The sequence below is a fragment of the Oncorhynchus clarkii genome, chromosome 17 (genome assembly GCF_045791955.1).
Source record: "Oncorhynchus clarkii lewisi isolate Uvic-CL-2024 chromosome 17, UVic_Ocla_1.0, whole genome shotgun sequence".
Classification (NCBI taxonomy): Eukaryota; Metazoa; Chordata; class Actinopteri; order Salmoniformes; family Salmonidae; genus Oncorhynchus; species Oncorhynchus clarkii.
Genome location: NC_092163.1, coordinates 83033362 through 83105450, shown reverse-complemented (window position 1 = coordinate 83105450; position 72089 = coordinate 83033362). Strand labels below are relative to the sequence as shown.

The 72089-nt window shown below is 43.1% G+C and overlaps 1 protein-coding gene across 1 annotated transcript; it reads left to right on the top strand.

Annotated features, from left to right (window-relative positions):
• Positions 1-25880: 25880 nt before the first annotated feature.
• LOC139369956 (dual specificity protein phosphatase 7-like) lies at positions 25881-51288 on the top strand. The gene is made up of 3 exons (XM_071109240.1): positions 25881-26661; positions 35059-35490; positions 49994-51288. Exons 1-3 carry the CDS (start codon positions 26253-26255, stop codon positions 50302-50304), a joined length of 1152 nt encoding a protein of 383 aa, XP_070965341.1. The 5' UTR covers positions 25881-26252; the 3' UTR covers positions 50305-51288.
• Positions 51289-72089: the final 20801 nt, after the last annotated feature.

The following is a 72089-nucleotide window of genomic DNA, read 5'->3' as shown; positions in this document are numbered from 1 at the left end:
CATACCATCAGCCTTTTGAAACTAGCTGGGTCTATTGTCCAGGGGTCATACCATCAGCCTTTTGAAACTAGCTGGGTCCATTGTCCTAGGGTCATTACCATCAGCCTTTTGAAACTAGCTGGGTCTATTGTCCAGGGGTCATACCATTAGCCTTTTGAAACTAGCAGAGTCTATTGTCCAGGGGTCATACCATCAGCATTTTGAAACTAGCTGGGTCTTTTGTCCTGGGGTCATACCATCAGCCTTTTGAAACTAGCAGGGTCTATTGACCATGGGTCATACTATTAGCCTTTTGAAACTAGGTGGTTCTTTTGTCCTGGGGTCATACCATCAGCCTTTTGAAACAAGATGGGTCTATTGTCCAGGGGTCATACCATCAGCCTTTTGAAACTAGCTGGGCCTATTGTCCTGGGGTCATACCATCAGCCTTTTGAAACTTGCTCAGTCTATTGTCCCTAACCCTAACCCTAGCTCCTAACCCTAACCCTAGCTCCTAACGCTAACCCTAACCCTAGCTCATGACCATAATCCTAAACCTAAACCTAAAATTATAACTATCCCTAGCTCCTTGCTCCTAACCCTAACCCTAGCTCCTAACCCTAACCCTAGCTCCTAACGCTAACCCTAACCCTAGCTCCTAGCTCTTATATCCTGAACGAGTTAATCCATCCTCTCTCCTGCTCTCTCTTCACTATCTCCCAGCCTCTCTCCTGCTCTCTCTTCACTATAACCTATCCTCTCTCCTGCTCTCTCTCTCTCTCTCTCTCTCTCTCTCTCATGGGTTAGGGTTAGGCTTGTTGGCGCGACACCACTACATGGGTTAGGGTTAGGCTTGTTGGCGCGACACCACTACATGGGTTAGGGTTATCCTCTCTCCTGTTCTCTCTTCACTATCTCCCATCCTCTCTCCTGCTCTCTCTTCACTAACCCTAGCTCCTAACCCTAATCCTAACCCTAACCCTAGCTCCTAGCTCCTAACCCTAACATTATAACTAACCCTAACCCTAAACCTAACCCTAGCCCCTATCCCTAACCCTAGCCCCAACCCTAACCCTAACCCTAGGTCCTAACTCCTATCTCCTAATCCTAGCTCCTAACACTATCTCTTAGCCCTAACCCCTAACTCCTAGCTCATAACTCTAACTCTAGCTCCTAACCCTAACTCTAGCTCGTAACCCTAATCCTAGCTCCTAACCCTAGCTCCTAAACCTAGCTCCAAACCCTAACCCTAGCTCCTAACCCTAACATTATAACTAACCCTAACCCTAGCTCCTAACTTTAACCCTAGCTCCTAACCCTAACCCTAGCTCCTAACCCTAACCCTAGCTCCTAAACCTAATCCTAACCCTAGCTCCAAACCCTAACATTAAACCTAACCCTAACCCTAACCCTAGCTCCTAACCCTAACGTTATAACTAACCCTAACTCCTAACCCTAACATTAAACCTAACCCTAACCCTAACCCATAACCCTAACCCTTGATCCTAACCCTAACCCTAGCTCCTACTCCTAACCCTAACCCTAGCTCCTAACCCTAACCCTAACCTTAACCCTAACCCTAATCCTAACCTTAACCCTAGCTCCAAACCCTATTCCTAATCCTACCCTAGCTCCTAACCCTAATCCTAACCCTAACCCTAGCTCCTAGCTCCTAACCCTAACATTATAACTAACCCTAAACCTAACCCTAGCCCCTAACCCTAACCCTAACCCTAACCCTAACCCTAACCCTAGGTCCTAACTCATATCTCCAATTCCTAGCTCCTAACACTATCTCCTAGCCCTAACCCCTAACTCCTAGCTCATAACCCTAACCCTAGCTCCTAACTCTAGCTCGTAACCCTAATCCTAGCTCCTAACCCTAACCCTAGCTCCTAAACCTAGCTCCTAACCCTAGCTCCTAACCCTAACGTTATAACTAACCCTAGCTCCTAACCCTAACCCTAGCTCCTAACCCTAACCCTAGCTCCTAAACCTAATCCTAACCCTAGCTCCAAACCCTAATCCTAACCCTAACCCTAACTCCTAACCCTAACATTAAACCTAACCCTAACCCATAACCCTAAGCCTTGATCCTAACCCTAACCCTAACCCTAGCTCCTACTCCTAACCCTAGCTCCTAACCCCAACCCTAACCCTGACCCTTGCTCCTAACCCTAACCCTAACCTTAACCCTAACCCTATCCCTAATCCTAACCTTAACCCTAGCTCCTAACCCTAACCCTAATCCTAATCCTAACCCTACCCTAGCTCCTAACCCTAACCCCTAACTCTCCTAACCCTAACCCTAGTCCCTATCCCTAACTCCTAACCCTATTTCCTAATCCTAACTCCTAACTCCTAACCGCTAACTCCTAACCCTAACCTACCTCCTAACCCTAGCCCCTAACCCTAACCCTATCTCCTAGCCCTAACCACTAACTCCTAACTCCTGACCCTTACTCCTAACCCTAACCCTAGGTCCTAACTCCTATCTCCTAACCCTAGCTCCTAACCCTATCTCCTAGCCCTAACTCCTAGCTCCTAGCCCTAACCCCTAACTCTTAACCCTATCCCTAACTCCTAACCTTATTTCCTAATCCTAACTCCTAACTCCTAACCGCTAACTCCTAACCCTAACCTACCTCCTAACCCTAGCCCCTAACCCTAACCCTATCTCCTAGCCCTAACCACTAACTCCTAACTCCTGACCCTAACTCCAGCTTCTAATCCTAGGTCCTAACCCTAGGTCCTAACCCCTAACTCCTAACTCCTAACCCTAGATCCTAATCCCTACCCCCTAACTCCTAACTCCTGTCTCCTAACCCTTAACTCCTAACCCTTAACTCCTAACTCCTATCTCCTAACCCTAACTCCTAACCCTACCCTAGCTCCTAACTCCTAACCCTACCCTAGGTCCTAACTCTTATCCCCTAACTCCTAACCCTACCCTAGGTCCTAACCCCTAACCCTAGGTCCTAACTCCTAACCCTAGGTCCTAACTCCTAACCCTAGGTCCTAACTCCTAACCCTAGGTCCTAACTCCTAACCCTAGGTCTTAACTCCTAACCCTAGGTCCTAACTCCTAACCCTAGGTCCTAACTCCTAACCCTAGGTCCTAACTCCTAACCCTAGGTCCTAACCCTAACTCCCAACCCTAACTCCCAACCCTAACTCCCAACCCTAACTCCCAACCCTAGGTCCTAACTCCCAACCCTAGGTCCTAACTCCTAACCCTAACTCCCAACCCTTAACCCTAACTTCTAACCCTAGGTCCTAACTCCTAACCCTAGGTCCTAACTCCTAACCCTAGGTCCTAACTCCTAACCCTAGGTCCTAACTCCTAACCCTAGGTCCTAACTCCTAGAAATATAATTTTACCTGTGGACCAGTTTTAGTTTGTTTACTATTCTTATGGAGACTTCTGGTCCAAGTACACACACACGTACACACACACACACACACACACACACACACTTGTCTCCCTGGCAGGCAGGAAGTGAGAAGATTAGGCTTGATGACAAAACACAGAGAGGGTTAGTCAGCCTGTGTGTGTTCGCGCCTGTGTGTGTGTGTGTTCGCGCCTGTGTGTGTGTTAGTCAGACTGAGTACTGTGATGGATGATGATGAAACATTTCCATGTTAAAGTCTCAGCAGGGGCTCCTCTTCCTGCTTGACTCACGACCCTCTGTCTCATTCCCTTTTCCTCCTCTCCTGTCCCCTCTCCTCCTGTCCCCTCCTCTCCCCTCTCTTCCTGTCCCCTCCTCTCCTCCTCTCCTCTCCCCTCTCCTCCTGTCCCCTCCTCCCCTCCTCTCCTCCTCTCTCCTCTCCACTCCACTCTTCTCCTCTTGTCCTCTCCCATCCACTCTTGTCCTCTCCCATCCACTCTTGTCCTCTCCCATCCACTCTTGTCCTCTCCCATCCACTCTTGTCCTCTCCCATCCACTCTTGTCCTCTCCCATCCACTCTTGTCCTCTCCCATCCACTCTTCTCCTCCTCTCATCTCTTCTCCTCCCACTCCTCTCCCGCCAGTAGTCTGTCTTCCTCCAGTTGCTGTAGCAGTCTGGGCCAGGTTGGATACAGAACAAGAACAACTCCCACTCTCTCTCTCTTTCTCTCCATGTTGCCATTGTCAGACTCCACCTCTGAACACGAAGTGAGTGTGTGTGTAGGAGGAAGCTGTTCTCTTGTGATTGTTGGGAGGCTGTTGTTCCACATCATGGTGTGTGTGTGTGTGTGTGTGTGTGTTAGTCTGTCTGTGTGTGTGTGTGTGTGTGTGTGTGTGTGTGTGTGTGTGTGTGTGTGTGTGTGTGTGTGTGTGTGTGTTAGGTGTGTGATGGTACAGGCTGTTTGTCTGGACATGTCCTGGTCTACCCTGTCAATATTTGGAGAGGTGAGTGGGAGGAGGAGGGAGGGGGAGAAAAGAGGGAGGGAAAGGGAGAGAGATTTTGGTGAGAAAGAGAGAGGGGGTAGAGAGAGGATAGAGAGGGGGTAGGGAGAGGAGAGAGAGAGGGAAATAAAGAGGTCCTTGTTGCACTGCACCTGTCTACCAGATGTTAAACAGGAGTGTCTGTTAAGGGAGGGCGGAATGCAGGGAGAGGGAGGTAGGAGGGGGAGAGGGAGGTAAGGAGGAGAGAGGGAGGTAGGAGGGGGAGAGGGCGGTGTAATGGCTGGGGGCAGGGCTCTCGTACGGAGGTGAGGAGTGGCAGCCGTACACGCAGGCCTCTCCTCCAGAGCCTTCAAGTCCCAGACCTCCAGGACCCCCAGCACCAAGCCCTCCTCTGCACCAGAGGAGCAGACAGGCACCCAGGCCCAGCCTCAGCCCCATTCCCAGGCTCAGATAGGGAGAAGGCCTTCTGCTCTGACCAGCACTCTGGAACACATAGTGGGGCATCTAGATGTTCTCACACAGCTAACTTATCTCTCTTTCTCTCTCTCTCTTTTTCTCTCTCTCTCTCTCTCTCTCTCTCTCTCTCTCTCTTTCTCTCTCTTTCTTACATTCTGCTTTTCTCCTTTCACCTCTTGTTTTTTTTTCTCTCTCTCTCTCTCTCTATCTATCTATCTATCTATCAATCAATCAGATGTATTTATAAAGCCCTTTTTACCTCAGCAGTTGTCACAAAGTGGAAGAGAGAGTGGCATTTGAAAGGTCTTTATTATTTTTGGAACTTTTGTAAGTGTAATGTTTACTGTTAATCTTTTTTATTGTTTATTTTCACTTTTGTTTATTATCTATTTCACTTTCTTTGGCTATGTAAACATGTTTCCCATGCCAATAAAGACCCTTACATATAAATTGTATTGAATTGAGAGAGAGATGGGAGATTTAGAGGAGCATACTTAAATACAAACAGGACACCAGATAAGAGAGGAGATTTCACAAGATATGACAGACTGACCCTAGCCCCCAGCACATAGACTACTGCAACACACTGTAAGCTGAGACGGGTGGGGGTCGGTGGACACTGTCGTCCGACCAGACCCCCGGACAGGGCACACCAGGCAGGATATAATCCCACCCACTTTGCCAAATCACAGCCCACACACCATTAGAAGGGTATCAACAGACAACCAACTTACTACCTTGAGACAAGGCTGAGTATAGCCCACAAAGATCTCCCCCATCACACGAGCCCGTGGGGGCACACGACCGAACAGGAAGTAACTTAAAACGTCTAATGGGCAGGTGGGACAGTAGCGTCCCACCTCGACAACATCAGGTGAAATTGCAGGGCGCAAAATTGAGAATACAGAAATACTCATAATAAATTCATAAAACATACAAGTGTTATACATCGGCTTAAAGATTAACTTCTTGTTAATCGCTGTGTCAGATTTCAAAATGTTACACATTTAAATGTTTGTTTTGTTTTGTTCGATTAAGTCCCTCTTTATATCCAAAAAAAACGTTGTTTTGTTGGCGAGTTTTGTTCAGTAATCCACTGGCTCAACAGGCAGACGAATAGATCCAAATAGTATCGGTAAAGTTCAAAACATGTCAAACGATATTTTTATTAATCCTCAGGTTGTCTATTGTCTTTATAATCGATAATATTTCAACCGGACAATAGCGTATTCAATACAAAGGAAAAAGAACGGAGGGCGCGCTCCCGGTCGTGCGCACAAAAAGCTCTAGTTCATTTGACCGACCACTCAGAAAATGTTGTCATTCTTACTCATTGTTTCAGGCTTTTATTCTGAAAAATGTCTAAAGACTGTTGACATCTAGTGGAAGCCATAGGAACTGTAATCTAGGTCCCATCCATGTTTTCAATGGAAAATCACTAAATTCAAAAGAATGCTACTTCTTGGATGGATTTTCCTCAGGTTTTTGCCTGCCATATCAGTTTTGTTATACTCAGACATTAGTTTAACAGTTTTGGAAACTTTAGAGTGTTTCCAATCCAATACTACCATGCATATGCATATCCTAGATTCTGGGCCTGAGTAACAGGGAGTTAACATTGGGCACCTCATTCATCCAAATTTCAAAATACTGCCCCCTACCCAAGAGAGGTTAACCCGTTCATGAAGATCTCTTTGCTTCTTAGGAACTAGAAGTAGCCTCTCTGTTTAGTCTGTGTTTAAAAGTAAAACAATAGCCACCATCCACTACCTTGTCTGAAACAGAGGTTTCCACAGTAGGAAATTCTTGGCCTTCATCATGTTTCATCAAATGTACAGCTGTGTGTCGTCTGCTTAAAAAGTGAAAGCAGTGAAAGTTGACATTGTGTTTCCGAATGACATCACCAAGTGGTAGCATATACTGTATAATGAAAACAATAATGGTCCTACAACAGAACCTTGAGGAACACCGGAACTTACCGTGGATTTGTCAGAGGACAAACAATCCACAAACTGATATCTTTCCCACAGAAAAGATCTAAAACAAAAAACAAAAACTTGTCCGTGTAGATAATCTCTCCAAAATAACGATGGTGTCGAAAGCGGCACTAAAAAGTGCTTTATCACCATCACGAGTACAGTCTCAGATGAGGTCTAAAACCACACTGGATCATTTCGTATACATTATTGATCTTCGGGAATGTAGTGAGTTGTTGAGAAAGAGCTTTACAAAAATTATAATAGAGGAATGGGAGATTTAATATAGGCCGATATTCTTTTACATTTTCCAGGTCAAGGTTTGGCATTTTCAGAAGTCTTTGTGACTGCCACTTAGTGAGTTTGGTACACATCCAGAGGAGAGGGAATTATTTATTATATTCAACATAGAAGGGCCAAGCACAGGAGGTAGCTCTTTCAGTAGTTAAGTTCAGTGGAAGGTTTGGAGGTCATTACTATTTTTGTGGATGTGTCGAGAGATACAGGATTAAATTATTAACGTGACTCCATTGATCCTAGGTCCTGGCACTACAGACTCAGAACAACTGTTAAAGAGAAATACACGTAATTTGTTTTCAAATGATTATGATATTTTCATCATAGAAGTTCATTAATTAATCACTGCTGAAGTGAAGGCCATCCTCACTTCGTGAATGCTGATTTCTTTAGCATTGTGACAGTATAATTTGTTTTTTTGCGATTCTTAATATTAGGCTGATCGAGCAGTGTTTTTCGACATTGCACGGTATTGTCTTTCCAAGCTAGTGAGAAGGCTTCCCATTTGGTGGAGGGTCATTTCCGTTCCAATTTTCTGGAAGCTTCAGGGCTCGGGTATTTTCTGTACGATGATAATTCCTGTGACACATTTTGTTTTGTTTTTAGACATGTGACTGCATGGGTATTACATGTATTATTATAATATTATTATTATTATTATTATAGGTTAAGTTTAGATTCCCAGTGGTTAACTTATTTCTGTACTCTGACGTCGTAGTAGGTGGAGGGGTTGTCCGAGAATTAATAGCGCGACATTTGATAATCCTTGCAAATACGTTTGCAGACCTACTCATTCAAAGGTTTTCTTTATTTTTACTATTTTCTACATTGTAGAATAATGGTGAAGACATCAAAACTATGAAATAACACATATGGAATCATATAGTAACCAAAAAGCCAAAAACCAAAAAATCTAATGTATTTTATATTTTATATTCTACAATGTAACCACCTTTTGCCTTGATCACAGCTTTGCACACTCTTGGCATTCTCTCAACCAGCAGGAGGAATGCCTTCCCAACAGTCTTTAAGGAATTCCCACATATTTATTTTATTTTATTTTTTATTTTACCTTTATTTAACCAGGCAAGTCAGTTAAGAACAAATTCTTATTTTCAATGACGGCCTGGGAACAGTGGGTTAACTGCCTGTTCAGGGGCAGAACGACAGATTTGTACCTTGTCAGCTCGGGGGTTTGAACTCGCAACCTTCCGGTTACTAGTCCAATGCTCTAACCACTAGGCTACCCTGCCGCCCCGATATGCTGATCACTTGTTGGCAGCTTTTCCTTCACTCATAGGCCCAACTCATCCCAAACCATGTCAATTGGGTTGTGGTCGGGTGATTGTGGAGGCCAGGTCATCTGATGCAGCACTCCATCACTCTCATTCTTGGTCAAATAGCCCTTACACAGCCCTGAGGAGTGTTTTGAGTCATTGTCCTGTTGAAAAACAAATGATAGTCCCACTAAGCTCAAACCAGATGGGATGGCGTACGGCAGCAGAATGCTGTGGGAGCCATGCTGGTTAAGTTTGTCTTGAATTCTAAATAAATGCCCTACAGTGTCACCAGCAAAGCACTCCCACACCATCACACCTCCTCCTCCTCCACAATGGGAACCACACATGTGGAGATCATCCGTTCACCTACTCACAAAGAACCAAAAATCTCAAAATTTGGACTAATCAGACCAAAGGACAGATTTCCACCAGTCTAATGTTCATTGCTCATGTTTCTTGGCCCAACCAAGTCTCTTCCTATTATTGGTGTTCTTTATGTAGTGGTTTCTATGCAGAAATTCATCCATGAAGGCCTGATTCACGCAGTCTCTTCTGAACAGTTGATGTTGAGATGTGTCTGTTTCTTGAACTCTGTGAAGCATTTATTTGGGCTGCAATTTCTGAGGCTGGTAACTCTAATGAACTTATCCTCTGCAGCAGAGGTAACTCTGGGTCTTCCTTTCCTGTGGCGGTCCTCATGAGAGACAGTTTCATCATAGTTCTTCATGGTTTTTGTGACTGCATTTGAAGAAACTTTCAGTTCTTGAAATGTTCTGGATTGACTGACCTTCATGTCTTAAAGTAATGATGGACTGTTGTTTCTCTTTGCTTATTTGAGCTGTTCTTGCCATAATATGGACTTGGTCTTTCACCAAATAAGGCTATCTTCTGTATACCCCCACTACTTTGTCACAACATAACTGATTGGATTAAATGCATTAAGAAGGAAATAAATTCCACAAATTCACACCTGTAAATTGAAATGCATTTCAGGTAACTACCTCATGAAGCTGGTTGAGAGAATGCCAAGAGTGTGCAAAGCTGTCATCAATGCAAATAGTGTCTATTTGAAGAATCAAATATAAAATTTACTTTTTTGGTTACTCCTTGATTTCATATGTGTTATTTCATAGTTTTGATGTCTTCACTATTATTCTACAATGTAGTATAGTAAATAGTAAAAAGAAAAACCCTTGAATGAGAAGGTGTGTCCAAACTGTTGACTGGTACTGTAGGTGCACACAGGTCGAGAGACACATTTGATGTGACAGACGGTGACATTCAATACCGCTTTGCGCTTTTACACTTGCCTGCTGATAGTTGATGATAGTAATCATTAGTCCAATCATTAGTCCAATAGTTGCAAGCGAAAGTTTCTAATGGACAAATTCAGGTATGTTTATCCCTGTTTTGTTCTGTTTGCTTCTGTTAAAGAAACGTTTTTCAACAGAATTGGCGGAATGAATACACCCCTGATCACACGTCAACACAGTTCACTTTCATAGCAGCCACCTCATATTCCTTCTCGAAATGAGCTTCCTTCTTTCACTTTTTCCCTTCGCTTGTGGACTTTAAATGCACAACACATCAGCTGTATGTGACCAGGCAAAAAAACCTTTCCAAGTCAAACCATGTCATAACTGCTACACAAAGCCGACATCGTTGTCACCATATTAGCTAAAGTAACATCATAGTCAACACAACTAATAAAACTAATGTGTTATTAAAACCGCTACAATCCTGCAGTACATTACAGTCAGTAAGCACACTGGGGGGCCCCGGTGGCAATACGTTTGTTAAACCAAAAGCTTACCTTGACTTGGAAAAGTTCCCGTGTAGTGTTGGATAGTCATAGCCAGCTAGCTAACATAGCATCCCTCTGTTATAGCCAGCTAGCTAACATAGCACCCCTCTGTTATAGCCAGCTAGCTAACATAGCATCCCTCTGCTATAGCCAGCTAGCTAACATAGCATCCCTCTGTTATAGCCAGCTAGCTAACATAGCATCCCTCTGTAATAGACAGCTAGCTAACATAGCTTCCCTCTGTTTGAGCAGAGTGTTTCAGTAGGCTAAACTAGCTAGCTGCATTTGGTAGCTAAGTAAGTGAAACTGAAAAATAATGACAATCTCTCTCAATTTCTATTTATCTCCTTACTTTAGGAAGAAATGCATTTTTTTAAACTGTTCAAATATTGTCTTTCTCTCTCTCTATGAGTCAACTACTCACCACATTTTATGCACTGCAGTGCTAGCTAGCTGTATCTTATGCTTTCAGTACTAGAATAATTATCTGATCCTTTGATTGGGTGGACAGCATGTCAGTTCATGCTGCAAGAGCTCTTATAGGTTGGAGGACATCCTCATGTTGTCATAATTACTGTGTAAGTCTAGGGAATGGGGTGAGAACCATGAGCCTCCTAGGTTTGGTACTGAAGTCAATGTATCCAGAGGACGACGGAAGCTAGCTGTCCTCCAGCTACACCATGGTGCTACCCTACAGAGTGCTGTTGAGGCTACTGTAGACCTTCATTGCAAAATAGTGTGCTTTTAATCATTTATTTCGTGAAGTGATTATATTTAATATAGTTTTATCTAAAAATTATAACTTTTTAAATGTTTTAAAATGATCATTTTCATGAGATTCACTGAGATTCACTGAGGACGATGGTCCTCCCCTTCCTCCTCTGAGGAGCCTCCACTGCTCTCTGTCCCTCTCTCTGTATCTCTTTCTCTCTCGCTCTTTCCCTCTCTCCTCGTGTCTCGGTCTTTTTCCTCTCTGACTTTTTTTTTACAATTGAGAGATAACTATGGAGGTGAGCTGGTTTCTAACACCATGTGGTTCCAAGGCTACAACTCAGCAGTATTGTGTATCTATAGCCTCCCTGCTACCAGTGATAGAAATGGACTGGGTCAACACTGTTATTCTCTGCTGCTCTCTCGCTTTTTGACAACATCAAAAAACATCCTCACTAGACTAAAGAACACTAGAGAAAATGTTCTGTGTGGAATATGTTTCATGTCCGTTTAGTTTAAATGAACTGGGGTTGACCTTGGGTTGACCTTGGGTATATTGGAGGCTCTTCCTTCACTGCTGAAGTGGTCAGAGAAACGCATCACAAGTCTGCTCAGTATTACAATTCTGATATACTTGACAATCCCAACCTTCCCCTGGACCAGTCTCCCTCTCTCCATCCCTCTGTTCATCCCTCTGTTCTCTGTCTACATCTATATTTATGGACACCTGCTCAATGTATTTCCAGAGGAGACTACGGCAGTTAGGACTAAACCCCCGCTGAAACTACAACACATCCAGGGGGGCCTTCACAGCCAGTCAGCTTGTCCTGGTGTACCAATCATGCCGCCGCTCTGTGTAAGGGTTAGGTTTGGTTAGGTAAGGGTTAGGTTAAGTTATTGTTAGGTTAGGCTTAGGTAACGGTTTTGGTTAGATAAAGGATAGGTTAGGGATAGGTAAAGGTTAGGGTTAGGTAAAGGTTAGGTTAGGGTTAGGTAACAGTTAGGATTAGGTAAAGGTTAGGTTAGGGTTAGGTAACAGTTAGGGTTAGGTAAAGGTTAGGTTAGGGTTAGGTAACAGTTAGGGTTAGGTAAAGGTTAGGTTAGAGTTAGGTAACAGTTAGGGTTAGGTAAAGGTTAGGTTAGAGTTAGGTAACAGTTAGGGTTAGGTAACAGTTAGGGTTAGGTAAAGGTTAGGTTAGGGTTAGGTAACAGTTAGGGTTAGGTAAAGGTTAGGTTAGGGTTAGGTAACGGTTAGGGTTCGGTAAAGGATAGGTTAGGGTTAGGTAACAGTTAGGGTTAGGTAAAGGTTAGGTTAGGGTTAGGTAACAGTTAGGGTTAGGTAAAGGTTAGGTTAGGGTTAGGTAACGGTTAGGGTTAGGTAAAGGATAGGTTAGGTTAGGTAACAGTTAGGGTTAGGTAAAGGTTAGGTTAGGGTTAGGTAACAGTTAGGGTTAGGTAAAGGTTAGGTTAGGGTTAGGTAACGGTTATGGTTAGGTAAAGGATAGGTTAGGGTTAGGTAACAGTTAGGGTTAGGTAACAGTTAGGGTTAGGTAACAGTTAGGGTTAGGTAAAGGTTAGGTTAGGGTTAGGTAACAGTTAGGGTTAGGTAAAGGTTAGGGTTAGGTAACAGTTAGGGTTAGGTAACAGTTAGGGTTAGGTAACAGTTAGGGTTAGGTAAAGGTTAGGTTAGGGTTAGGTAACAGTTAGGGTTAGGTAAAGGTTAGGGTTAGGTAACAGTTAGGGTTAGGTAACAGTTAGGGTTAGGTAACAGTTAGGGTTAGGTAAAGGTTAGGTTAGGGTTAGGTAACAGTTAGGGTTAGGTAACAGTTAGGGTTAGGTAAAGGTTAGGTTAGGGTTAGGTAACAGTTAGGGTTAGGTAAAGGTTAGGTTAGGGTTAGGTAACAGTTAGGGTTAGGTAAAGATTAGGTTAGGGTTAGGTAACAGTTAGGGTTAGGTAACAGTTAGGGTTAGGTAAAGGTTGGGTTAGGGTTAGGTAACAGTTAGGGTTAGGTAAAGGTTAGGTTAGGGTTAGGTAAAGGTTAGGTTAGGGTTAGGTAACAGTTTGGGTTAGGTAACAGTTAGGGTTAGGTAAAGGTTAGGTTAGGGTTAGGTAAAGGTTAGGTTAGGGTTAGGTAACAGTTAGGGTTAGGTAACAGTTAGGGTTAGGTAAAGGTTAGGTTAGGGTTAGGTAACAGTTTGGGTTAGGTAACAGTTAGGGTTAGGTAATTGTTAGGTAGGGGTTAGGTGAGGTGAGGTTATTAGGTTAGGGTTAGGTTATTGTTAGATTAGGTTAGGGTTAGGTACGGGTTAGTATGTACTGACTATGACTGTGATATGTGGTTGTCTCACCCAGCTATCTGAAGATGAATGTACTGACTATGACTGGTCCCCCCAGCTATCTGGAGATGAATGTACTGACTATGACTGTGATATGTGGTTGTCTCACCCAGCTATCTGAAGATGAATATACTGACTATGACTGGTCCCCCCAGCTATCTGGAGATGAATGTACTGACTATGACTGTGATATGTGGTTGTCTCACCCAGCTATCTGAAGATGAATGTACTGACTATGACTGGTCCCCCCAGCTATCTGGAGATGAATGTACTGACTATGACTGGTCCCCCCACTTATCTGGAGATGAATGTACTGACTATGACTGTGATATGTGGTTGTCTCACCCAGCTCTCTGGAGATGAATGTACTGACAGAAATCGCTCTGGATAAGAGCGTCTGCTAAATAACTAAAATGTAAAAATGTTAGGTTAGACAGGGATGAGGGAGGTTAAAATAATTGAATTTTTTTCACTACTCTAATAGTATCATGAAACTGTGTCAGATATATGCGTAATCGAAATACACTTAATTATTTTTTTACTTACGATTTTAACCTGAGCTCTGCTGCGTAAGGGAGAGCGGCATGCTCTCTATTTCTGTAGCTACAGATTGGCCATGTAATCTCAGAGCAGACACTAACCACAAGGCCACTGTGTTGGTCTAGGCTGTAATCTCAGGGCAGACACTCTAACCACAAGGCCACTGAGTTGGTCTAGGCTGTTTAGTTTAGTATTGTGTAGTTCCTTATTATTTTTGTTCAGTTTAGTCACATGATATATCAATTTGAAGTACCTTTGCCAATCGGTTGTGCTGCCAGACTTATTTGCCTTTTGCCTCATCCCTCTCAACCATACCATTTTTCAATTCCTCATCAATCCACAGGGATTTAACAGTTTCTCCAGCCATTTTCTTAATGGGAGCTTATTATTACATGGAATAAGCAATTTCATGAATGTATCAAGTGTCTGGTTGCTCCTCCTTACACACCACAGACCAACAGCGTCTGGTTGCTCCTCATTACACACCACAGACCAGCAGCGTCTGGTTGCTCCTCATTACACACCACAGACCAACAGCGTCTGGTTGCTCCTCATTACACACCACAGACCAGCAGCGTCTGGTTGCTCCTCATTACACACCACAGACCAGCAGCGTCTGGTTGCTCCTCATTACACACCACAGACCAGCAGCGTCTGGTTGTTCCTCATTACACACCACAGACCAGCAGCGTCTGGTTGCTCCTCATTACACACCACAGACCAGCAGCGTCTGGTTGCTCCTCATTACCCTCCACAGACCAGCAGCATCTGGTTGCTCCTCATTACACACCACAGACCAACAGTGTCTGGTTGCTCCTCATTACACACCACAGACCAGCAGCATCTGGTTGCTCCTCATTACACACCACAGACCAGCAGCGTCTGGTTGCTCCTCATTACACACCACAGACCAACGGCGTCTGGTTGCTCCTCATTACACACCACAGACCAACAGCGTCTGGTTGCTCCTCATTACACACCACAGACCAGCAGCGTCTGGTTGCTCCTCATTACACACCACAGACCAGCAGCGTCTGGTTGCTCCTCATTACACACCACAGACCAACAAATATTATTTACATCATCAATTTAAGAATCACTACAAAACGTATTGTATAACCTCTTACACACATTATTAGGCCCAGCCTTTGGAACTTTGGTTTTCCTAGATATGGCTACGATATTGTGATGGATTTGGATGCTGCTTTAAAGCACATTTCTTCAGCATTAGTAAAGATGTGATCAATACATGTTGAGGATTTAATTCCTTTGTTGTTTGTAAATACCCTGGTAGGTTGACTGATAACCTGAACCAGGTTGCAGGCACTGGTTACAGTTTGAAGCTTTTTCTTGAGTGGGCAGTTTGATGAAAGCCAATCGATATTTAAATCACCCAGAAAATATACCTCACTGTTGATATTACATACATTATCAAGCGTTTCACACATATTATCCAGATACTGACTGTTAGCACTTGGTGGTCTATAGCAGCTTCCCACCAGAATGGGCTTTAGGTGAGGCAGATGAACCTGTAGCCATATTACTTCAACAGTATTTAACATGAGATCCTCTCTAATCTTTACAGGAATGTGGTTCTGAATATCCCCCATAATTTGCAAATAAATTCATTAAAAATCCTACAATGTGATTTCCTGGATTTTTTTTCTCATTTTGTCTGTCATAGTTGAAGTGTACCTATGATGAAAATTACAGGCCTCTCTCATCTTTTTAAGTGGGAGAACTTGCACAATTGGTGGCTGACTAAATACTTTTTTGCCCCACTGTACATCCACAGACTCAAATGATGTCAATTAGTCTATTAGAAGCTTCTAAAGCCATGATATAATTTTCTGGAATTTTCCAAGTTGTTCAAAGGTACAATCAACTTAGTGTATATAAACTTCTGACCCACTGGAATTGTGATACAGTGAATTATAAGGGAAATAATCTGTCTGTAAACAATTGTTGGAAAAAATTACTTGTGTCCTGCACAAAGTAGATGTCCTAAAACTAAATGTTTGTTAACAATACATTTGTGGAGTTGTAGTTAGTTTTAATGACTCCAACCTAAGTGTATGTAAACTTCCGACTTCAACTGTATCGAAGCAGCAATTGATTAGTAGGACTTCCTCAGTCCAAAATTCCCAGATTTAACACATAGTATTTCAGAAAGACAACATTCACTAAATCAAGCAATCTCATGTTGAATGAGTGGTCTGGGTCACGGAGAGAACGAAGTGCTACAAGGAAGATCATGGAAGTTCATCGTAACGTTCATTAAAAGGAATAATTCCATACTATCTGATCACCGACTCAATCACAGCGACTAAGTACTGCTTTTCTTTGGACAAAACATGGACAATAGATAATGATTATTAATGATACAACACAGATAAAAGATAATGATTAATAATGATACAACACAGATAATAGATGATTAATAATGATACAACACAGATAATAGATAACGATTAATAATGATACAACACAGATAATAGATAATGATTAATAATGATACAACACAGATAAAAGATAATGATTAATAATGATACAACACAGATAATAGCTAATGATTAATAATGATACAACACAGATAATAGATAATGATTAATAATGATACAACACAGATAATAGATAATGATTAATAATGATACAACACAGATAATAGATAATGATTAATAATGATACAACACAGATAATAGATAATGATGAATAATGATACAACACGAATAATAGATAATGATTAATAATGATACAACACAGATAATAGATGATTAATAATGATACAACACAGATAATAGATAATGATTAATAATGATACAACACAGATAATAGATAATGATTAATAATGATACAACACAGATAATAGATAATGATTAATAATGATACAACACAGATAATAGATAATGATTAATAATGATACAACACAGATAATAGATAATGATTAATAATGATACAACACAGATAATAGATAATGATTAATAATGATACAACACAGATAATAGATAATGATTAATAATGATACAACACAGATAATAGATAATGATTAATAATGATACAACACAGATAATAGATAATGATTAATAATGATACAACACAGATAATAGATAATGATTAATAATGATACAACACAGATAATAGATAATGATTAATAATGATACAACACAGATAATAGATAATGATTAATAATGATACAACACAGATAATAGATATTGATTATTAATGATACAACACAGATAAAAGATAATGATTAATAATGATACAACACCCTATTCCCTATATAGTGCACTAATTTTGACCAGGGCCCATATGACTGGTCAAAAGTAGTGCACTACATAGGGAATAGGCTGAAATTTTGGATGCAACCCTAAACTAGCCAGAAACTCACAGCCACTGTTGAATAATTCACATATGAACCCTGAATACTGGAATATGCTGTGCTTGCTTCTTTTAATGTCTCTCTCTCTCTCTCTCTCTCTCTCTCTCTCTCTCTCTCTCTCTCTCTCTCTCTCTCTCTCTCTCTCTCTCTCTCTCTCTCTCTCTCTCTCGCCTCTCTCTGTCTCAACATCTTGTCTCTCTCTACCTCCCCATCTACCCCTTTCTCTCTCTCTACCCCCCCTCCTTCCTCTCTCTCTATACCACTGAGCAGCAGCATCAGTCTGGGACTATCCCTCAGTCCCCCTCCTAAGACATGCCTCACAATATAGAGTAAAACGTTTAGATTTCAAACAATGTTTTCAAAATTCTTACTATCTCCGGCTCTTTGCAAAAGTGTGACGCGAAATAAAAATAGTAGCTATTTTTAATCGCGGCCATCAAAACAGTTTTTAACACGCGATTGCATTTAGAATTGTTGCGCAATGACTGGGCTTCTAAAAGTTAATGTTTCACTCCAGCTGTTTGATGAGCTGAAGCAGCAGCTCTCGTGCTACATCGATTGGTATTTCAATCAATTAATAGGCGAAAGTGCATTTTTGCAATGGGATTTTTGGGGGGCGTTGGGGGAGGACAATTGGCTGGCTGCAACTTCATCTTTCTTCTTTTCATTTATTTATATTTTGCCAAAAGCCGACTATTACCTGCTAGCGGAAACCCTGACTCTCACACTGAAGCACACACACACACGCACATGCACACGCACGCACGCACACACACACACACACACACACACACACACACACACACACACACACACACACACACACACACACACACACACACACACACACACACACACACACACACACACACACACACACACACACACACACACACACACACACACACACACACACTCAGAGCTATAAACACAGGTCCATTCTGACCGGTTCACCATATAAACCATACAACTCTCCTTCTGTGGCCTCCAACTGCTCTTAAACGCTAGCGAAACCAAATGCATCCTTTTCAACTGTTCGCTGCCCGCACCCGCCCGACTAGCATCACTACTCTGGACGGTTCTGACAGAATATGTGGAATACAAATACCTATGTGTCTGGTTAGACTGTAAACTCTCCTTCCAGACCCACATTAAGCATCTCCAATCCAAAATCAAATCTAGATTCGGCTTTCTATTTTGCAACAAAGCCTCATTCACTCACGCCGCAAAACTTACCCTCGTAAAACTGATTATCCTATCGATCCTCAACTTTCGGCGATGTCATTTACAAAATAGCCTCCAACACTCTACTCAGCAAACTGGATGTAGTCTATCACAGTGCCATCCTCTTTGTTACTAAAGCACCTTATGCCACCCACCACTGCGACCTGTGTGCTCTAGTCGGCTGGCCCTTTCTACATATTCGTCGCCAGAACCACTAGCTCCAGGTCATCTATAAGTCTATCCTAGGTAGAGCTCCGCCTTACCTCAGCTCACTGGTCACCATAACAACACCCACCCGTAGTACACGTTCCAGCAGGTATATCTCACTGGTCATCCCCAAAGCCAACACCTCATTTGGCCTCCTTTCCTTCCAGTTCTCTGCTGCCAGTGACTGAAACTAATTGCAAAAATTGCTGAAGCTGGAGACTTTTATCTCCCTCACCAACTTTAAACATCAACTATCTGAGCAGCTAACCGATCGCTGCAGCTGTACATAGTCCATCTGTAAATAGCACAACCAATCGACCCACCTCATCCCCATATTGTTTTTACTTACTCTGCTGCTCTTTTGCACACCAGTATTTCTACTTGCACATCACCATCTGCTCATCTATCACTCCAGTGTTAATCTGCTAAATTGTAATTACTTTGATACCATGGCCTATTTATTGCCTACCTCCTCATGCCATTTGCACACACTGTATATTGACTTTTTTTGTTTTCTACTGTACTATTGACTGTATGTTTGTTTATCCCATGTGTAACTCTGTGTTGTTGTTTCTGTCGCACTGCTTTGCTTTATCTTGGCCAGGTCGCAGTTATAAATGAGAACTTGTTCTCAACTCGCCTACCTGGTTAAATAAAGGTGACATATTTTTTTTTATTTTAAAAAGGTGATATAACAGTGGTGATTTTGACAATGAGGAATGCAGTAAACACACACACCATGAAGGGAATGTGTTCTTCTCAGAGTGTGGCCATGTCCTGTCCTGATTTAACCCCAATCTCAGATGACTTCTCAGCTACTCTTGACCGAAACGTCTGGTTGTTCCTGATTCATCGGGAATTCCTGTTCTCCTGACATAATCATTTGTTTATTCATACATCATTGACATCATTGACACTGACAAACCAATACCTAACTTCTCCTGATTTTCTACACTCTGATCGCTGTCAAGGCATCCATCTCCTCCTCCATCTTCCTCCTCCATCTCCTCCTCCATCTCCTCCTCCATCTCCTCCTACATCTCCTCCCCCATCTCCTCCTCCATCTCCTCCCCCATCTCATCCTCGATCTCCTCCCCCATCTCCTCATCCATCTTCCTCCTCCATCTCCTCCCCCATCTCCTCCTCCATCTCCTCCCCCATCTCATCCTCGATCTCCTCCCCCATCTCCTCATCCATCTTCCTCCTCCATCTCCTCCCACATCTCCTACTTCACCTCCTCCATCTCCTCCCCCATCTCCTCCACCATCTCCTCCTACATCTCCTCCCCAATCTCCTCCTACATCTCCTTCTACATCGTCTCCTCCGTCTCCTCCACCATCTCCTCCATCTCCCATCTCCTCCACCATCTCCTCCATCTCCTCCTCTATCTCCTCCCCCATCTCCTCCTCCATCTCCTCCCCCATCTCCTCCTCCATCTCCTTCCCCATCTCCTCCCCCATCTCCTCCCCCATCTCCTCCTCCATCTCCTCCTACAACTCCTCACCCATCTCCTCCTCATCTCCTCCCCATCTCCTCCCCCATCTCCTCCATCATCTCCTCCTCCATCTCCTCCATCATCTCCTCCTCCATATCCTCCCCCATCTCCTCCATCATCTCCTCCTACATCTCCTCGCCCATCTCCTCCTCCATCTCCTCCCCCATCTCCTCCTCCATCTCCTCCCACATCTCCTCCTCCATCTCCTCCTACATCTCCTCCCCCATCTCCTCCTCCATCTCCTCCCCCATCTCATCCCTGATCTCCTCCCCCATCTCCTCATCCATCATCCTCCTCCATCTCCTCCTCCAACTCCTCCCCCATCTCCTCCTCCATCTCCTCCTCCATCTCCTCCTCGATCTCCTCCCGCATCTCCTCATTCATCTTCCTCCTCCATCTCCTCCTCCATCTCCTCCATCTCCTCCCCAATCTCCTCCTCCATCTCCTCCCGCATCTCCTCCTCCATCTCCTACTCCATCTCCTCCATCTCCTCCCCATCTCCTCCTCCATCTCCTCCTACATCTCCTCCCCCATCTCCTCCTCAATCTCCTTCTACATCATCTCCTCTGTCTCCTCCACCATCTCCCACATCTCCCCCCATCTCCTCCCCATTTCCTCCTCCATCTCCTCCCCCATCTCCTCCTCCATCTCCTCCTACATCTCCACCCCCATCTCCTTCTCCATCTCCTTCCCCATCTCCTCCCACATATCCTCACCCATCTCCTCCTCCATCTCCTCCCCCATCTCCTCCTCCATCTCCTCCTACATCTCCTCGCCCATCTCCTCCTTATCTCCTCCCCATCTCCTCCCCCATCTCTTCCTCCATCTCCTCCTCCATCTCCTCCCCCATCTCCTCCTCCATCTCCTCCTACATCTCCTCCCCCATCTCCTTCTCCATCTCCTTCCCCATCTCCTCGCCAATCTCCTCCTACATCGCCTCCCCCATCTCCTCCCCCATCTCCTGCTCCATCTCCTCCCCCATCTCATCCTCGATCTCCTCCCCCATCTCCTCATCCATCTTCCTCCTCCATCTCCTCCCCCATCTCCTCCCCCATCTCATCCTCGATCTCCTCCCCCATCTCCTCATCCATCTTCCTCCTCCATCTCCTCCTCCATCTCCTCCATCTCCTCCCACATCTCCTCCTCCATCTCCTCCTCCATCTCCTACTCCATCTCCTCCATCTCCTCCCCCATCTCCTCCTACATCTCCTCCCCCATCTCCTCCTAAATCTCCTTCTACATCGTCTCCTCCGTCTCCTCCACCATCTCCTCCATCTCCCACATCTCCCCCATCTCCTCCCCATCTACTCCTCCATCTCCTCCCCCATCTCCTCCTCCATCTCCTCCTCCATCTCCTCTATCTCCTCCCCCATCTCCTCCCCCATCTCCTCCTCCATCTCCATCTCCTCCCCCATCTCCTCCCCCATCTCCTCCTACATCACCTCCCCCATCTTCTCCCCCATCTCCTCCTACAACTCCTCACCCATCTCCTCCTCATCTCCTCCCCATCTCCTCCCCCATCTCATCCATCATCTCCTCCTCCATCTCCTCCATCATCTCCTCCTCCATCTCCTCCCCCATCTCCTCCATCATCTCCTTCCCCATCTCCTCGCCCATCTCCTCCTCCATCTCCTCCCCCATCTCCTCCTCCATCTCCTCCCACATCTCCTCCTCCATCTCCTCCTACATCTCCTCCCCCATCTCAGCCTCCATATCCTCCCCATCTCCTCCCCATCTCCTCCCCCATCTCCTCCCCATCTCCTCCTCCATCTCCTCCTCCATCTCCTCCTACATCTCCTCCTCCATCTCCTGACCCATCTCCTCCTCCATCTCCTTCCCCATCTCCTCCCCCATCTCCTCCCCCATCTCCTCCTACATCACCTCCCCCATCTTCTCCTCCATCTCCTCCTACAACTCCTCACCCATCTCCTCCTCATCTCCTCCCCATCTCCTCCCCCATCTCCTCCATCATCTCCTCCTCCATCTCCTCCTCCATCTCCTCCCCCATCTCCTCCATCATCTCCTCACCCATCTCCTCCTCCATCTCCTCCCCCATCTCCTCCTCCATCTCCTCCCACATCTCCTCCTCCATCTCCTCCTACATCTCCTCCCCCATCTCCGCCTCCATATCCTCCCCATCTCCTCCCCATCTCCTCCCCCATCTCCTCCCCATCTCCTCCTCCATCTCCTCCTCCATCTCCTCCCCCATCTCTTCCTCCATCTCTTCCTCCATCTCCTCCTACATCTCCTCCCCATCTACTCCTCCATCTCCTCCCTCATCTCCTCCTCCATCTCCTCCCCATCTCCTCCTCCATCTCCTCCCCCATCTCCTCCTCCATCTACTCCCAATCTCCTCATCCATCTCCTCCCCCATCTCCTCCATCATCTCCTCCTCCATCTCCTCCCCCATCTCCTCCATCATCTCCTCCTACATCTCCTCGCCCATCTCCTCCTCCATCTCCTCCCCCATCTCCTCCTCCATCTCCTCCCACATCTCCTCCTCCATCTCCTCCTACATCTCCTCCCCCATCTCCTCCTCCATCTCCTCCCCCATCTCATCCCTGATCTCCTCCCCCATCTCCTCATCCATCTTCCTCCTCCATCTCCTCCTCCATCTCCTCCCCCATCTCCTCCTCCATCTCCTCCCCCATCTCATCCTCGATCTCCTCCCGCATCTCCTCATTCATCTTCCTCCTCCATCTCCTCCCACATCTCCTCCTCCATCTCCTCCATCTCCTCCCCCATCTCCTCCTCCATCTCCTCCCGCATCTCCTCCTCCATCTTCTACTCCATCTCCTCCCCCATCTCCTCCCCCATCTCCTCCTCCATCTCCTCCTACATCTCCTCCCTCATCTCCTCCTACATCTCCTTCTACATCGTCTCCTCTGTCTCCTCCACCATCTCCCACATCTCCCCCCATCTCCTCCCCATTTCCTCCTCCATCTCCTCCCCCATCTCCTCCTCCATCTCCTCCTCCATCTCCTCCATCTCCTCCCCCATCTCCTCCCCAATCTCCGCATCCAGCTCCTCCCCATCTCCTCCTCCATCTCCTCCTCCATCTCCTCCTCCATCTCCTCCCCCATCTCCTCCTCCATCTCGTCCCCCATCTCCTCCCCCATCTCCTCCTCCATCTCCTCCCCATCTCCTCCTCCATCTCCTCACCCGTCTCCTCATCCGTCTCCTCCTACGTCCAGCATGGAAGAAATTTGATGAACTGACTTGTTGGAAAGGTGGCATCCTATGATGGTGCCATGTTAAAAGTCACTGATCTCTTCAGTAAGGCCATTCTACTGCCTAAATTCTAAAGTGTCTAGACAAATAGACAGCAGAACTAATGGAGTCTGTTCAGGGAAAATTCTGGTTCCTTCTAGTGTATAAGTAAGACCTGGAGGTTTAAACTCTGGGCCCTTCTAGTGTATAACTAAGACCTGGAGGTTTAAACTCTGGGCCCTTCTAGTGTATAACTAAGACCTGGAGGTTTAAACTCTGGGCCCTTCTAGTGTTTAACTAGGACCTGTTTTTTTTCAGTGGGTAAGTCTGTAACTTACTGTTGAGAGGCTAACAGTAGCTAGTAGCGTCAGCGCTCAGTGGGTAAGTCTGTACCTTACTGTTGAGAGGCTAACAGTAGCTAGTAGCTTCAGCGCTCAGTGGGTAAGTCTGTAACTTATTGTTCATTGGGGGGGTTTGGGAAGAGAGGGATGGAAACACAAGAGTTAGCTGTCAGAGTCTGAAGTAAATGTTAAGTCATTGGGACAGAGGGATAAAGAGGCATTGTCTGCTGCCTGTGGCTCTCTATGCCTTCTGTCCTGCAGCTGTGAATGTAAAAACAAACCTTTCTCTCTTCTCCGCTGGATGTGAGCTACAACTGCTACTTAGATGTCCAAATGAGTAGAAAAGTCATAACATTGTACTTGTCAAATATGTAACTTCTTTGTAAATACATTGTTATAAGATAGAATTGAATAGAATGTAATGTAATATTGTGGTCAAGGACAAGTTAATTTGAGATTTCACCATAGGATTTTATCAACCATGAGATTATAATATTTTTCAATCAGGGTGGTCCATTCATAATGACTTGTCTTCTCAGGTCGGGTGGGTGAGAGAGAGAGAGGGGAGGGAGGTTGAGAGAGAAAGGGGAGGGAGGGGGTGAGAGAAAGGGGAGGGAGGGGGTGTGAGAGAGGGGAGGGAGGGGGTGTGAGAGAGAGGGGAGGGAGGGAGGGGGTGAGAGAGAGGGGAGGGAGGGGTGAGAGACAGAGGGGAGGGAGGGGGTGAGTGAGAGGGGAGGGACGGTGAGAGATAGAGGGGAGGGAGGAGGTGAGAGAAAGAGAGGAGGGAGGGGGTGAGTGAGAGGGGAGGGACGGTGAGAGAGAGGGGAGGGAGGGGGTGAGAGAGAGGGAAGGGAGGGGTGAGAGACAGAGAAGAGGGAGGGGGTGAGTGAGAGGGGAGGGAGGGAGCGAGGGGGTGAGAGAGAAAGGGGAGGGAGGGGTGAGGGGAGGGAGGGAGAGGGTGAGAGAGAGAGGGGAGGGAGGTTGAGAGAGAGAGGGGAGGGGGTGAGAGAAAGGGGAGGGAGGGGGTGAGAGAGGGTAGGCAGGGGGTGAGAGAGAGGGGGAGGGAGGGGTGAGAGAGAGGGGAGTGAGGGGGTGAGAGAGGGGAGGGGGGGGTGTGAGAGAGGGGAGGGAGGGGGTGTGAGAGAGAGGGGAGAGAGATAGAGGGGAGGGAGGGGGTGAGAGAGGGGAGGCAGGGGGTGAGTGACAGAGGGAGGGAGGGGGTGAGAGAGAGGGGGAGGGAGGGGTGAGAGTGAGGGGGTGAGAGAGGGGAGGCAGGGGGTGAGAGAGGGGAGTGAGGGGGTGAGAGACAGAGGGAGGGAGGGGGTGAGAGAGGGGAGGGAGGGGGTGAGCGAGGGGAGTGAGGGGGTGAGAGACAGAGGGAGTGAGGGGGTGAGAGAGATGGGGAGGAAGGGGGTGAGAGAGGGGGAGGGAGGGGTGAGAGATAGAGGGGAGGGAGGGGGTGAGAGAGGGGAGTGAGGGGGTGAGAGACAGAGGGAGTGAGGGGGTGAGAGAGGGGAGGGAGGGGGTGAGAGAGGGGAGGGAGATGGTGAGTAACAGAGGGAGGGAGGGGGTGAGAGAGAGGGGGGGGTGAGAGAGAGGTGGAGGGAGGGGTGAGAGATAGAGGGGAGGGAGGGGGTGAGAGAGGGGAGGCAGGGGGTGAGAGACAGAGGGAGGGAGGGAGGGGGTGAGAGATAGAGGGGATGGGAGGGGGGGGGGGTGAGAGAGTCGCGGGAGGGAAGAGAGGGAAAGTAGCAGATCTTTTAAAGAGGAAGACTGCGTCAATTACCCCTTGTCCTTTGTTTCTAATCTCATTATTATAGGTCTATTGCAATCTGAAAGGCATGTATGTGAATGTTTAGAAGGGACAATCTTAGCTAATTGTATTGTTATGGTCCAGTGTCCAGCCTAACCAATCATGGATGGTACATTGGCATGGAATAATAGTCTCTGTGCCAGAGGTTGCCCGAAATGTTTCTCTACGCAATTATGCAAATTATGCATTCGGAGATCCCAAGAGACTTCTCCAGTTTCCCCGGAATCCGAACAGGTTGAATTAAGTATCAGTCACATATTTTAGGCCATTTTGTGTGCTATTCGAGTGGCGAGAGACATAGAGGGAACATGATGTCCGAAACACTTTCCACTCCGCTCCGCTGTGCGCTGCGTCTTTAACTGTTCCCCAACTCCTCCTTCTCCTTCAGTGACATGCCCTCCAGTCTGCATTCTCCTTTTACTTCGGTCTGCCTCTCATAGCGGTTACTGGAAATGACACACGGGAGGCGGTCGAAAGGCAAATGTCCAAAAATAATGTGCTGTAGTTATGATTCAGCTGGAAGCCACATTTTGATCAGATTTATAAAACCAGACAACACTTAGCCTATAGGGTCTTTTCAGTAATGGGACGCAGTATCAAACGGTCTGAGAGAATATCGTTAATGTGTTGCAGCCTGGTGGTGTGTTGATTCCGTCTACCAGCCCGGGTGAGCTGCTGCTGTATCGTGGGACGACCGGGATCAGAGCGGACGGACGTGGTTCTGTCCATACCCTCACGAGTAGAAGTTTAGCGCCGTGATTTTCTTTTTTTGGCCCGCGTGTTAGTGCAAAGAGCCGCATCTATATTTCCCTAATGAAAATTACTCTTTGGAAGGGTTCCCGGGTCGTGACAGAGATGATGTCGAGTAAAAGTGTGGAATGGCTTCAAGAGGAACTTGAGTCCGGGCTCGGGGTGAGCTCGCTACTGCTGCTGGACTGCCGATCGCACGAGCTCTACGAATCATCACACATAGAGTCGGCCATCAATCTGGCGATTCCCGGTTTGATGCTGCGGAGACTAAAGAAGGGGAATCTACCGATCCGGTCCATCATTCCCAACAACGAGGATAAGGAGAAATTCGTGAAGCGGTGCAAAACGGACATGATTCTTCTCTACGACGAGGCCACTACGGACTGGCAGGAGACCGGGCTGGTGAGCTCTGTCCTCGGCTTGCTACTGCAAAAGCTCCGGGATGACGGCTCCAAGGCTTTTTACCTGGAAGGTGAGAGTTAGCTTCTTTGCTCTTTAATTGTGATATTTCCGTATTCTATTCTACACTCTTGGAAAAAAGGTGCAGTCTAGAACAAAAATGATTTTTCGTTATTCCCAAAGGATAACCCTTTAGGAGAATCCTTTTGGTTCCAGATAAATCCCCTTTGGGTTCCATGTTGAACCTTTTTTAAAGAGGGTTCTACATGGAACGAAAAAGTGTTCTCTTATGGGGACAGCCAAATAACCCTTTTATAACCCTTTATGTTCTAAGAGCGTATATTATATTCTGTTCTAGACTACCTGTTAGCCTACGAATCCACTATAGCCCAAACTATGTTCTATTCCTCAGCCTGGTCTCATAGACTAGACGTAACATACTAAATTCAGTGTCTGGATTTACATTTCCTATGATATATTATGTTTGGTATGGTTACATAAGACAAGAGGTTGCTAAAGGCAAAAATGAAAGGAGGGTGGTTGGTCGGGCAGATAACGTCTAGCAACCCAAAGGTTGTGTGTTCTAATCTCATCACATGCAATATTAGCTACTTTGCAACTTCTTAGCGTGTTAGCTAACCTTTCTCCTAACTCTAACCTTAACCCTTTTAGTTAACCCTAACCCTTTAACCTAATTCCTAACCTTTGTCTTAATTAACCAGGGATGCAAACTAGTCAACTTTCAGTGAAATTCGCCATTTTGAATCCAAAATAGGTGACCTACGTGATTTGTGTAGATCCAATGATAACACTTTTGGGGTAGGGGGCGGAGCAATACTGGCTGTGTCCAAGGCTCAGTCAATCGTTCACATAACAACAGAATGCAGCGCAGCTGAAGAAAGAAGAGGCAACCAACTGACTAGTTACAGCATCAGCGAGCCTCTGGAAAGGCAGCTTGTCAGTTACAGCAGCGCGTCCCCTGAACGATAACGACGAGGTAACGGTAGAGGAGAAGCCTGACCACGGAGACCGGGGTGAGAAGGTGATGATGCGTACTTCATGAGCTGTAACCGAAAAACAACTGACATTTGGAAAGTTTGAGGTGAGGGAGAAAGTGTGGTGGAACGAGTATTTTAAGTATCTTGCTAGCTGGATCGAATTCTCCGCTAGCTAGCCAGAGAAATGTTGAGCAACATTAGCCAACTTTACTAATCAAATAATTGAGTTTATGGTGTGAAAATTAGCTTGCTAATAAAGTCTGACAGCTAATGTTAGCTAGCTAACGTTACAACATGAAATGAGCAAACATTAGTAACCTAACTAATTTGCCAAAGTATTAACTGGTAAATGACTCCTTGCCGTTCCTCAAGTTATAACGCGTTAATTGCATACTAAACCCCAGCAATCTGTGTGAAAATAAGAATTTGTTCTTAACTGCCTAGTTAAATAAAGGTAAAAAAAATAAAATAATGTTAACTAGTTAACGAACTAACTACTATCTGTGAACTAATGTTTTCCCTCTACACTATGTGGTTAATTTTCAGAATGAGAGAATTAGGTGAAAATGAGGCGTTGCTTGTTAAACAAGTGTAGCTGGAGCCTCGCCTGGTTTAAGCTGGATGCCTCTATAGAGGTGAAAGGAACAACACACACGTTCCCTCTTTCTCACTTCTTCAATACAGTGGATAAAAGGGTTGTCAGGTGTTACTCTCTGCCTGAAAGAGATCCATTATGCCAACAAAGGGTCTCATGCTCTGCTGGCACATTGTAGAACACATGTCCACAGGCAGAAAGTGTACAATGTAATAATGTGCAGTGTAGCCCTAAAATAATGATTTTGTTATGTTGAACTTAACAGTAACACTTGTGTGTGAATGGGGGGGATTATTACATTTTTTTACTCAGTGAATGTTATTTTTGCACACATGTAGCCTTGTGCACCTGATCGATGTCTACTATAGTGGCCACTATAATAGAGCAACAATAGAAAGCCTGTTAGTTTCATTGTATTTCTACTTTAAGATGGTTTTTCCCCCCCAAGTGCAATATTTAGATGTGTGTGGTCACAAGCGTTCTATTATAAAGGCTGTCATGGTAACTCCAATATTAGTGTATTGTATTTTCTCAAGACTTTTGTTTAGGCAACAAATAACATTGGATTGTTTTCTTTACATGTTTCAGCTGTGAGTTCGGTTCACATTAACCACTTTATATTTCACACACAGAGACTGATCATGTAGATTATATTCTGTGTTTAATTAGTTAAAACCTGCATTTCCCCCTAGCAGGGATTTACATGTTTCAGCTGTGAGTTCGGTTCACATTAACCACTTTATATTTCACACACAGAGACTGATCATGTAGATTATATTCTGTGTTTAATTAGTTAAAACCTGCATTTCCCCCTAGCAGGGATTTACATGTTTCAGCTGTGAGTTCGGTTCACATTAACCACTTTATATTTCACACACAGAGACTGATCATGTAGATTATATTCTGTGTTTAATTAGTTAAAACCTGCATTTCCCCCTAGCAGGGATTTATTGTATGTTTCAGTGCAACAGAAAAGTGTTACCTTTCTGGGCCCTCAGCAGTTGGCATCCCTGCCAAACACCTAGACTAGCTAACGTTAGCAACAACAAATTGGAATTCGCAACATATCATACGTTCTCCAAATCCGTAACATATTGTATGAGTTGCAATTCGTAACATACTGTATCATATGAATTGTAATTGGTAACATATCATACGAATTGGATGATGGACATCCACAAATTAATACATACCATACATATCATACTAAATGGAGTGTCACGTAATTTACATACAGAATAATACGAAATGCTGTGAAACCAGGTTGCAGCCATTCCTAAGGGGCGGTAGGTATAGCCTAGTGGTTAGTGGCCGTTCTGCCCCTGAACAAGGCAGTTAACCCACTGTTCCTAGGCCGTTCTGCCCCTGAACAAGGCAGTTAACCCACCGTTCCTAGGCCGTTCTGCCCCTGAACAAGGCAGTTAACCCACCGTTCCTAGGCCGTCATTGTAAATAAGAATCTGTTCTTAACTGACTAGTTAAATAAAGATACTAATTGTTCTTAACTGACTAGTTAAATAAGGATACTAATGTTCTTAACTGACTAGTTAAATAAATATACTAAAGTTACCACTGGATTACAGCCCAAGTTATATAGTCGCTAAATCAAGGCAACCGTATGATACTAATTATCTATTTGTTTCCCTTTCAACAAGTTACACTATTCTTTTCCATTCTAGTCTGTATCATATTAAAGTTGTAAAATAATTGTTGTCTGAATGAAAAGTCAATGGATGGCAGCCATGTTTCCTATGCCAATATATACAGTATTAGGATATTTAAAAAAAAAATACTGCTCTTTATTTTCTCAAACGCTTCAAAACAAACCAGTTATATGTTGGTTTAGTTTTTGTACTGTCTAGGTGTTTTTGTACTGTCTAGGTGTTTTTGTATATCTATGGGGTCTGGTTTGTCTAGGTGTTTTTAGCCTGTCTAGGGTTTTTGTATATCTATGGGGTTTTTGTATATCTATGGGGTTTTGGTATTGTCTAGGTGTTTTTAGCCTGTCTAGGGTTTTTGTATATCTATGGGGTTTTGGTTTGTCTAGGTGTTTTTTATCCTGTCTAGGGTTTTTGTATATCTATGGGGTCTGGTTTGTCTAGGTATATGTAGGTCTATGGTGGCCTGATTGGAATCAATCTGTAGGCAGTGGTGGGAATGATCCAAATCTTCTTCTATTGTCTTAATAGTCGCTTATTTCTTACTCTGTCACAGTAGTAAGAATCACAATGCTTCAAGCCCTTTAACTTTCGACTGTTAGACCAATCTAATCGAGTAAACATGTTATATGTGTCACGCCCTGACCTTAGTTATCTTTGTTTTCTTTATTATTTTGGGTAGGTCAGGGTGTGACATGGGGTGGTTGGTTTGGTTTTTAGTCCTGTCTAGGTGTTTTAGTCCTGTCTAGTGTTTTTGAATATGTATGGGGTTTTAGTATGTCTAGGTAATATGTAGGTCTATGGTGGCCTGAATTGGTTCCCAATCAGAGACAGCTGTTTATCGTGGTCTCTGATTGGGGATCCTATTTAGGTTGCCATTTTTCCATTTGGGTTTTGTGGGTTATTGTCTATGTGTAGTTGTCTGGCAGCACTCGTCTTATTAGCGTCACGTTTGTTTTGTTTCTTTGTTAGTTTGTTCAGTGTTTTATTCTTCATTTAAAGAAGCATGTATTCATCTCACGCTGCGCCTTGGTCTCATCGTTATGACGAACGTGACAATAGTAATTATTTAAGGGTTTTGGAAAGAATGTGGAATGAACCAAATATGTTTTCAATTAATGGTCTAAAATGGTTCAGGAAAGTACTTTCATTTCATAAATACATAGGGCCTCGTCTCCGAGTTGGGATGTAGGTCTAACTTAAAGGATTCTGATGAGCCACACCCATTGCTGACAGGTCTATAAAATCCAGCACACAGCCGTGCAATCTCCATGGACAAACATTGGCAGTAGAATGGCCTTCTTGAAGAGCTCAGTGACTTTCAACGTGGCACCGTCAAAGGATGCCACCGTTCCAACACATCAGCATGTACAATTTCTGCCTTGCTAGAGCTTCCCCGGTCGACTGTAAGGGCTGTTACTGTGAAGTGGAAACTTCTAGGAGCAACAACGGCGCAACCGCAAAGTGGTAGGCCACAGAAGCTCACCCCCGAGTGCTGAAGCGCGTAAAAATTGTCTGTCCTCTTTTGCAACACTCACTACTGAGTTCCAAACTGCCTCTGGAAGCAACGTCAGTTAACTAACTGTTTGTTAGGAGCTTAATGAAATGAGTTTCCATGGCCGAGCAGTCGCACACAAGCCTAAGATCACCATGGGCCATGCCAAGCGTCGGCTGAAGGGGTGTAAAGCCCGCCGCCATTGGACTCTGGAGCAGTAGATATGCATTCTTTGGAGTGATGAATCACGCGTCACCATCTGGCAGTCCGATGGACAAATCTGGGTTTTGGTGGATGCCAGGAGAACACTACCTGCCCCAATGCATAGTGCCAACTGTAAAGTTTGGTGGAGGAGGAATAATTGTTTGGGGCTGTTTTTCATGGTTCGGGCTAACACTATTGCATACAATGACATTGTAGACGATTCTGTGCTTCCAACTTGGTAGCAACAGTTTGGAGAAGGCCCTTACCTGTTTCAGCATGACAATGCCCCCTGTGCACAAAGCAAGGTCCATACAGAAGTGGTTTGTCAAGATCGGTGTGGAATAAATTGACTGGCCTGCACAGAGTCCTGACTTTAACCCTATTGAACACCTTTGGGATGAATTGGAACGTTGACTGTGAGCCAGGACTTATCACCCAACATCAGTGCTCGACCTCACAATTGCTTGTGGTTGAATGGAAGCAAGTGCCCCCCCAGCATTGTTCCAACATCTAGTGGAAAGCCTTCCCAGAAGAGTGGAGGCTGTTATAGCAGCAAAGGGGAGACCAACTCCATATTAAAGCCTTCCCAGAAGAGTGGAGGCTGTTATAGCAGCAAAGGGGGGACCAACTCCATATTAAAGCCTTCCCAGAAGAGTGGAGGCTGTTATAGCAGCAAAGGGGGAACAACTCCATATTAAAGCCTTCCTAGAAGAGTGGAGGCTGTTATAGCAGCAAAGGGGGGACCAACTCCACATTAAAGCCTTCCCAGAAGAGTGGAGGTTGTTATAGCAGCAAAGGGGGACCAACTCCATATTAAAGCCTTCCCAGAAGAGTGGAGGCTGTTATAGCAGCAAAGGGGGGACCAACTCCATATTAAAGCCTTCCCAGAAGAGTCGAGGTTGTTATAGCAGCAAAGGGGGGGACCAACTCCATCTAATGCCTTCCCAGAAGACTGGAGGCTGTTATAGCAGCAAAGGGGGGGGGACCAACCCCATATTAATGCCTTCCCAGAAGAGTGGAGGCTGTTATAGCAGCAAAGGGGGGGACCAACTCCACCTAATGCCTTCCCAGAAGACTGGAGGCTGTTATAGCAGCAAAGGGGGGGACCAACCCCATATGAATGCCTTCCCAGAAGACTGGAGGCTGTTATAGCAGCAAAGGGGGGGACCAACCCCATATTAATGCCTTCCCAGAAGACTGGAGGCTGTTATAGCAGCAAAGGGGGGGACCAACCCCATATTAATGCCTTCCCAGAAGACTGGAGGCTGTTATAGCAGCAAAGGGGGGGACCAACTCCACCTAATGCCTTCCCAGAAGACTGGAGGCTGTTATAGCAGCAAAGGGGGGGACCAACCCCATATTAATGCCTTCCCAGAAGACTGGAGGCTGTTATAGCAGCAAAGGGGGGGACCAACCCCATATTAATGCCTTCCCAGAAGACTGGAGGCTGTTATAGCAGCAAAGGGGGGGACCAACCCCATATTAATGCCTTCCCAGAAGAGTGGAGGCTGTTATAGCAGCAAAGGGGGGGACCAACCCCATATTAATGCCTTCCCAGAAGACTGGAGGCTGTTATAGCAGCAAAGGGGGGGACCAACCCCATATTAATGCCTTCCCAGAAGACTGGAGGCTGTTATAGCAGCAAAGGGGGGGACCAACCCCATATTAATGCCTTCCCAGAAGAGTGGAGGCTGTTATAGCAGCAAAGGGGGGGACCAACCCCATATTAATGCCTTCCCAGAAGACTGGAGGCTGTTATAGCAGCAAAGGGGGGGACCAACCCCATATTAATGCCTATGAATCCATCGGCAGGTGCCCACATTCTTTTGGTTATGTAGACAGCACACGGTGTAGAAGTAGTTCCATATCTTGGCCCCGTTTCCCAGGGCGATGGAATGTAGGCTCATTGGTGTTTATAACGATGCTTCTTTCGTACGACGACCGAAGATGTAACATGCGTTTCTCAAAACACCGTTCAGAAAGAACATTCGCCAAAGCTGTATCGTTGAGGCACGTTGTTTTAATACTGATAGAATCGATAGAAAGACAGCTCTGCTTTCGGATCAGTTTTCTCCATTTAAATCTTACCGTAACATTATAATTATTCCACAATACTGACGACGGATCAGTTCCTAGAAAGATATATTATCACGTATGATTGCACATATTCATGCGGCTTATTCTAATGCTTACCCTATAATAATGAAACGAAAATCTAAATTTGGCACATTATTGCGCACGTTAGGCTAAATTTCATAAAATATATTGAGACAAATTACAGACAGTAGCCTACAAGTAGCAATGTAGAACTCAATTGATTTAACATGCAATGTAATTCAATATGATTTAAATGTATAGGCCTATAGCCTACTGTATTTACATGTTAATGCTTTCATCTCAGGTCTCTTCATTTGAAGCATCCTTTTTTATACGTCGCTTGTTTGTATTAATTGCAAAGACTTGGGCAACTTTCAATTGGTAGTCAACTTTGTTCTAAAGTTATGTCGGTCATAGCGGACAAACCGTGTGATTCCACGTTTAGCGGAGCTGTTCCGTGTATTAAGTGACGCGCGGCGGAGAAAAGGCATTTTAACGATACATTTAGCTGTTCTACCAGCGGTCTGACGCGGGCGTTAGATTACGAGCGTTTTCAAGTGCAACGTTAATAACCAGGCTTTTTGGGAAACAGCTCGGAGATGTAACGATGCTCCTACGAACTTTCTAACGATTAACTTAACCTTAAGATATTTTTGGGGAACCGGGCCCAGAACCGGGCCTATGAAATGTTGAAGGAGTGGAAACATGGGATGTACAGTAATCACAGAGATGGGTTTATTATTGTGTTATAGGGTTTACTTGACCTTCATGTAAGAAGTAGGCCCGTTTCCGTTTCCTGTCTAGCACATATAAATAGTATCTGGTTGTTCTTGGAGTTTATTTCGCCATTTTGAATTGATAAATGCTGTTCACACCTTTCAGTCAGTATTCTGGTAGATCTCTGTTCATGCTGTCATTTATCACACACACAGACGATATTCCAATTTGCACATTGGACAATAAAGCTATAATCTATTCTAATTTCTCTGTATTGTATTTATAAAATCGCTGGAATGACGTGTCACAGAACCTTTCTCATATTGTGATTCTGACCCATCTGTGTTCCTGTTCTTTCCAGCAGTTCTCTTCTGTTCTATTTGATTCTATTTTATTTGATTCTATTCTAAAACGTTTCTTTTGTTCTTTCCAGCTGTTCTCTTCTGTTTTATTTGATTCTATTTTATTTGATTCTATTCTAAAACGTCTCTTTTGTTCTTTCCAGCAGTTCTCTTCTGTTCTATTTGATTCTATTTTATTTGATTCTATTCTAAAACGTCTCTTTTGTTCTTTCCAGCAGTTCTCTTCTGTTTTATTTGATTCTATTTTATTTGATTCTATTCTAAAAAATCTCTTTTGTTCTTTTGAGCAGTTCTCTTCTGTTTTATTTGATTCTATTCTAAAACGTCTCCGTTGTTGTTTCCAGGTGGATTCAACAAGTTCCAGACAGACTACCCAGAACACTGTGAGCTCAACCTTGACTGTTCCTGCCCCAGCAGTTCCCCGCCTGCGTCTGTCCTGGGTCTGGGGGGGCTGAGGATCAGCTCTGACTGTTCTGATGGGGAGTCATCGGACAGAGAACCGGGCAGTGCCACCGAGTCCGAGGGCAGCCCTCTCCCCAACAACCAGCCTGCCTTCCCGGTCCAGATCTTACCGTACCTCTACCTGGGCTGTGCCAAAGACTCCACCAATCTGGACATCCTGGGGAAGTATAATATTAAGTACATCCTGAACGTCACGCCCAACCTGCCCAACATGTTTGAACACGACGGAGACTTCAAGTACAAACAGATCCCCATCTCCGATCACTGGAGCCAAAACCTCTCGCAGTTTTTCCCAGAGGCCATTTCTTTCATTGGTGAGTTGTGGCAGTAGCCTGCTCATTTGAATGTTGTTCAATCACAGATCAGTTGGAGTTCAGAGTCTTTTCATTCTTGTCTCGTGTTGTAATGTTCGTTTGCGTAATGTTTCATGAACTCAGGTCATAGTTGATTCATTTGAAAAATTGTTTCCTCAGCTCATCCCACCAACATTCAGGTTATATAACTATAAAACTAAATTAGGCAGCGATATATTCATTAAGTCGTTGGCTGAGTCAAACAAGCTGTCTTATTGCTTAAAACATAGATTTACAAGTAGAATAACAAAGCTTATAACTCAACATATATAGTACAGACGTATGAGTCAGCAATTTAAGCTAACAAGCCTCAGATGCATCATCCTTTAAGAAACAACTCTGATTGATCTCTTCTGAGCGGTTTGTGGTATTTCCTGCCACACGCCTCATTTCACACCATGAACGCTATGAGTCATGACTTGATCTGAGTCGCTCTAGCGTTGGAGGGATTATATCATCAAATCACAGTGTGGGCCTTTAATTAACTAATCAAAAGTTGGCCAACAAGTTTCTAGCACAACTCATTATACAACAGAAGGGAATCTGTGAATGAAGTAGGCCAGGTCATTTAGAGAAGCACTGTGAATGAAGTAGACCAGGTCATTTAGAGAAGCACTGTGAATGAAGTAGGCCAGGTCATTTAGAGAAGCACTGTGAATGAAGTAGGCCAGGTCATTTAGAGAACCACTGTGAATGAAGTAGGCCAGGTCATTTAGAGAAGCACTGTGAATGAAGTAGGCCAGGTCATTTAGAGAAGCACTGTGAATGAAGTAGGCCAGGTCATTTAGAGAAGCACTGTGAATGAAGTAGGCCAGGTCATTTAGAGAACGACTGTGAATGAAGTAGGCCAGGTCATTTAGAGAAGCACTGTGAATGAAGTAGACCAGGTCATTTAGAGAAGCACTGTGAATGAAGTAGACCAGGTCATTTAGAGAAGCACTGTGAATGAAGTAGGCCAGGTCATTTAGAGAAGCACTGTGAATGAAGTAGGCCAGGTCATTTAGAGAAGCACTGTGAATGAAGTAGGCCAGGTCATTTAGAGAAGCACTGTGAATGAAGTAGACCAGGTCATTTAGAGAAGCACTGTGAATGAAGTAGGCCAGGTCATTTAGAGAAGCACTGTGAATGAAGTAGGCCAGGTCATTTAGAGAAGCACTGTGAATGAAGTAGGCCAGGTCATTTAGAGAGCCATTGGGAATTAAGTAGGACAGGTCATCTTGAACACTGTGAAGACTGAAGAATGAAGGATAGACTTACTTGTTGACCACACCACCCACCCACCACCGCCCTCGCATGTGCGAGCGTTGCAAAATTAACACAAACGTTATTCTATTCGATTTGAAAAAACATAAAAATACACCTTATGGAAGAGCAGGATTATGAAGCAACACAAACATAGACACATGGATACAAACACACGATAACATACGGACTATACAGACATGGATTTTGTGTTATAGATATGTGGTAGTAGAGTAGAGGCCTGAAGGCACACACTTAGTCTGTTAGGAATGTAATGTTATTGATCTGCCTTAATTTTGCTGGATCCCAGGAAGAGTAGCTGCTGCCTTGACAGGAACTAATGGGGATCCATAATAAACCCCAGGAAGAGTAGCTGCTGCTTTGGCAGGAACTAATGGGGATCCATAATAAACCCCAGGAAGAGTAGCTGCTGCCTTGGCAGGAACTAATGGGGATCCATAATAAACCCCAGGAAGAGTAGAAATGTGTTCTATTTGTGACGCTTGGAGCGCTGCAAGTCCCGCCTGTCCCATCTCCTCATTGGTTTTTAGGAGCGTATACCTACGTGGTTGATTGAAAATAAACTGAGGTCCACTCCAGTTGGTGGTGGTAATGCACCTTAAAGTTGGTTACCAACCGCCATATAAAGTCCACAGAAGAAGAAGAAGCCTGAAGGAGGAGAGATTACTAGAAACTAACTAGGTTTACCCTTTTATCTGTGGATTAATTGTCAGAGTAGAGGACCTTGTGCATTTCAGGTAAAATTACAACCCAATGTTTATATCCCAGGACAAATTAGCTAGCAACAGCAAGCTAGCTAAATTCCAATCAATGTTTAATACTTATCGACCTGTCCCCAAATTAATATAGTTGGTTCAGAGTTCATTTTGACATTTCAACCTGCGTGTCGTGATCTCGTCTGCGTGGACAAAGTCGGCATGCGCGCGATGGCAGACGCACGCGCCCAGTCTGGTCTGCATGTTGATGAATGATGAATGATGGATAACTAGGGTTGTTTGGCTGATGAATGATGGATGGCTAGGGGTTCATAGCGTTGGGCCAGTAACTGAAAGGTTGCTGGTTCGATTCACTGAGGTAACTGCTGGAAAAGTCTGTCTGTACCCTTGAGCAAGGCACTTAGCCCTAATTGCTCCTGTAATTCGCTCTGGATAAGAGCGTCTGCTCGATAACTAAAATATAAATGCAAGATAAAAACGTCCGGGGAAACAGTGAAGAAATACAATTTAACCTTTAATTAGTTTAACCTGCATGACTTGAAAAGTAGCGCACTATATAGGGAATAGGGCTCTGGTATAAAGTAGTGCACTATATAGGGAATAGGGCTCTGGTCTAAAGTAGTGCACTATATAGGGAATAGGGCTCTGGTCTAAAGTAGTGCCCTATATAGGGAATAGGGCTCTGGTATAAAGTAGTGCACTATATAGGGAATAGGGCTCTGGTATAAAGTAGTGCACTATATAGGGAATAGGGCTCTGGTCTAAAGTAGTGCCCTATATAGGGAATAGGGCTCTGGTCTAAAGTAGTGCCCTATATAGGGAATAGGGCTCTGGTCTAAAGTAGTGCACTATATAGGGAATAGGGCTCTGGTCTAAAGTAGTGCACTATTTAGGGAATAGGGCTCTGGTCTAAAGTAGTTCCCTATATAGGGAATAGGGCTCTGGTCTAAAGTAGTGCACTATATAGGGAATAGGGCTCTGGTCTAAAGTAGTGCACTATATAGGGAATAGGGCTCTGGTCTAAAGTAGTGCACTATTTAGGGAATAGGGCTCTGGTCTAAAGTAGTGCCCTATATAGGGAATAGGGCTCTGGTCTAAAGTAGTGCACTATATAGGGAATAGGGCTCTGGTCTAAAGTAGTGCACTATTTAGGGAATAGGGCTCTGTTCTAATGTAGTGCCCTATATATGGAATATGGTTCTGGTCTAAAGTAGTGCACTATATAGGGAAACGGGCTCTGGTCTAAAGTGGTACACTATATAGGGAATAGGGCTCTGGTCTATATTAGTACCGCTATATAGGGAATAGGGCTCTGGTATAAAGTAATGCACTATTTAGGGAATAGGGCTCTGGTATAAAGTAATGCACTATATAGGGAATAGGGCTCTGGTATAAAGTAGTGAAAGAATTATAACAGAGAGGTTTGTTTTGTAATATTTACTTAGGACTATTTCAGTATTTCAGACCAGACTATTTGTGGTTAGTTTCAGGATTTAATTAATCACCCTACTACTAGACGAATACCCAGGGTATTCCCCTCATCAGCTTCATGGGAATGTGGAGTTTTGGTTTGGCTCTGGAATTTATCCTGAGCCGTGTTTGTTTTGAAAGTGCCACAGTTAAGAAACCCACTATGACATGTGAAAGGTTTCGAGTCAGAGTTTGAGGGTCTTGGTCAATCGCAGGAATGTGTGGTAGCAGGGATTGCTGCTCCACTTTTAGGGAAATATGTAAAGCTACTGTAGTTAGTTAGGGCCTGTTAATTAGTTACTTTGGGCCTGTTAGTTGCTTTGGGCCTGTTAGTTGCTTTGGACCTGTTAGTTACTTTAGGCCTGTTAGTTACTTTAGAACTGTTAGTTACTTTGGACCTGTTAGTTACTTTGGACTTGTTAGTTACTTTGGGCCTGTTAGTTGCTTTGGGCCTGTTATTTGCTTTGGGCCTTTTAGTTGCTTTGGGCCTGTTAGTTAGTTACTTTGGGCCTGTTAGTTACTTTGGGCCTGTTTGTTACTTTGGGCTGTTAGTTACTTTGGAACTGTTAGTTACTTTGGACTTGTTAGTTACTTTGGGTCTGTTAGTTACTTTGTGCCTGTTAGTTACTTTGGACTTGTTAGTTACTTTGGGCCTGTTAGTTACTTTGGGCCCGTTAGTTACTTTGGGCCCGTTAGTTACTTTGGAACTGTTAGTTACTTTGGACTTGTTAGTTAGTTTGGACCTGTTAGTTGCTTTGGGCCTGTTAGTTGCTTTGGGCCTGTTAGTTACTTTGGGCCTGTTAGTTACTTTGGGCCTGTTAGTTACTTTGGACTTGTTAGTTAGTTTGGACCTGTTAGTTGCTTTGGGCCTGTTAGTTGCTTTGGGCCTGTTAGTTACTTTGGGCCTGTTAGTTACTTTGGGCCTGTTAGTTGCTTTGGGCCTGTTAGTTGCTTTGGGCCTGTTAGTTACTTTGGGCCTGTTAGTTACTTTGGGCCTGTTAGTTGCTTTGGGCCTGTTAGTTGCTTTGGGCCTGTTAGTTGCTTTGGGCCTGTTAGTTGCTTTGGGCCTGTTAGTTGCTTTGGACCTGTTAGTTAGTTACTTTGGGCCTGTTAGTTAGTTAGGGCCTGTTAGTTAGTTAGGGACAGTTAGTTAGTTAGGACCTGTTATTTAGTTAGGGCCTGTTAGTTAGTTAGGACCTGTTTGTTCGATAGGGGCCTGTTAGTTAGTTAGGGCCTGTTTGTTAGTTAGTTAGTTAGTTAGTTAGTTAGTTAGTTAGTTAGTTAGGGGCAGTTAGTTAGGGCCTCAAATCAAATCAAATGTATTTGTCACATACACATGGTTAGCAGATGTTAATGCGAGTGTAGCGAAATGCTTGTGCTTCTAGTTCCGACCATGCAGTAATATCTAACAAGTAATCTAACAATTTCACAGCAACTACCTTATACACACACAAGTGTAAAGGAATTAATACGAATATGTACATAAAAATATATGAATGAGCGATGGCCGAACAGCATAGGAAATATGCAGTAGATTGTATCGAGTACAGTATATACATATGAGATGAGTAATGTAGGGTAAGTAAACAAAGTGGCATAGTTTAAAGTGGCTAGTGATACATGTATTACATAAAGATGCAGTAGATGGTATAGAGTACAGTATATACAAATGAGATGAGTAATGTAGGGTATGTAAACATATAAAGTGGCATTGTTTAAAGTGGCTAGTGATACATTACATCAAGATTGCAAGATGCAGTAGATGGTATAGAGTACAGTATATACATATGAGATGAGTAATGTAGGGTAAGTAAACATTATATAATATAAAGTGGCTAGTGATAAATTGATTACATGCATTTTTCCATTATTAAAGTGGCTGGAGTTGAGTCAGTGTGTTGGCAGCAGCCACTCAATGTTAGTGATGGCTGTTTAACAGTCTGATGGCCTTGAGATAGAAGCTGTTTTTCAGTCTCTCGGTCCCCGCTTTGATGCACCTGTACTGACCTCACCTTCTGAATGATAGCGGGGTGAACAGGCAGTGGCTCGGGTGGTGTAGGTGTCCTGGAGGGCAGGTAGTTTGCACCCGGTGATGCGTAGTGTAGACCTCACTACCCTCTGGAGAGCCTTACGGTTGTGGGCGGAGCAGTTGCCGTACCAGGCAGTGATACAGCCCGACAGTATGCACTCGATTGTGCATCTGTAAAAGCTTGTGAGTGTTTTTGGTGACAAGCCAAATTTCTTTAGCCTCCTTGGGAATGTTTTAATCGTTGCTGTGGGAACGACATCTTCAATGCACTTTCTAATGAACTCGCTCACCGAATCAGTGTATTCATCAATGTTGTTGTTGGACGCAATGCGGAACATATCCCAGTACACGTGATCGACGCAATCTTGAAGTGTGTAATCCGATTGGTCGGACCAGCGTTGAACAGACCTGAGCGCGGGTGCTTCCTGTTTTAGTTTCTGTCTATAGGCTGGAAGCAACAAAATGGAGTCGTGGTCAGCTTTTCTGAAGGAGAGGGCGGGGGATGGCCTTATATGCGTCACGGAAGTTAGAATAACAGTGGTCTAGGGTTATGCCAGCCCTGGTAGCACAATCAATATGCTGATAGAATTTGGGGAGCCTTGTTTTCAGATTAGCCTTGTTAAAATCCCCAGCTACAATAAATGCAGCCTCAGGAAATGTGGTTTCCAGATTACATAGAGTCCAATGAAGTTCTTTCAAGGCCGTCGATGTGTCTGCTTGGGGGGGAATATACATGATTGTTATTATGATTGAAGAGAATTCTCTTGGTAGATAATGCAGTCGGCATTTGATTGTGAGGAATTCTAAGTCAGGTGAACGAAAGGACTTGAGTTCCTGTATGTTGTTATGATCACACCACGTCTCGTTAATCATAAGGCATACACCCCCGCCCTTCTTCTTACCAGAGAGATGCTTGTTTCTGTCGGCGTGATGCGTGAAGAAACCAGGTGGCTGTACCGACTCAGATGGCGTGTCTCAAGTGAGCCATCTTTCCGTGAAACAAAGAATGTTCCAGTCTCGGATGTCTCTCTGGAATGCTACCCTTGCTCGGATTTCATCAATCTTGTTGTCAAGAGACTGGACATTGGCGAGTAGTATGCTAAGGAGTGGTGCACGATGTGCCCGTCTCCGGAGTCTGACCAGAAGACCGCTCCGTCTGCCCCTTCTACGGCGCCGTTGTTTTCGGTCGCCGGCTGGGATCCGATCCATTGTCCTGGGTGGTAGGCCAAACAGAGGAACCGTTTCGGGAAAGTCATATTTCTGGTCGTAATGATGGTGAGTTGACGTTGCTCTTATATCCAATAGTTCCCCCCAGCTGTATGTAATGAAACCTAAGATTTCCTAGGGTAACAATGTAAGAAATAACACTTAAAAAAAACAAAATACTGCATAGTTTCCTAGGAACGCGAAGCAAGGCGGCCATCTCGGTCAGCTCAGGAAGTTGTCTGACCTGTTAGATAGGGCCTGTTTGTTCGTTAGGTAGGGACAGTTAGATAGGGCCTGTTAGGCTACAAGTGACCTAGCTAACTATGTTTCAACTTGAACTTTTAATTCCATAATTTTCATTGAATCTTCAATTGATTATATATCTGCAAACTTTTTCCACATACGGAGGCTTCATGACTATAGCCTATTGATGCTTTGATGACTCATGATTGGTCAACGACAAGCTACACGCGCCACGCTCCAATGTTGTGAAAAGCAAAGAGCAGTCAATTGTAAAATGTCTCTCTGTCTCTACTGCAGCAGTCAAGTTCGGATCTGTACGGCCCTTCCGGACAAGTAAATGAAAATGTACACATACCCGAGAACCGTGGCATTCAGATCCTACCCAGATCCATGACATTATTTTCAATTCTGGATACTGATCCTCTCGTGTCCCCTATTGGGTCTCAGGTATTCGGGTACAGGTGGATCCATGAAGACCTCTACTGATCACACAGCTTTGTGGTTTAAACTCAACCTCAGGTGAGATGTAGGAGGGTAGTTTAACCCACAATCATCTCAACCTTTATTTCCTTTTAAGTTAGAAACTCTTAACAGGCTCACCTGAGGCTCACTGGAGTTGAGATACACTGTATACTCTAGAAGGGCCCAGCGTTTATACCTCCAGCTCCTAGTTATACACTAGAAGGAACCAGAGTTTAAACCTCCAGGTCTTAGTTAGACACTAGAAGGAACCAGAGTTTAAACCTCCAGGTCTTAGTTAGACACTAGAAGGAACCAGAGTTCAAACATCTAGCTCCTAGTTATACACTAGAAGGAACCATCGTTTTTCCTGACTAGACTCCATTAGTTCTACTGTCTTTGTCTAGACACACTAGAGTTAATTTATACACACTATATATACAAAAGTATGGGGACACCCCTTCAAATTAGTGGCTATTTCAGCCACATCCGTTGCTGATAGGTGTATAAAAATAAAGCACACAGCCATGCAATCTCCATAGACAAACATTGGCAGTAGAAGGACCTTACTGAAGAGCTCAGTGACTTTCAATGTGGCACCATCATAGGATAGCACTTTTCCAACAAGTCAATTTGTCAAATGTCTTCCCTGCTGGAGCTGCCCCGGTTAACTGTAAGTGCTGTTATTGTGAAGTGGAAACGTCTCGGAGCAACAACGGCTCAGCCACGAAGTGGTAGGCCACACAAGCTCACAGAACTGGACCACCGAGTGCTGAAACGTGTAGCTCGTAACAAATGTCTGTCCTCGGTTGCAACACTCACTACCGAGTTCCCAACTGCCTCTGGTAGCAACGCCAGCGCAATAACTGTTTGTCGGGAGCTTCATGAAATGGGTTTCCATGGCCGAGCAGCCGCACACAAGCCTAAGATCACCATGCACAATGCCAAGCATCATCTGGAGTGGTGTAAATCCCGCCACCATTGGACTCTGGAGCAGTGGAAACGCGTTCTCTGGATTGATGAATCACTCTTCACCAACTGTCAGTCCGACGGAGTTTGGTGGATGAGGACTAATGGTCTGGGGAGGGAGGGAGGGGAGGGAAGGAAGGAGTAGGGGTTGAAAGAGAGTGGGACTGACTTACTTTGCGGTATCCTTTGAAGCACTAATGGCTTGATAGTGCAGAGTGTTGCACCAGATAAAACCCAGGAACATCATCTAGGTTGTGAATAATGGATCATCTATATCAATGACTATGTCCCAAATGCACTACTTTTAAAAATGGGCCCTGGTCAAAATTTGTATACTAATTTTTAACATGGGCCTGGTGTCTTGAGATGTTGCTTCAATATATCCACATAATTTTCCTCCCTCATGATGCCATCTATTTTGTGAAGTGCACCAGTCCCTCTTGCAGCAAAGCACCCCCACAACATGATGCTGCATCCCCGTGCTTCACGGTTGGGATGGTGTTCTTCGGCTTGCAAGCCTCCCCTTCATCCTCCTAACATAACGATGGTCATTATGGCCGAACAGTTCTATTTTTGTTTCATCAGACCAGAGGACATTTCTCCAAAAAGTACAATCTTTGCCCCTATGTGCAGTTGCAAACCGTAGTCTGGCTTTTATATGGCTGTTTTGGAGCAGTGGCTTCTTCCTTGCTGAGCGGCCTTTCAGGTTAGGTCGATATAGGACTCGTTTTACTGTGGATGTAGATACTTTTGTACCTGTTTCCTCCAGCATCTTCACAAGGTCCTTTGCTGCTGTTCTGGGATTGATTTGCACTTTTTGCACCAAAGTACGTTCATCTCTAGGGGACAGAACGCTTCTCCTTCCTCAGCGGTATGACGGCTGCGTGGTCCCATGGTGTTTATACTTGTGTACTATTTTTTATACAGATGAACGTGGTACCTTCAGGGATTTGAAAATTGCTCCCAAGGATGAACCAGGCTTGTTGATATCTACAATTCTTTTTCTGGGGTATTGGCTGATTTCTTTTGATTTTCCCATGATGTCAAGCAAAGAGGCACTGAGTTTGAAGGTAGGCCTTAAAATACATCCACAAGTTCAACTCCAATGGACTCAAATGATGTCAGTTAGCCTATCAGAAGCTTCTAAAACCATGACATCATTTTCTGGCATTTTCCAAGCTGTTTAAAGGCACAGTCAATTTAGTGTATGTAAACTTCTGAACCACTGGAATTGTGATACAGTGAACTATAAGTGAAATAATCTGTCTGTAAACAATTGTTGGAAAAATTACTTGTGTCATGCACAAAGTAGATGTCCTAAACAACTTGCCAAAACTATAGTTTGTTAACAAGACATTTGTGGAGTGGTTGAAAAGCAAGTTTTCATGACTCCAACCTGAGTGTAAGTAAACTTCCGACTGTCGTTTTGAATATAGGTAATTTATTTCTGAATAAGGGTCATTTCGTTCTGAATATAGTTCATTTAGTTCTGAACGTGGGTCATTTAGTTCTGAACGTGGATAATTTAGTTCTGAACGTGGATCATTTAGTTCTGAATATTGGTAATTTAGTTCTGAATGTTGGTCATTTAGTTCGAAATGTGGGTAATTTAGTTCTGAATATGGTTCATTTAGTTCTGAACGTGGGTCATTTAGTTCTGAATATAGGTCATTTAGTTCTGAACGGGGGTCATTTAGTTCTGAACGTGGGTCATTTAGTTCTGAACGTGGGTAATTTAGTTCTGAGTGTGGGTAATTTAGTTCTGAATATAGTTAATTTAGTTCTGAACGTGGGTCATTTAGTTCGAAATGTGGGTAATTTAGTTCTGAATATAGTTCATTTAGTTCTGAATATAGGTCATTTAGTTCTGAACGGGGGTCATTTAGTTCTGAACGTGGGTCATTTAGTTCTGAATATAGGTAATGTAGTTCTGAACGTGGGTAATTTAGTTCTGAATATAGTTCATTTAGTTTTGAACGTGGGTCATTTAGTTCTGAACGTGGGTCATTTAGTTCTGAATATAGGTAATGTAGTTCTGAACGTGGGTAATTTAGTTCTGAATATAGTTCATTTAGTTCTGAACGTGGGTCATTTAGTTCGAAATGTGGGTAATTTAGTTCTGAATGTTGGTCAGTTAGTTCTGAATGTGGGTAATTTAGTTCTGAATACAGTTAATTTAGTTCTGAAACCTGGGTCATTTAGTTCTGAATATAGGTAATGTAGTTCTGAACGTGGGTCATTTAGTTCTGAACGTGGGTAATTTAGTTCTGAATATAGTTCATTTAGTTCTGAACGTGGGTCATTTAGTTCTGAACGTGGGTCATTTAGTTCTGAATATAGTTCATTTAGTTCTGAATATAGGTCATTTAGTTCTGAACGGAGGTCATTTAGTTCTGAACGGAGGTCATTTAGTTCGAAATGTGGGTCATTTAGTTCTGAATGTTGGTCATTTAGTTCTGAATGTGGGTAATTTAGTTCTGAATATAGTTAATTTAGTTCTGAACGTGGGTCATTTAGTTCTGAATATAGGTAATGTAGTTCTGAACGTGGGTCATTTAGTTCTGAACATGAGCGATTTAGTTCTGAACGTGGGTAATTTAGTTCTGAATATAGTTCATTTAGTTCTGAACGTGGGTCATTTAGTTCTGAACGTGGGTAATTTAGTTCTGAATATAGTTCATTTAGTTCTGAACGTGGGTCATTTAGTTCGAAATGTGGGTAATTTAGTTCTGAAAATAGTTCATTTAGTTCTGAATATAGGTCATTTAGTTCTGAACGGGGGTCATTTAGTTCTAAACGGGGGTCATTTAGTTCTAAACGTGGGTCATTTAGTTCTGAACGTGGGTCATTTAGTTCTGAATATAGGTAATGTAGTTTTGAACGTGGGTCATTTAGTTCTGAATATAGTTCATTTAGTTCTGAACGTTGGTCATTTAGTTCTGAACGTGGGTCATCTATTTCTGAATATAGGTCATTTAGTTCTGAACGGGGGTCATTTAGTTCTGAATTTAGTTAATTTAGTTCTGAACGTGGGTCATTTAGTTCTGAATATAGGTCATTTAGTTCTGAACAGGGGTCATTTAGTTCTGAACATAGTTCAATTAGTTCTGAACGTGGGTCATTTAGTTCTGAATATAGGTCATTTAGTTCTGAACGGGGGTCATTTAGTTCTGAACGTGGATCATTTAGTTCTGAACGTGGGTCATTTAGTTCCTTCAGAAAATATTCACACTTTTTCCACATGTTGTGTTACAGCCTGAGTTTAAATTTGATTAAATATAGATTTTGTGTCACTGGCCTAAACACATTACCCCATAATGACAAAGTGGAATAATTTTTTTTCGAAATCTTTACAAATAAATACAAATTGAAAAGCTGAAATGTATTGAGTCAATAAGTATTCAACTCCTTTGTTTTAAGTAAAAACCTCCAGTGTTTAACATGAGTTTTGAATGACTACCTCGTCTCTGTAACCCACACATACAATTATCTGTAAGGTCCTTCAGTTGAGAAGGGAATTTCAAACACCTATTCAACCACAAAGACCAGGGAGGTTTTCAAATTCCTTGCCAAGAAGGGCACCTACAGTGGCTTGCGAAAGTATTCACCCCCCTTGGCATTTTTCCTATTTTTGTGGGGTTTGTATCATTTGATTTACACAACATGCCTACCACTTTGAAGATGCAAAGTATTTTTTATTGTGAAACAAACAAGAAATAAGACAAAAAAACAAAGAACTTGAACGTTCATAACTATTCACCCCCCAAAGTCAATACTTTGTAGAGCCACCTTTCACAGCAATTACAGCTGTAAGTCTCTTGGGGTATGTCTCTATAAACTTGGCACATCTAGCCACTGGGATTTTTGTCCATTCTTCAAGGAAAAACTACTCCAGTTCCTTCAAGTTGGATGGGTTCCGCTGATGTACAGCAATCTTTAAGTCATACCACAGATTCTCAATTGGATTGAGGTCTGGGCTTTGACTAGGCCATTCCAAGACATGTTTCCCTTTAAACCACTCAAGTATTGCTTTAGCAGTATGCTTAGGGTCATTGTCCTGCTGGAAGGTGAACCTCTGTCCCAGTCTCAAATCTCTGGAAAACTGAAACAGGTTTCCTTCAAGAATTTCCCTGTATTTAGCACCATCCATCATTCCTGACCAGTTTCCCAGTCCCTGCCTTTGAAAAACATCCCCACAACATGATGCTGCCACCACCATGCTTCACTCTGGGGATGGTGTTCTCGGCATAATGAGAGGTGTTGGGTTTGCGCCAGACATAGTGTTTTCCTTGATGGCCAAAAAGCTACATTTTAGTCTCATCTGACCAGAGTACCTTCTTCCATCTGTTTGGGGAGTCTCCCACATGCATTTCGGCAAACACCAAAAGCGTTTGCTTATTTTTTTATTCAAGCAAAGGCTTTTTTTATGGCCACTCTTCCACAAAGCCCAGCTCTGTGGAGTGTACAGCTTAAAGTGGTCCTATAGACAGATACTCCAATCTCCGCTGTGGAGCTTTGCAGCTCCTTCAGGGTTATCTTTGGTCTCTTTGTTGCCTCTCTGATTAATGCCCTCCTTGCCTGGTCTGTGAGTTTTGGTCGGCGTTCCTCTCTTGGCAGGTTTGTTGTGGTGCCATATTCTTTCCATTTTTTAATAAGGGATTTGATGGTGCTCCGGGGGATGTTCAAAGTTTCTGATATTTTTTTATAACCCATCCCTGATCTGTCCTTCTCCACAACTTTGTCCTTGACCTGGTCTTCATGGTGCCGCTTGCTTGGTGGTGTTGCAGACTCTGGGGCCTTTCAGAACATGTGTATATATACTGAGATCATATGACACTTAGATTGCGCACAGGTGAACTTTATTTAACTAATTATGTGTCTTCTGAAGGTAATTGGTTGCACCAGATCTTATTTAGGGGTTTCATAGCAACGTGTGAATATATATGCAGGAACCACCTTTCCATTTTTTATTTATTTTTTAAACAAGTTATTTTTTTCATTTCACTTCACCAATTTTGACTATTTTGTGTATGTCCATTACATGAAATCCAAATAAAAATCCATATAAATGACAGGTTGTAATGCAACAAAATAGGAAAAACACCAAGGGGGATGAATACTTTTGCAAGGCACTGTATTGGTGGATAGGTAAACAGAACAGACATTGACTATCCCTTTGAGCATGGTGCAATAATTCATTACACTTTGGATGGTGTACCAATACACCCATTCACTACAAAGATACAGGCGTCCTTCCGAACTCAGTTGCTGGAGAGGAAGGAAACCGCTCTGGGATTTCACCATGAGACCAAGGGTGACTTTAAAACAGTTACAGAGTTTAATGGCTGTGATAGGAGAAAACTGAGGATGGATCAACAACATTGTAGTTACTTCACAATACTAACCTAAATGACAGAGTGAAAAGAAGGAAGCTTGTACAGAATAAAAATATTCCAAAACATGTATCCTGTTTGCAACAAGGCACAAAAGTAAAACTGCAAAAAAATGTGGCAAAGCAATTAGGACAAAGTGTTATGTTTGGGGCAAATCCAATGCAACAAATTACTGAGTACCACTCTCCATATTTTAAAGCATAGTGCTGGCTGCATCATGTTATGGGTATGCTTGTAATCGTTAAGGACTGGAGAGTTTTTCAGGATAAAAAAGAAATGGAATGGAGCAAGGCACATGCAAAATCCTAGAGGAAAACCTGGTTCAGTCTGCTTTCAACCTGACACTGGGAGATGAATTCACCTTTCAGCAAGACAATAACCTAAAAAGTTGTTGTAGCTGTTCTCTCATTATAAACTCCTGAAACCAGAGGTGGAGTTGTTGTAGCTGTTCTCTCATTATAAACTCCAGAAACCAGACAGGTGGAGTTGATGTAGCTGTTCCCTCATTATAAACTCCAGAAACCAGACAGGTGGAGTTGTTGTAGCTGTTCCCTCATTATAAACTCCAGAAACCAGACAGGTGGAGTTGTTGTAGCTGTTCCCTTTAAATATTTCTGAACACTCGAAGGCTTCACACAAGTTCAATAAAGTAAGTAAAACTAATTTATGTTGCATTAAAAAACACCTCAAACTCATCTTTACCTTCTCTCTTCCAGATGAAGCTCGTTCCAAAAAGTGTGGTATCCTTGTGCACTGCCTGGCAGGGATCAGTCGCTCGGTAACAGTCACCGTGGCCTACCTGATGCAGAAGCTCAACCTGTCGCTCAACGACGCCTACGACTTCGTCAAACGCAAGAAGTCCAACATCTCTCCCAACTTCAACTTCATGGGTCAGCTTCTAGACTTTGAGAGAACGTTAGGGCTCAATAGCCCATGTGACAACCACACCTCCACCAATGACCAGCTGTTCTTCACCACGCCAACCAATCATAACGTGTTCCAGCTCGACACGCTGGAATCTACATGAAAAGGAGGAGGGGCAAGACTTGAGCGGCCAACTTGGATGTGAATGTTTATCTTCTGATCGTCAGAGGCTGGCTTTGACAGCGGATAGTCTGGGATGGTGGATGGACATGGGAAGAGGAGAACAGACGCCTAATGGAAGTCTGTTTGGCTTGTTGAATCATTGGTCTCTCAGAGAGGAAGAGGAGGAAGCCTGTTCTTCTGTTTCATCTCCACGGTGGTTTGGGAAGCGACTTATCTTGTCATCTTGTTGACCAGCCTGTTATTTTATGTCTAAGGAAGGAAGAAGTCCTAGATGTAGACTGATTCATGCTGCAGTACAGAACTGTACAGAGAATCATACAAAGATGGGTAACGCAGATAGATGGATCTGCTGCAGTCATTCATTGATTCATTGTCGTCCTCTTGGACAAGCTCCTCATCAACAACGTCTTGATGATGATGATGATGATGATGATGTGTTGGAGGGTCTTGGATTCACCCTTATGGAGCTGGTCTCCCTCTATTGAATGTTGGTCAAATTTTTTAACAAACTTAAGTTATTATTAAAACAAAACACAAGTCTGTTCAAGTGATGCTAATAACAATGTAATTACAAGTACGTATTATCAGAATGAATGAATGTATGTATGTATGTATGTATGCATTTGTATATTTGAATACATTTACACACAAATGTATGTCTACTACTACTACTACTATACTCTTACCTGTAGAAAAACACACTGACAGCTGAAGGAGACATTATAACTAAAGAGAAAACAGACCAACAGAAAGTAACTTTTTGATCATATTCTGGTTGTTTTTGTCATTTATTTTCTATGTTTGTAATGATGACCTAATGCAGTTTGCACAGTGAAGCCTATCGTTTCTTGGCACTTGTGAGATAGAGAGAGAGACATTGAGAGAGAGAGAGAGACATTGAGAGAGACATTGAGAGAGAGAGAGAGAGAGAGAGAGAGAGAGAGAGAGAGAGAGAGACATTGAGTGTGAGAGAGAGCGACATTGAGTGTGAGAGAGAGAGACATTGAGTGTGAGAGAGAGAGACATTGAGTGTGAGAGAGAGAGACATTGAGTGTGAGAGAGAGAGACATTGAGTGTGAGAGAGAGAGACGTGAGAGAGAGGCAATGAGAGAGAGAGAGAGAGAGAGAGAGACATTGAGTGAGAGAGAGAGACATTGAGAGAGAGAGAGACATTGAGAGAGAGAGCGAGAGATTCAGAGAGGAACATTCAGAGATTGAGGGATATTCAGAGAGATTCAGAGAGGGACATTCAGAGATTGACAGAAGAAGAGGGACATTACGAGATTGAGAGAAGGAGACTGTCATTCAGACATTGAGAGAAGAAAAGGGACATTCAGAGATTGAGCTGGGTGAAGCACTTAATTGAAAGCTTAGTTCCTTAATTGTATATGAAAGATAGCATGCATCCCAAATGTCCCCCCTACTCCCTACATCAGGGATATTCAACTCCTACCCTACGAGGTCCGGAGCCTGCTAGTCTTTTGCTCTATCTGATAACGAATTGCACACTTGGTGTCCCAGAACTAAATCATTCCCTGATTAGAGGGAAACAATGAAAACATGCAATGGAACTGTCTTCCAGAGTTGAGTTGGAGAGCCCTACGTAGTGCACTACGGAGGGAATAGGGTGCCATTTGGAACGTAAATTCATTATTTTGGTTTAAGCAAAGATCCCAACATCCCCCGAAAGAGTTTTAATCGTGGGAACAATCACCCTGCAAGCCATGGCTATATTATACATATTATAGTACTCTAAATGATTATATTATATTAGAAATAAAATATAAGCTCAAGTCTCTACATGAGCATGCTACTGTGTGCTCTCTACCCGTGGGGTGGTGGGTGACTACACAAGGAAAGAGTTGGTTGTGAATAGGTATGAAAATGTTTTCTAAATTTCCAGGTTTTCCCAAAAAATCCTGGTTTGGAGATTTCCATATTGAGACAACAAGCAGAACATCCAGGAATCCTTCTTCAAGGTTTTATGGAAAACCTGGGAATTGTAGAGAACGACTATAATTTTGCAACCCTAGTTGGGAGGTTGTTGGTTGTTTATTTACCAGTTGGAAGACGGACGATGACATCAGTTTTTTTCTTACAACTATTACTGCTGTCTGCCTGTCTGCCTGTCATGTATAAACCCCGTTCACACCGAGGACTTTATTAAATCTGTAATCTGTATAGCTGAAGGTTGTGCCACCTGAATGAAAGGTCATTTCCCATTGAGCCGACATACCGTGAATGGAGTCTCTGCTAACACGGGAACATTGCCTTTAGATTTCAATCACGCTGAACTTCAGCCATACAGATGGAACCCAGACCGTAGGTTGCACAACTGATGTACAACGCATTTGGTACAACGGTTGTGATACAATTTATATATTTTCCTAATACTTCATGCTGAAAAATCCTCTGTTGTATCACAACCGTTGTACCAAATGTGTTGTACAACAGTTGTACGACTCAAGTGTGGGGTCATATAGAGGAGAGGAAGGTTGTTAGCATTAGCAATTATAAGAGGTTATAAGCTGTAGCTGTTATAAGATGTAACTGTAGCTATTACACGTGGTTATAAGATATAGCTGTTGGAAGAGGTTATAAGATATAGCTGTTGGAAGAGGTTATAAGATATAGCTGTTGGAAGAGGTTATAAGATATAGCTGTTGGAAGAGGTTATAAGATATAGCTGTTGGAAGAGGTTATAAGATATAGCTGTTGGAAGAGGTTATAAGCTCTAGCTGTTGGAAGAGGTTATAAGCTCTAGCTGTTGGAAGAGGCTATAAGCTCTAGCTGTTGGAAGAGGTTATAAGATATAGCTGTTGGAAGAGGCTATAAGCTCTAGCTGTTGCAAGAGGTTATAAGATATAGCTTATGGAAGAGGCTATAAGCTCTAGCTGTTGGAAGAGGTTATACGATATAGCTGTTGGAAGAGGCTATAAGCTCTAGCTGTTGGAAGAGGTTATAAGATATAGCTGTTGGAAGAGGTTATAAGATATAGCTGTTGGAAGAGGTTATAAGCTCTAGCTTATGGAAGAGGTTATAAGCTCTAGCTGTTGGAAGAGGCTATAAGCTCTAGCTGTTGGAAAAGGTTATACGCTCTAGCTGTTGGAAGTGGTTATAAGCTCTAGCTGTTGGAAGAGGTTATAAGCTCTAGCTGTTGGAAGAGGTTATAAGCTCTAGCTCATCACATACAGCAGTATACAGTATATGGCCAGGAGGGTTTCTACAGCCTAATTCATACCGTACACAAAAACACAACGCAAGAACACAATTAGTTACTCAGAATCCTGCATAGTTGCGTCGAGTTACTCCAGAGCTGCGCACATTTGCATATTTTTGCTATGCAAGTACACAGAACAGCCATTTTGCAAATATGATGATATTATTGTGTATGGTCCACATCAGGCTCAACACAGAGTCATGTGACTGGTCCAAAGGAAGAAGATCAGGTAGCATGCTAGCAGATACCCATAGACCTCCAGTCTTCGCGCTAACACTAGTTAGCATTGGCTCACCAAACTACCTCTTAACTTCCTTCACACTGGACACAGAGACATTACAATGGTGTCCATGAGTTCGTCTGACTCCGGGGAAGTAGATTAAGGGCCTTAATGCCAAAATCCCCAAGTATCCCTTTAATAATAATATAAATCAAAACAAACATGTTAATGACGAGCAACTAGTTGGCTGAAATAGCACCCTGTTCCCTATAAAGTGCACTACCGCTACTTTAGTGCCCTATTGTGGTCCTAAATAGTGCGTTATATAGGGGAACAGGGTGCCATTCGGGGACGAATGAATTGTTTCTTAATTGGTTTTCAGACTAGGTGGTTTTTCTTACTTTGCAATATATCAACAAACACCTTTTGTGTTTTCAACATCTATCTATCATGTCTTATTGCTCATCTGTTCAAGACCTCTCCTGTTTTCAGAGAACAATTCTGGACATCAATACAGAATACAGCTATAGAATTCTGGACCTCAGTACAGAATACAGCTACAGAATTCTAGACATCAATACAGAATACAGCTATAGAATTCTAGACATCAATACAGAATACAGCTATAGAATTCTGGACATCAGTACCGAATACAGCTATAGAATTCTAGACATCAATACAGAATACAGCTATAGAATTCTAGACATCAATACAGAATACAGCTATATAATTCTAGACATCAGTACAGAATACAGCTATAGCTCTGATGGCTCTGCTTATTTGTTGGGTCAAGTTATCTGGATCTATCACAGATCATTACACCCTTACATTGAAATGTCTTTCTTCTTCAGTGATTTTTGTTGTTGTTGGTTTTGATAGCGTGCTCTATGCTATCGGTCTAGTCATGTGGCTTTTCTCAGTATATTAAGCTGATATGCAAAGTTGTTTCTCCTAAATATAATAGAGCATTTTTATTTTCTTTTATCGATGATGGTGGTTATTTTACATCCTTGAAAGAAGTTTAATAGTAAAGAGTTTGAACAATAAAGAAATATGAGAGTCCAGTCAAAAGTAGTGTAATATATCTATAGGGGAAGATTTGGGACGCACTTTTACGTTACACCCTTAGGGTTGAAATGTATTGAAGTACAGAGGTTTTTTTATTTGTATTTTATTAAGAGAGAAAATCTTTGATTTCGAGCTGCTTCATGTGTTTGTGTCTTTGTAACGATGAAAGATAAAACCTTGCGTTTTTTTCTCAGTTTGTATATTTGACGGGAACACAGGAACAATGTAACTGAGTGTGCATCCAAAATAGCAACCTATTCCCTATGTAGTGCCCTACTTATGACAGGCTCTGGTCTAAAGTAGGGCACTAATATAGGGAATAGGGTGCCGTTTGGGACACAGAGAGAGAAAGTGACCGATCATCATCTTTACCTCACTGAGGGAATTTTCAGGGATTGTTTTGACAATGCATCTTCATACCCGTTTAATACCTGTTTAATACCTGTTCAACACTCTTTCAATACCTGTTTAATACCTGTTTAATACCTGTTCAACACTCTTTCAATACCTGTTCAATACCTGTTCAACACTCCTTCAATACCTGTTTAATACCCGTTCAACACTCTTTCAATACCTGTTTAATACCTGTTTAATACCTGTTCAACACTCTTTCAATACCTGTTCAATACCTGTTCAACACTCCTTCAATACCTGTTTAATACCCGTTCAACACTCCTTCAATACCTGTTTAATACCCGTTCAACACTCTTTCAATACCTGTTTAATACCTGTTTAATACCTGTTCAACACTCTTTCAATACCTGTTCAATACCTGTTCAACACTCCTTCAATACCTGTTTAATACCCGTTCAACACTCCTTCAATACCTGTTTAATACCTGTTCAATACCTGTTCAACACTCCTTCAATACCTGTTTAATACCCGTTCAACACTCTTTCAATACCTGTTTAATACCTGTTCAACACTCCTTCAATACCTGTTTAATACCTGTTTAATACCTGTTCAACACTCCTTCAATACCTGTTCAATACCTGTTTAATACCCGTTCAACACTCCTTCAATACCTGTTTAATACCTGTTTAATACCTGTTCAACACTCCTTCAATACCTGTTTAATACCCGTTCAACTCTCCTTCAATACCTGTTTAATACCTGTTCAATACCTGTTCAATACCTGTTCAACACTCCTTCAATACCTGTTTAATACCCGTTCAACACTCTTTCAATACCTGTTTAATACCTGTTCAACACTCTTTCAATACCTGTTTAATACCTATTCAACACTCCTTCAATACCTGTTTAATACCTGTTTAATACCTGTTTAATACCTGTTCAACACTCCTTCAATACCTGTTCAATACCTGTTTAATACCCGTTCAACACTCCTTCAATAGCTGTTTAATACCTGTTTAATACCTGTTCAACACTCCTTCAATACCTGTTTAATACATGTTCAACACTCCTTCAATACCTGTTTAATACCTATTCAACACTCCTTCAATACCTGTTTAACGTGTGGATAAATTTTGAACACGATGCCATCTATAAATGATGTGTAGAAAGCTGTCAACAGGGCAGTTGATTCTTCCTGATGTTAAAGGACGTTGACCGTATGTATTGTATAGTTAAATGGAAACATGTTTATACGACAAAATAAATATTGAATAATAATTTTCTTTAACATGTGTAATCTGCTCTTATGTGGGTTAATGTTTGGTGATAACATGTTTATGTGCTGAAACAGAGTTACTGTAGGTGAGACCACATCAGGACTGTGGTTCCTATTTCACATGGTCACATGGTTTCAGAGTCATGTGATGGTGGTACATCCTATGACTCTTTCCATGTACCCCCTCTAGTACATATTATTGACATGCTGATATACCCCATCTAGTTCATGTTATTGACATGCTGATATACCCCATCTAGTTCATGTTATTGACATGCTGATATACCCCATCTAGTTCATGTTATTGACATGCTGATATACCCCATCTAGTTCATGTTGTAGACATGCTGATATACCCCATCTAGTTCTAGACATGCTGATATACCCCATCTAGTTCATACTATAGACATGCTGATATACCCATCTAGTTCATGTTATTGACATGCTGATATTCCCCATCTAGTTCTAGACATGCTGATATACCCCATCTAGTTCTAGACATGCTGATATACCCCATCTAGTTCTAGACATGCTGATATACCCATCTAGTTCTAGACAAGCTGATGTACCCCATCTAGTTCATGCTATAAATATGCTGATATACCCCATCTAGTTCATGCTATAAATATGCTGATATACCCCATCTAATTCATGCTATAGACATGCTGATATACCCCATCTAGTTCTAGACATGCTGATGTACACCATCTAGTTATAGACATGCTGATATACCCATCTAGTTCATGCTATAGACATGCTGATATACCCCATCTAGTTCTAGACATGCTGATGTACCCCATCTAGTTCATGCTATAGACATGCTGATATACCCCATCTAGTTCTAGACATGCTGAAATACCCCATCTAGTTCTAGACATGCTGATATACCCATCTAGTTCTAGACATGCTGATATACCCATCTAGTTATAGACATGCTGATATACCCATCTAGTTCTAGACATGCTGATATACCCCATCTAGTTATAGACATGCTGATATACCCCATCTAGTTATAGACATGCTGATATACCCCATCTAGTTCTAGACATGCTGAGTTACACCATCTAGTTCTAGACATGCTGATATACCCCATCTAGTTATAGACATGCTGATATACCCCATCTAGTTATAGACATGCTGATATACCCCATCTAGTTCTAGACATGCTGAGTTACACCATCTAGTTCTAGACATGCTGATATACCCCATCTAGTTCATGCTATAGACATGCTGATATACCCCATCTAGTTCATGCTATAGACATGCTGATGTACCCCATCTAGTTCTAGACATGCTGATAAACCCCATCTAGTTCTAGACATGCTGATATACCCCATCTAGTTCATGCTATAGACATGCTGAATTACACCATCTAGTTCATGCTATAGACATGCTGATGTACCCCATCTAGTTCTAGACATGCTGATGTACCCCATCTTGTTCATGCTATAGACATGCTGAATTACACCATCTAGTACATGTTGTAGACATGATGATGTACCCCATCTAGTCCATGCTATAGATATGCTGATGTAGCCCATCTAGTTCATGCTATAGACATGCTGATATACCCCATCTAGTTCATGCTACAGACATGCTGATGTACCCCATCTAGTTCATGCTACAGACAGGCTGATGTACCCCATCTAGTTCTAGACATGCTGATGTACCCCATCTAGTTCATGCTATAGACATGCTGAATTACACCATCTAGTACATGTTGTAGACATGATGATGTACCCCATCTAGTCCATGCTATAGATATGCTGATGTAGCCCATCTAGTTCATGCTATAGACATGCTGATATACCCCATCTAGTTCATGCTACAGACATGCTGATGTACCCCATCTAGTTCATGCTACAGACAGGCTGATGTACCCCATCTAGTTCTAGACATGCTGATGTACCCCATCTAGTTCATGCTATAGACATGCTGATATACCCCATTTAGTTCATGCTATAGACATGCTGAATTACACCATCTAGTTCATGCTATAGACATGCTGATGTACCCCATCTAGTTCATGCTATAGACATGCTGAATTACACCATTTAGTTCATGCTATAGACATGCTGATGTACCCCATCTAGTTCATGCTATAGACATGCTGATATACCCCATTTAGTTCATGCTATAGACATGCTGATATACCCCATTTAGTTCATGCTATAGACATGCTGAATTACACCATCTAGTTCATGCTATAGACATGCTGATGTACCCCATCTAGTTCATGCTATAGACATGCTGAATTACACCATTTAGTTCATGCTATAGACATGCTGATGTACCCCATCTAGTTCATGCTATAGACATGCTGATATACCCCATTTAGTTCATGCTATAGACATGCTGAATTACACCATCTAGTTCATGCTATAGACATGCTGATGTACCCCATCTAGTTCTAGATATGCTGTAGACATGCTGATATACCCCATTTAGTTCATGCTATAGACATGCTGAATTACACCATCTAGTTCATGCTATAGACATGCTGATGTACCCCATCTAGTTCTAGACATGCTGATGTACCCCATCTTGTTCATGCTATAGACATGCTGAATTACACCATCTAGTACATGTTGTAGACATGATGATGTACCCCATCTAGTCCATGCTATAGATATGCTGATGTAGCCCATCTAGTTCATGCTATAGACATGCTGATATACCCCATCTAGTTCATGCTACAGACATGCTGATGTACCCCATCTAGTTCATGCTATAGACATGCTGATATACCCCATTTAGTTCATGCTATAGACATGCTGAATTACACCATCTAGTTCATGCTATAGACATGCTGATGTACCCCATCTAGTTCTAGACATGCTGATGTACCCCATCTTGTTCATGCTATAGACATGCTGAATTACACCATCTAGTACATGTTGTAGACATGATGATGTACCCCATCTAGTCCATGCTATAGATATGCTGATGTAGCCCATCTAGTTCATGCTATAGACATGCTGATATACCCCATCTAGTTCATGCTACAGACATGCTGATGTACCCCATCTAGTTCATGCTATAGACATGCTGAATTACACCATTTAGTTCATGCTATAGACATGCTGATGTACCCCATCTAGTTCATGCTATAGACATGCTGATATACCCCATTTAGTTCATGCTATAGACATGCTGAATTACACCATCTAGTTCATGCTATAGACATGCTGATGTACCCCATCTAGTTCTAGACATGCTGATGTACCCCATCTTGTTCATGCTATAGACATGCTGAATTACACCATCTAGTACATGTTGTAGACATGATGATGTACCCCATCTAGTCCATGCTATAGATATGCTGATGTAGCCCATCTAGTTCATGCTATAGACATGCTGATATACCCCATCTAGTTCATGCTACAGACATGCTGATGTACCCCATCTAGTTCATGCTATAGACATGCTGATATACCCCATTTAGTTCATGCTATAGACATGCTGAATTACACCATCTAGTTCATGCTATAGACATGCTGATGTACCCCATCTAGTTCTAGACATGCTGATGTACCCCATCTTGTTCATGCTATAGACATGCTGAATTACACCATCTAGTACATGTTGTAGACATGATGATGTACCCCATCTAGTCCATGCTATAGATATGCTGATGTAGCCCATCTAGTTCATGCTATAGACATGCTGATATACCCCATCTAGTTCATGCTACAGACATGCTGATGTACCCCATCTAGTTCATGCTACAGACAGGCTGATGTACCCCATCTAGTTCTAGACATGCTGATGTACCCCATCTAGTTCATGCTATAGACATGCTGAATTACACCATCTAGTACATGTTGTAGACATGATGATGTACCCCATCTAGTCCATGCTATAGATATGCTGATGTAGCCCATCTAGTTCATGCTATAGACATGCTGATATACCCCATCTAGTTCATGCTACAGACATGCTGATGTACCCCATCTAGTTCATGCTACAGACAGGCTGATGTACCCCATCTAGTTCTAGACATGCTGATGTACCCCATCTAGTTCATGCTATAGACATGCTGATGTACCCCATCTAGTTCATGCTACAGACATGCTGATGTACCCCATCTAGTTCTAGACATGCTGATGTACCCCATCTAGTTCATGCTACAGACATGCTGATGTACCCCATCTAGTTCATGCTACAGACATGCTGATTGATGTACCCCATCTAGTTCATGCTACAGACATGTTGATATACCCCATCTAGTTCATGCTATAGACATGCTGATATAACCCATCTAGTTCATGCTATAGACATGCTGATGTACCCCATCTAGTTCATGCTATAGACATGCTGATATACCCCATCTAGTTCATGTTCTAGACATGCTGATGTACCCCATCTAGTTCATGCTATAGATATGCTGAATTACACCATCTAGTTCATGCTATAGATATGCTTATGCACCCCATCTAGTTCATGCTACAGACCCGCTGATGTACCCCATCTAGTTCATGCTACAGACATGCTGATGTACCCCATCTAGTTCATGCTATAGACATGCTGAATTACACCATCTAGTTCATGCTATAGACATGCTGATATACCCCATCTAGTTCTAGACATGCTGATATACCCCATCTAGTTCATGTTCTAGACATGCTGATGTACCCCATCTAGTTCATGCTACAGACATGCTGATGTACCCCATCTAGTTCATGCTATAGACACGCTGATGTACCCCATCTAGTTCATGCTATAGACATGCTGATATTCCCCATCTAGTTCTAGACATGCTGATATAACCCATCTAGTTCATGCTACAGACACGCTGATGTACCCCATCTAGTTCATGCTATAGACATGCTGATATACCCCATTTAGTTCATGCTATAGACATGCTGATATTCCCCATCTAGTTCTAGACATGCTGATATACCCCATCTAGTTCATGCTACAGACACGCTGATGTACCCCATCTAGTTCATGCTATAGACATGCTGATATACCCCATTTAGTTCATGCTATAGACATGCTGATATACCCCATCTAGTTCATGCTATAGACATGCTGATGTACCCCATCTAGTTCATGCTACAGACACGCTGATGTACCCCATCTAGTTCATGCTACAGACACGCTGATGTACCCCATCTAGTTCATGCTACAGACATGCTGATGTACCCCATCTAGTTCATGCTATAGACATGCTGAATTACACCATCTAGTTCATGCTATAGACACGCTGATGTACCCCATCTAGTTCATGCTACAGACATGCTGATGTACCCCATCTAGTTCATGCTATAGACATGCTGATATACCCCATCTAGTTCATGCTATAGACATGCTGATATACCCATCTAGTTCTAGACATGCTGATGTACCCCATCTAGTTCTAGACATGCTGATGTACCCCATCTAGTTCATGCTATAGACATGCTGATATTCCCCATCTAGTTCTAGACATGCTGATATTCCCCATCTAGTTCTAGACATGCTGATATTCCCCATCTAGTTCATGCTATAGATATGCTGATATACCCCATCTAGTTCATGCTATTGACATGCTGATATTCCCCATCTAGTTCTAGACATGCTGATATTCCCCATCTAGTTCATGCTATAGACATGCTGATATTCCCCATCTAGTTCTAGACATGCTGATATACCCCATCTAGTTCATGTTCTAGACATGCTGATATTCCCCATCTAGTTCATGCTATAGACATGCTGATATACCCCATCTAGTTCATGCTATAGACATGCTGATGTACCCCATCTAGTTCATGCTACAGACACGCTGATGTACCCCATCTAGTTCATGCTACAGACATGCTGATATTCCCCATCTAGTTCTAGACATGCTGATATTCCCCATCTAGTTCATGCTATAGACATGCTGATATTCCCCATCTAGTTCTAGACATGCTGATATACCCCATCTAGTTCATGTTCTAGACATGCTGATATTCCCCATCTAGTTCATGCTATAGACATGCTGATATACCCCATCTAGTTCATGCTATAGACATGCTGATGTACCCCATCTAGTTCATGCTACAGACACGCTGATGTACCCCATCTAGTTCATGCTACAGACACGCTGATGTACCCCATCTAGTTCATGCTATAGACATGCTGATGTACCCCATCTAGTTCATGCTACAGACACGCTGATGTACCCCATCTAGTTCATGCTACAGACATGCTGATGTACCCCATCTAGTTCATGCTATAGACATGCTGAATTACACCATCTAGTTCATGCTATAGACACGCTGATGTACCCCATCTAGTTCATGCTACAGACATGCTGATGTACCCCATCTAGTTCATGCTATAGACATGCTGATATACCCCATCTAGTTCATGCTATAGACATGCTGATATACCCATCTAGTTCTAGACATGCTGATGTACCCCATCTAGTTCTAGACATGCTGATGTACCCCATCTAGTTCATGCTATAGACATGCTGATATACCCCATCTAGTTCATGTTCTAGACATGCTGATATACCCCATCTAGTTCATGTTCTAGACATGCTGATATACCCCATCTAGTTCATGTTCTAGACATGCTGATATACCCCATCTAGTTCATGCTATAGACATGCTGATATTCCCCATCTAGTTCTAGACATGCTGATATTCCCCATCTAGTTCATGCTATAGACATGCTGATATTCCCCATCTAGTTCTAGACATGCTGATATTCCCCATCTAGTTCATGCTATAGATATGCTGATATACCCCATCTAGTTCATGCTATAGACATGCTGATATTCCCCATCTAGTTCTAGACATGCTGATATTCCCCATCTAGTTCATGCTATAGACATGCTGATATTCCCCATCTAGTTCTAGACATGCTGATATTCCCCATCTAGTTCATGCTATAGACATGCTGATATTCCCCATCTAGTTCTAGACATGCTGATATTCCCCATCTAGTTCATGCTATAGACATGCTGATATTCCCCATCTAGTTCTAGACATGCTGATATTCCCCATCTAGTTCATGCTATAGATATGCTGATATACCCCATCTAGTTCATGCTATTGACATGCTGATATTCCCCATCTAGTTCTAGACATGCTGATATTCCCCATCTAGTTCATGCTATAGACATGCTGATATTCCCCATCTAGTTCTAGACATGCTGATATACCCCATCTAGTTCATGTTCTAGACATGCTGATATTCCCCATCTAGTTCATGCTATAGACCTTCTGATATAACCCATCTAGTTCATGCTATAGACACGCTGATGTACCCCATCTAGTTCATGCTATAAATATGCTGATATACCCCATCTAGTTCATGCTATAGACATGCTGATGTACCCCATCTAGTTCATACTATAGACATGCTGAATTACACCATCTAGTTCTAGACATGTTGATGTACCCCATCTAGTTCATGTTATAAATATGTTGATATTCCCCATCTAGTTCTAGACATGCTGATGTACCCCATCTAGTTCATGCTATAGACATGCTGAATTACACCATCTAGTTCATGCTATAAATATGTTGATATTCCCCATCTAGTTCTAGACATGCTGATATACCCCATCTAGTTCATGCTATAGACATGCTGATATACCCCATCTAGTTCATGCTATAGACACGCTGATGTACCCCATCTAGTTCATGCTATTGACATGCTGATATTCCCCATCTAGTTCTAGACATGCTGATATAACCCATCTAGTTCATGCTATAGACATGCTGATATTCCCCATCTAGTTCATGCTATAGACATGCTGATGTACCCCATCTAGTTCATACTATAGACATGCTGATGTACCCCATCTAGTTCATGCTATAGACATGCTGATATTCCCATCTAGTTCATGCTATAGACATGCTGATATTCCCAACTAGTTCATGCTATAGACATGCTGATGTACCCCATCTAGTTCATACTATAGACATGCTGATGTACCCCATCTAGTTCATGCTATAGACATGCTGATATTCCCCATCTAGTTCTAGACATGCTGATATTCCCCATCTAGTTCATGCTATAGATATGCTGATATTCCCCATCTAGTTCATGCTATAGACATGCTGATATTCCCCATCTAGTTCTAGACATGCTGATATTCCCCATCTAGTTCATGCTATAGACATGCTGATATTCCCCATCTAGTTCTAGACATGCTGATATTCCCCATCTAGTTCATGCTATAGACATGCTGATATTCCCCATCTAGTTCTAGACATGCTGATATTCCCCATCTAGTTCATGCTATAGATATGCTGATATACCCCATCTAGTTCATGCTATTGACATGCTGATATTCCCCATCTAGTTCTAGACATGCTGATATTCCCCATCTAGTTCATGCTATAGACATGCTGATATTCCCCATCTAGTTCTAGACATGCTGATATACCCCATCTAGTTCATGTTCTAGACATGCTGATATTCCCCATCTAGTTCATGCTATAGACCTTCTGATATAACCCATCTAGTTCATGCTATAGACACGCTGATGTACCCCATCTAGTTCATGCTATAAATAAATCAAATCAAATCAAATTTTATTTGTCACATACACATGGTTAGCAGATGTTAATGCGAGTGTAGCGAAATGCTTGTGCTTCTAGTTCCGACAATGCAGTAATAACAAGTAATCTAACTAACAATTCCAAAACTACTGTCTTGTACACAGTGTAAGGGGATAAAGAATATGTACATAAGGATATATGAATGAGTGATGGTACAGAGCAGCATAGGCAAGATACAGTAGATGGTATCGGGTACAGTATGTACAAATGAGATGAGTATGTAAACAAAGTGGCATAGTATAGTATAAAGTGGCTAGTGATACATGTGTTACATAAGGATACCGTCGATGATATAGAGTACAGTATATACGTATGCGTATGAGATGAATAATGTAGGGTAAGTAACATTTATATAAGGTAGCATTGTTTAAAGTGGCTAGTGATATATTTACATCATTTCCCATCAATTCCCATTATTAAAGTGGCTGGAGTTGAGTCAGTGTCAGTGTGTTGGCAGCAGCCACTCAGTGTTAGTGGTGGCTGTTTAACAGTCTGATGGCCTTGAGATAGAAGCTGTTTTTCAGTCTCTCGGTCCCAGCTTTGATGCACCTGTACTGACCTCGCCTTCTGGATGATAGCGGGGTGAACAGGCAGTGGCTCGGGTGGTTGATGTCCTTGATGATCTTTATGGCCTTCCTGTGACATCGGGTGGTGTAGGTGTCCTGGAGGGCAGGTAGTTTGCCCCCGGTGATGCGTTGTGCAGACCTCACTACCCTCTGGAGAGCCTTACGGTTGAGGGCGGTGCAGTTGCCATACCAGGCGGTGATACAGCCCGCCAGGATGCTCTCGATTGTGCATCTGTAGAAGTTTGTGAGTGCTTTTGGTGACAAGCCGAATTTCTTCAGCCTCCTGAGGTTGAAGAGGCGCTGCTGGGCCTTCTTCACGATGCTGTCTGTGTGAGTGGACCAATTCAGTTTGTCTGTGATGTGTATGCCGAGGAACTTAAAACTTGCTACCCTCTCCACTACTGTTCCATCGATGTGGATAGGGGGGTGTTCCCTCTGCTGTTTCCTGAAGTCCACAATCATCTCCTTAGTTTTGTTGACGTTGAGTGTGAGGTTGTTTTCCTGACACCACACTCCGAGGGCCCTCACCTCCTCCCTGTAGGCCGTCTCATCGTTGTTGGTAATCAAGCCTACCACTGTTGTGTCGTCCGCAAACTTGATGATTGAGTTGGAGGCGTGCGTGGCCACGCAGTCGTGGGTGAACAGGGAGTACAGGAGAGGGCTCAGAACGCAACCTTGTGGGGCCCCAGTGTTGAGGATCAGCGGGGAGGAGATGTTGTTGCCTACCCTCACCACCTGGGGGCGGCCCGTCAGGAAGTCCAGTACCCAGTTGCACAGGGCGGGGTCGAGACCCAGGGTCTCGAGCTTGATGACGAGCTTGGAGGGTACTATGGTGTTGAATGCCGAGCTGTAGTCGATGAACAGCATTCTCACATAGGTATTCCTCTTGTCCAGATGGGTTAGGGCAGTGTGCAGTGTGGTTGAGATTGCATCGTCTGTGGACCTATTTGGGCGGTAAGCAAATTGGAGTGGGTCTAGGGTGTCAGGTAGGGTGGAGGTGATATGGTCCTTGACTAGTCTCTCAAAGCACTTCATGATGACGGATGTGAGTGCTACGGGGCGGTAGTCATTTAGCTCAGTTACCTTAGCTTTCTTGGGAACAGGAACAATGGTGGCCCTCTTGAAGCATGTGGGAACAGCAGACTGGTATAGGGATTGATTGAATATGTCCGTAAACACACCGGCCAGCTGGTCTGCGCATGCTCTGAGGGCGCGGCTGGGGATGCCATCTGGGCCTGCAGCCTTGCGAGGGTTAACACGTTTAAATGTCTTACTCACCTCGGCTGCAGTGAAGGAGAGACCGCATGTTTTCGTTGCAGGCCGTGTCAGTGGCACTGTATTGTCCTCAAAGCGGGCAAAAAAGTTATTTAGTCTGCCTGGGAGCAAGACATCCTGGTCCGTGACTGGGCTGGGTTTCTTCCTGTAGTCCGTGATTGACTGTAGACCCTGCCACATGCCTCTTGTGTCTGAGCCGTTGAATTGAGATTCTACTTTGTCTCTGTACTGGCGCTTAGCTTGTTTGATAGCCTTGCGGAGGGAATAGCTGCACTGTTTGTATTCGGTCATGTTACCAGACACCTTGCCCTGATTAAAAGCAGTGGTTCGCGCTTTCAGTTTCACACGAATGCTGCCATCAATCCACGGTTTCTGGTTAGGGAATGTTTTAATCGTTGCTATGGGAACGACATCTTCAACGCACGTTCTAATGAACTCGCACACCGAATCAGCGTATTCGTCAATGTTGTTATCTGACGCAATACGAAACATCTCCCAGTCCACGTGATGGAAGCAGTCTTGGAGTGTGGAGTCAGCTTGTTCGGACCAGCGTTGGACAGACCTCAGCGTGGGAGCCTCTTGTTTTAGTTTCTGTCTGTAGGCAGGGATCAACAAAATGGAGTCGTGGTCAGCTTTTCCGAAAGGGGGGCGGGGCAGGGCCTTATATGCGTCGCGGAAGTTAGAGTAACAATGGTCCAAGGTCTTTCCTCCCCTGGTTGCGCAATCGATATGCTGATAAAATTTGGGGAGTCTTGTTTTCAGATTAGCCTTGTTAAAATCCCCAGCTACAATGAATGCAGCCTCCGGATAAATTGTTTCCAGTTTGCAGAGAGTTAAATAAAGTTCGTTCAGAGCCATCGATGTGTCTGCTTGGGGGGGGATATATACGGCTGTGATTATAATCGAAGAGAATTCTCTTGGTAGATAATGCGGTCTACATTTGATTGTGAGGAATTCTAAATCAGGTGAACAGAAGGATTTGAGTTCCTGTATGTTTCTTTCATCGCACCATGTCACGTTAGTCATAAGGCATACGCCCCCGCCCCTCTTTTTACCAGAAAGATGTTTTTTCCTGTCTGCGCGATGCGTGGAGAAACCTGTTGGCTGCACCGCTTCGGATTGCGTCTCTCCAGTAAGCCACGTTTCCGTGAAGCAAAGAACGTTACAGTCTCTGATGTCCCTCTGGAATGCTACCCTTGCTCGGATTTCATCAACCTTGTTGTCAAGAGACTGGACATTGGCAAGAAGAATGCTAGGGAGTGGTGCGCGCTGTGCCCGTCTCCGGAGTCTGACCAGAAGACCGCCTCGTTTCCCTCTCTTTCGGAGTCGTTTTTTTGGGTCGCTGCATAGGATCCACTCCGTTGTCCTGTTTGTAAGGCAGAACACAGGATCCGCGTCGCGAAAAACATATTCTTGGTCGTACTGATGGTGAGTTGATGCTGATCTTATATTCAGTAGTTCTTCTCGACTGTATGTAATGAAACCTAAGATGACCTGGGGTACTAATGTAAGAAATAACACGTAAAAAAACAAAAAACTGCATAGTTTCCTAGGAACGCGAAGCGAGGCGGCCATCTCTGTCGGCGCCGGAAGTTGATTAAATATGCTGATATACCCCATCTAGTTCATGCTATAGACATGCTGATGTACCCCATCTAGTTCATACTATAGACATGCTGAATTACACCATCTAGTTCTAGACATGTTGATGTACCCCATCTAGTTCATGTTATAAATATGTTGATATTCCCCATCTAGTTCTAGACATGCTGATGTACCCCATCTAGTTCATGCTATAGACATGCTGAATTACACCATCTAGTTCATTCTATAAATATGTTGATATTCCCCATCTAGTTCTAGACATGCTGATATACCCCATCTAGTTCATGCTATAGACATGCTGATATACCCCATCTAGTTCATGCTATAGACACGCTGATGTACCCCATCTAGTTCATGCTATTGACATGCTGATATTCCCCATCTAGTTCTAGACATGCTGATATAACCCATCTAGTTCATGCTATAGACATGCTGATATTCCCCATCTAGTTCATGCTATAGACATGCTGATGTACCCCATCTAGTTCATACTATAGACATGCTGATGTACCCAATCTAGTTCATGCTATAGACATGCTGATATTCCCATCTAGTTCATGCTATAGACATGCTGATATTCCCAACTAGTTCATGCTATAGACATGCTGATGTACCCCATCTAGTTCATACTATAGACATGCTGATGTACCCCATCTAGTTCATGCTATAGACATGCTGATATTCCCAACTAGTCCATGCTATAGACCTGCTGATATAACCCATCTAGTTCATGCTATAGATATGTTGATATACCCCATTTAGTTCTAGACATGCTGATATACCCCATCTAGTTCATGCTATAGACATGCTGATGTACCCCATCTAGTTCAGGCTATAGACATGCTGATATACCTCTTCTAGTTCATACTATAGACATGCTGATGTACCCCATCCAGTTATAGACATGCTGATGTACCCCATCTAGTTATAGACATGCTGATGTACCCCATCTAGTTCATGCTATAGACATGCTGATGTACCCCTTCTAGTTCATGCTATAGACATGCTGAATTACACCATCTAGTTTATGCTATAGATATGCTGATGTACCCCTTCTAGTTCATGCTATAGACATGCTGATATACCCCATCTAGTTAATGCTATAGACATGCTGATGTACCCCATCTAGTTCATGCTATAGACATGCTGATGTACCCCATCTAGTTCTAGACATGCTGATGTACCCCATCTAGTTCATGCTATAGATATGCTGAATTACACCATCTAGTTCATGCTATAGACATGCTGATATAACCCATCTAGTTCATGCTATAGATATGTTGATATACCCCATCTAGTTCTAGACATGCTGATGTACCCATCTAGTTCATGCTATAGACATGTTGATATACCCCATCTAGTTCATGCTATAGACATGCTGATATACCCATCTAGTTCATGTTCTAGACATGCTGATGTACCCATCTAGTTATAGACATGCTGATATACACATCTAGTTCATGTTCTAGACATGCTGATATACCCCATCCAGTTATAGACATGCTGATGTACCCCATCTAGTTATAGACATGCTGATGTACCCCATCTAGTTCTAGATATGCTGAATTATACCATCTAGTTCATGCTATAGACATGCTGATGTACCCCATCTAGTTATAGACATGCTGATGTACCCCATCTAGTTCTAGACATGCTGATATACCCCTTCTAGTTCATACTATAGACATGCTGATGTACCCCATCCAGTTATAGACATGCTGATGTACCCCATCTAGTTATAGACATGCTGATGTACCCCATCTAGTTCTAGATATGCTGAATTATACCATCTAGTTCATGCTATAGACATGCTGATATACCCCATCTAGTTCATGCTATAGACCTTCTGATATAACCCATCTAGTTCATGCTATAGACACGCTGATGTACCCCATCTAGTTCATGCTATAGACATGCTGATATACCCCATCTAGTTCATGCTATAAATATGTTGATATTCCCCATCTAGTTCATGCTATAGATATTCCCCATCTAGTTCTAGACATGCTGATATACCCCATCTAGTTCATACTATAGACATGCTGATGTACCCCATCCAGTTATAGACATGCTGATGTACCCCATCTAGTTATAGACATGCTGATGTACCCCATCTAGTTCTAGATATGCTGAATTATACCATCTAGTTCATGCTATAGACATGCTGATATACCCCATCTAATTCATGCTATAGACCTTCTGATATAACCCATCTAGTTCATGCTATAGACACGCTGATGTACCCCATCTAGTTCATGCTATAGACATGCTGATATACCCCATCTAGTTCATGCTATAAATATGTTGATATTCCCCATCTAGTTCTAGACATGCTGATATACCCCATCTAGTTCTAGACATGCTGATGTACCCCATCTAGTTCATGCTATAGACATGCTGATATACCCCATCTAGTTCTAGACACGCTGATATTCCCAACTAGTTCAGGCTATAGACATGCTGATGTACCCCATCTAGTTCATGCTATAGACATGCTGATATACCCCTTCTAGTTCATACTATAGACATGCTGATGTACCCCATCTAGTTCATGCTATAGATATGTTGATATACCCCATCTAGTTCTAGACATGCTGATGTACCCCATCTAGTTCATGCTATAGACATGCTGATGTACCCCATCCTGTTCAGGCTATAGACATGCTGATATACCCCTTCTAGTTCATACTATAGACATGCTGATGTACCCCATCCAGTTATAGACATGCTGATGTACCCCATCTAGTTATAGACATGCTGATGTACCCCATCTAGTTCATGCTATAGATATGCTGAATTACACCATCTAGTTCATGCTATAGACATGCTGATGTACCCCATCTAGTTATAGACATGCTGATGTACCCCATCTAGTTCATGCTATAGATATGCTGAATTACACCATCTAGTTCATGCTATAGACATGCTGATGTACCCCATCTAGTTCATGCTATAGACATGCTGATGTACCCCATCTAGTTCATGCTATAGACATGCTGAATTACACCATCTAGTTCATGCTATAGACATGCTGATGTACCCCATCTAGTTATAGACATGCTGATGTACCCCATCTAGTTCATGCTATAGATATGCTGAATTACACCATCTAGTTCATGCTATAGACATGCTGATGTACCCCATCTAGTTCATGCTATAGACATGCTGATGTACCCCATCTAGTTCATGCTATAGACATGCTGAATTACACCATCTAGTTCAGGCTATAGACATGCTGATGTACCCCATCTAGTTCATGCTATAGACATGCTGATATACCCCTTCTAGTTCATACTATAGACATGCTGATGTACCCCATCTAGTTCATGCTATAGATATGTTGATATACCCCATCTAGTTCTAGACATGCTGATGTACCCCATCTAGTTCATGCTATAGACATGCTGATGTACCCCATCCTGTTCAGGCTATAGACATGCTGATATACCCCTTCTAGTTCATACTATAGACATGCTGATGTACCCCATCCAGTTATAGACATGCTGATGTACCCCATCTAGTTATAGACATGCTGATGTACCCCATCTAGTTCATGCTATAGATATGCTGAATTACACCATCTAGTTCATGCTATAGACATGCTGATGTACCCCATCTAGTTATAGACATGCTGA

Excerpts from the sequence above, each read along its gene's own strand:
- LOC139369956 (XM_071109240.1), top strand. The coding sequence starts at position 26,253 with ATGAAAATTACTCTTTGGAAGGGTTCCCGGGTCGTGACAGAGATGATG. Across the intron at positions 26,662-35,058 it reads CAAGGCTTTTTACCTGGAAG|GTGGATTCAACAAGTTCCAG; the intron begins GTGAGAGTTAGC and ends TGTTGTTTCCAG. Across the intron at positions 35,491-49,993 it reads AGAGGCCATTTCTTTCATTG|ATGAAGCTCGTTCCAAAAAG; the intron begins GTGAGTTGTGGC and ends TCTCTCTTCCAG.